This window comes from Siphateles boraxobius, unplaced genomic scaffold, assembly GCF_051911475.1.
Source record: "Siphateles boraxobius isolate OS27281-9 unplaced genomic scaffold, OSU_SipBor_1 25, whole genome shotgun sequence".
Taxonomy (NCBI): Eukaryota; Metazoa; Chordata; class Actinopteri; order Cypriniformes; family Leuciscidae; genus Siphateles; species Siphateles boraxobius.
The window spans coordinates 28,062,594-28,134,682 of NW_027508866.1; the positions used below are offsets into that span (position 1 = coordinate 28,062,594).

At 39.8% G+C, this 72,089-nt stretch overlaps 1 protein-coding gene across 1 annotated transcript; it reads left to right on the forward strand.

The window, feature by feature from the left end:
* The first annotated feature begins 2,382 nt into the window (after positions 1-2,382).
* On the forward strand, positions 2,383-53,204 carry aldh7a1 (aldehyde dehydrogenase 7 family, member A1). The gene is made up of 18 exons (XM_077243441.1): positions 2,383-2,652; positions 7,608-7,661; positions 7,763-7,828; positions 8,363-8,443; positions 8,521-8,644; positions 8,738-8,870; positions 8,965-9,009; positions 14,487-14,564; positions 14,718-14,815; positions 25,189-25,230; positions 28,601-28,695; positions 28,825-28,909; positions 29,537-29,643; positions 31,702-31,818; positions 31,905-32,002; positions 33,327-33,400; positions 52,737-52,812; positions 52,956-53,204. Exons 1-18 carry the CDS (start codon positions 2,452-2,454, stop codon positions 53,008-53,010), a joined length of 1,629 nt encoding a protein of 542 aa, XP_077099556.1. The 5' UTR covers positions 2,383-2,451; the 3' UTR covers positions 53,011-53,204.
* The last annotated feature ends 18,885 nt before the right edge of the window (positions 53,205-72,089 follow it).

Sequence of the window (72,089 nt, forward strand, 5' to 3'; positions counted from 1 at the left end):
TTTTAATTTATAGTGAATAAGTTATGGATCTGTTAATTTAATAAGTTAATGAAGTATGGTTAACATCCCACATACATCTCCGACGAAAGGCAATTTTTTTGTGGTCTCATTGTCACTTTGTTAACGTTGTTTGTGAAAGAGAGTGATTGCATCTATTCACACTGATTTCAATAGCAGATAGCTTATTATAATGGCCATTGGTACTGATCTTATTACTTTCCTGAAAATATGTTTTGAGTTATGATATACCACCCATTGGCATACCGTCGGGCCTGTGGCCCCGAGGGCTTTGGCCCCTGCTGTGGCAGGCGTCCCTTATTTTTTTGTATTGAAGGTGGCAACCCTAGTCGCATTACTCGCATAAGCTGCGCTTTAGACTTGAATCCATATGTTCGTTTGGCCAGATACTAGTTATTTTAAAGATATATTATAAAGTTTTAAATATGGGTATTTTTCTTACACAAACTCCTCGATTTGCTTCAAAAGGCCTTTATTAACCCCCTGGAGTCATATGGATTACTTTTATGATGGATAGATGCACTTTTATGGACTTCAAAATAGAAACAGCCATTTACTGCCATTATAAAGCTTAGAAAAGCCTGGACATTTTTTTATAATATCTCTGATTGAACTAGTCTGGATCATGGGCGAGGCTAGCCCCTTTTTATGGGTGCTTCAGCACTCCTAAAAAGGAGCTGAGCACCCCTAAAACTTGGAGTGAAAAATGTTGTTATTCTAAAAATTTTGTTCGTCTTTGACAAGGTTAAATAATGTCCAAAATATACTTCATAGTTTGTGGTTTAAAATGTATGTGTTAAGGATGAAAATGAAAACATCCCTGACCCCGCTTAGCAAATGGTGTCACCCTCTTCTCTTCTTCTACTTCTCTGTACTTGCACTGCTCAGCACGAGTCTGCTCGCCGTCATCCAGCGCGAAACACACGCAGAGTGAGAACCAGGTATGTAGTGTTGTGAAATGTGAATCAACTAAGTTGCTCCAGAGCTGTGTCTCACACTTCTTTCCTTTTAACGTTACCTATAGTTGTTCCGATTCCGAAATCATATCGGTGAGTAGCCTACTGGAGTCAGTATCCTGAATCACCATAGTACACCTATAATAACCGTTTATTTTCGGACTATTTTAGTCCAGAGGGTCGCCGCCGCTGTGGAGTAGGCTAGCACAGGATCTGGGTGACTCGTCCATAGTCATCGGCCGACCACCCTCCCTTCCTCCCCGCTGAACGCGAGTGATATAAATGCGTGAAATGCACTCACGGTGGTTGAGCGCGGTAAAATTAGTTTAATGTTCGATATTTCGCCGGACATTGTTTTCCCTTGCCACTGTTATAGGGTCGGCAGTCTTACAAAGATATCAATAGCAGGATTAGTTTTAACATTATGTAACCATTATTGACATTAAATATTCGTTCAAAATCACCGTGCATTAATCCTGCATATTTATACCTCAGAATGCTTTGACGCGTTTCCACAGCGCATGCCTGAGGGAACGTCTGACAATCCCACTAACTGTGTTAAACGTAGCCTATAATTTGTATTATTTAAAATTACTTTTCAAATTCCAAAGCTTGTAGAAGGTTCCTATTGGCAATGCTGATCTGGAAGCCTTGATTAAATTAACTTATCTAAGAAAATGATTCATAAAACTCATCAGTTGAGCCTATGTTTATTTTCTTCACTGACACAGACAAAAATGAAAAGACTATCAGTCAAAGTTCAGCTTTAGGAGGGGAAGAAATAAGGATATGGAGACTGACAGAAAAAGAAAGATTAAGATGAGAGAGCAGGTATTGACAAAATAATCTAATGCACACTGACATGGTTTAAAGCTATTTATTATCCATTTTTTTGGCCTTCAAAAGTCTTAAATTGCACATATGTATGTCAGAGAAATCAAAATTTTCCCGGGGGAGCATGCCCCCGAACCCCCGAACTACCTCACATTTAAATGCACATGGCTGTGGGGGGTAATGTGGGCTGATGTGGCTACAATGCTAGGGCTCAATTTTGGGTTGTCTGTGTGAACTCTCACAATTAAGCTGGTGTTCTGAAAAAGGTCTCAAAAAAGAAGAAAAAAATCTGGATTTTGGAGCTAGTTGAACCAATGTTAAAATTATAAAGTAATTTTTCAATAGACATATTTTTTGTTTTTGTGTGAAAAGAGGGTGGGTGTTGGCAGTTGGGCTCATTGGGTCCTTTGCACCCCTAAAGCTCTGACCCTAGAGTCGCCCCTGGTCTGGATGAAGTATGTCATGCACCTAGGATGACTTGAGGGTGAGTAAATCATGGGGTATTTTTCATTTTAAAGTGAACTATCCCTTTAACCAGATGATGGGGGTGAGTCGCGACTGACCAATCAGAAGCGCCGCACACACGTGATCTCAGGCGCGCATGAGCGTTGGTTACGCCACCGCTCGCAGTCAGTAGTTGACGATGCAGAGCGTGCTGATATTGAGACTCGCGCCGCTCCGCGTCCTGAGGAGGAGACCTTTGCTGAGCGTCAGACCCGCGGCCTGCATGTCTAGCATGTCCAGCCTGCTCATCACCCAGCCCCAGTACAGCTGGCTGAAGGAGCTGGGCCTACACGAGGACAACGCCGGCGTGTATAACGGCGCGTGGGGGGGGCAGGGAGAGGTAAGAGGAGCTCGCGAGCGGCACGCGGTCTAAATTGGTAAAGCCGAAGCGGTCTCATTCTTTCATGCTGGAATATACTATAACTTTCACTTGAGTTTACTGTGTGATGTTTGAATGATCTGTTCTGGTCAAGTTTGTGAACCTGGTTCCTCATGAATGAGTTCTGTAAGCCCAATTTATACTTCTGCGTCGAACTACGCCGAAGCCTCTACGCCGTAGACTACGCATTGGTTTTAATTTATACTTCTGCGTCGTTGACCGCGTTGACGCACGAAGAGGGAGCATGTGAAACCCGAGGGAGCGGTTTGAGCAGACCAATCACAGCGCTTGCGTCCGCGTAGAATTGACGCGTTGTTACATTTTTGGAGAGGTGCACGTCAGGGTACGCTGAAGGGTACGCGCGCTACACACAGCCTACGACGTAACTACGATGTGAGTTCGACGCAGAAGTATAAATTGGGCTTTAGGTTCAGAAGTGAAAAGAGTCATCTATTCAAACTGTTATTCGTAACTGAAATTAAACATCAACTCATCTGGCAAAACATTTACAGTCTGTGGGGAATTATCGCTGACGGTTGAATCATGTGTGACATAACTTTAATTGTCACACATCTGCTCACATGTTTAAGTTACTGTAGTTCTTTCTACTGTCCTAAACAATTGACTAATTGTTTAAGAAATGGATAAAAGTGGCAAGTGCATTTTTTTTAATGGCTTTTGCATATCAGTAACGTTAGTCTTCATGGCTCTATGACTTCGGCGGAGAGGTTAACTAAATAACACATATTTGCAAAACAATAAAGTATTGCCAAAAGAAAATAAAGCATTGAACCATATATATATATATATATATATATATATATATATATATATATATATAGTTCAATGCTTTATTTTCTTTATAGATTGTTTTACTGGAATACCCCCCCCCCCCCCCATTTAAAACTATTATTTAAAATAACACTTCTGTAATAATAGCTGGAATGTCATCATATCTTACACTTATTACTAATTGTTATATATATTATTCATGCTTTTACTGTCGCTATTCCAGAATATTAACAATTCATCAAAAGACGACAGCTTTAGGGCACTATTAATTTTACACCTACAATATTCTAAGATTAGAGTAAACTTTATAGTTACCTACACATGTGATGACTAGGCTCAACCCTCTACGCACACCTTGGCAATAGAATCCCCACTGGCCTTTTTAAATAAAAAAGCTTTTTAAATATCTGAACAAACACCTTTCAGTCAATCAAACATTTGTATTATGATAATCAAGAACTGTTTAATGATAGAACTTTAGAAATTAGAACTAAGGGGCTGTTTATACTACACTGTTTTCAACTAAACTTTTAGTTTTTTGATAATAGTAAAAAAAGAAAGAAAAGATAATAGTAATTATTATTGAAGGGCTCCTATTATACAAAATTCACTTTTACATGGTGTTTGAACATAAATGTGTGTTGGCAGTGTGTGTACACTGATAACTGAGCAGTGTCTCAGAAAAAGTTGTTCTCAGAATCAGGGGAATGTTACTACTTTTGCACAAGCCTGTTGACGGACACTGCAGTATCAGCATAGCCCCGCCCTGAGTGAGCTAAACACAGGCCCCGCCCACAACTGTTGACGCACACTGCAGTATTAGCATAGCCCTGCCTGCGACTGTTGACGGACACTGCAGTATTAGCATAGCCCTGGCCTGAGTGAGCTAAACACAGTTTAGATCAGGGGTCTCCAACCTTTTTTCATTTGAGAGCTACTTTTTAAAAAAAGAGAGTGGTCGAGAGCTACTCATGTAATACAATACTTTAATCTCTTAAATAATGTCTCATAACTCTCATATTAACAACTATCTAAACTGTTTTAGACCTAAAAGAGTTTTTGTAGGCCCATATATGTCACCCTTAAATGTCAGAGAAAAGAACAGAATCAGAGATACATTTTTTTTTAAAGAAAATTGTACTTTGCATATTATACTGTAAAAACAAAACAGAATTATAGTTGATTTTATAGTGCATCTTAACTAGAGATGAAATGGCATCTAAAGATTATAGTGACCAAAATGATCACGGTTATCACAGAATCCTACCACCTGGGGTGGCATGAGGTTTCAGGAGGGGGGCCATGGACATTATTCATAATTTAAAATGCTACGGTTTTCATTGAATGTGTTTTGCTCTCTTCACTACATTACTCGGAGTGGGAGTCAAATCAGAGATGTCGCTGGGTTTTTGGATGGTGAGGGTCTAAATTTGTGAATTGTGGACCCTTTCTCTGTGTAATCACTATCAACAGTCTGTGTAGTCTATAATTAAATAGTACTTTGTGAAAAAACAATTCTTGGGGGGTTTGCTCCCCAGGAGATAAAAAAAGACCCCTCAAATGATGTCTTCTAGTGAGTTTTGAGGAAATATGACCAGATTTAGTCATACGACACACACAAACACAGTTCGATCGCGCCCGCGTCTCTCTCTCTCGTCTCACACACACACACACACACACACACAGTTTGATCGCCTCTCTCTCGTCTCTCTCACACACACACACACACACACACAGTTTGATCGCCTCTCTCTCTCTCTCTCTCTCTCTCTCACACACACACAGTTTGATCGCGCCTCTCTCTCACACACACAGTTCGATCGCGCCCACGTCTTTAATACACTAACAATGTTGTTTGTAGATCCGCCCCTGATTTTACCTCACCGCAATGTAAAGCTTGAATAAAATTGAGAATTATCTTGCTACCTAACCTTGGTAACTAAGGTCCACTTAACTAGCCTCAGTGGGTAAGTAGCCGGTAATTCAATGTATGAAGACGTGACATGAGCTATGAAAGAACATAACACGTTAATAAATGAAGGTTGTAAAATCAACAAGCTAGATGCTAGCAACTTACATTTATCCATGCACGTCAGCAGCAAACCGTTCTCTATCTAGCCATGGTGGTTAAAAATGGTACGGTCCACAATAGGGGTGTCTGAAATCGCTTTACATTAAAATGTTCCTACAGTGAAAATAGGAGTTGACTTGTAGCCTATTGTACCTCTAATTATATTGTTTCACAATATTAGAAATTATCTGACCCCCCCAAAACTCATATTTCTGTCCCTTTGGGAGGTAATGGGTCTTCATTGGGGGGTATAGTACCCCCCAGTACCCCCTGTAATTCGAACTATGGTTTTAATCCTTTGGCTGCGCTGTCGCTTTTCAGAGCGCCCTTCACAATGCACGCTTCCTAATTCGTCCCACCAAGAGCAGAGACTACATTACCCATACACCCTTGAGTTTTACAAGTGAAAAGAGCATGCGTCGCTTTTGCCGCTGTCAGTAGCTACGTTTACATGGACACAATCGGAATGAAATCAATAGCTACGATTGATGAATCTGAACAAGGTGTTTACATGAATGATAAATAAAGTAATCGGGTTGATGTGCGCGTTTATATGTCACAAGTTTCAAATCGGATCTGATTTTTTGACATGCACAAACTGCACGAATATACAGAGTTTCCCGCTGTTCGCGGCTAAATATTTTCCTCTATTGGTTCTTTGTTTGTTTTAAACAGCAGACGTAATATTAATTAGTCTCTGGTCATAATTTAGAGCATATTAACCGTTTTGCCGTGCTGATCACGAAGTAAAAATGCCCGTGGCCAAAACCAGGCGTCTGTGGATGAGAATCCACAACAAGGACTAGTGGGACGTTGTCCTACTTCACATACGCGCGAGTAAAATGAGAACCATGATTGACACATGGACACTTATAATAATTGTGAAAAGGGCCTATTATAAGTGTCCATGTGTCAATCATGGTGTCAACTCAACGTTGTCCGGAGAGGGTGTGTGAAACGGGTAAAGAAGTGAATGAACCATAGCAAGACTCATGTTTATGTTCTACTCTTCTATGGTTATTATGTTATTATGTTTTATAATTTATTTTATGTAGCCTACATTTTGTTCAAAATGTTTTCAAAACCCTTTAACACATTTTATTTATGTTCAGTAGCTCTTTCTAGCTCAAGCAAATCCACAATTAAATTATTTTTTATAAGGTCGTCTGTTGACTGTAAATATATATATATATATGCCATGCACTGCGCTCTCTACAATGACAAAGAAGTTTTAGTAGCTAATGCATTTTTTCATCTCACTGCGCCTGGAAAAAATGAGCGCGTCGCTTCAATTATGAGCTTCCTACATTTGAAATAACGAACTTGAGCGCGCAAAAGACGCGATATGTGAACGGCCCCTTGGCGAGCTACCTCCTATCAGGCCACGAGCTACCGGTAGCTCGCGAGGGATGTGTTGGAGACCCCTGGTTTAGATAGTATAAGATAGCCCACGGTCGTTGAAGGAAATTGCAGTATTAACACAGCCCCGCCCACAACTGTTGACGGACATTGCAGTATTAGCATAGCCCCGCCCTGAGTGAGCTAAACACAGGCTGCTAGTGTTTCGACGCCGGAGCAGCTGTAGATACGAATGTCTCCTAAGCCATTGAGGTGTTTTGCTGTTGGATGTAAGAATGAACACAGTCGTCCTTTACTCCGACATCTGATCATGAGCTGCTGGACACGCAGTGGCAGCGCTCCAGACAAAAAATAATAATCGAGCCATTGGCTCCTATAAGGGAATAATTAGGTGGCAAGTTATTTTTTTAAGTGAGAAATCACATGGAATCTAAACACCAGTCGAATGAGGGAAGACGAGCTTTGACTGGTGCACTCACGTCTCGCACAAGAGAGCCACGTGTTTAGAAAGCTATGTAAAGTTAAAAGTTCAACTTTAAAAGAAAAAAGTCTCGACTACTACTGGAGGATAATAAAACTTAAAATTGCTTTTTTATTCATAGTTATCCTTTGTTTGTCATGCATTTTACTGTATGAAACATTATTTTTATGTTCTTTGTACAGGATGCTGTTTAATGAGTTATGTTTTATACAGGTGATCACTTCATACTGTCCAGCCAACAATGAGCCCATTGCCAGAGTGCGTCAGGTAACGTAAACTGCTTTTTTTTTGTGCATTTCAATGCAATACTGAATAAATGCATATTAAGAGGCATGATTTGTCCCTGAATGAATTTTGTCTTTATACAGGCAACCATAGCAGAATATGAGGAAACTGTACAGAAAGCACAAGATGCGTGGAAAGTGTGGGCAGATGTAAGCTTTCGTATTATCAAGTATTGAGTAAGGCTGGGTAATACAAGCTACGTGATGATATGGTAAACATCATAATGCGCACAATTGACGTATGCCAGTAATTTCATTACAGGATTTCCATTTCCAATTTTCCCAAACCAGTATCTATAAACATTTAACGTCTATTGGGGAAATAGAGCAAAGCCTAACCCTCATGCTCCTCATTTAGGGTCACACTCCTTGTGTAAAAACACCTTGTGTAACTTTTTTCCTATTGATTTTCTTCTTCTTTTTTTCTTACTTTACTATACTATATTTCTTTACTGAATAAATCTCCACCGCCTCTAAGACACAAAAGCGACGCCTGATTTGTGAATGAACTGATTCTTTCCAATGAACCGGTTAAATTGGTTCACAAAGCGCAATGGTTTCTACGATCAACTTAGCTCAGTGCTTGGTTTATGTATACATGAGATGTTTAATTCTTGATAAAAGTGGTCCACAGATATATATCTGGTATGAAGCACTGAACCCTTGTCCACACGTTTCATTCAGGTTCCTGCTCCAAAAAGAGGTGAAATCGTTCGACAGATTGGAGACGCTTTAAGAAGGAAGATCAAAGCTCTCGGCAGCTTGGTAATATTGCATTGAAATGACTGTAAAGATCCCCATAGATGAGTGACTGAGCATTGTGACATGAGTTTTGTGTGCAGGTGTCTCTGGAGATGGGCAAGATCTATGTGGAGGGTGTTGGTGAGGTGCAGGAGTATGTGGATGTGTGTGACTATGCCGTAGGACTCTCCCGTATGATCGGCGGACCCATTTTACCCTCTGAAAGTGAGTTCGCTTCACATTATACATGCATATAAACAGGGCTGTGGTTGTAATTGAATAAATTGAGTTTTTTTTTTTTTTCACTTGTGTTTTGAGGGCCGGGCCATGCACTGATCGAGCAGTGGAATCCTGTTGGCTTGGTAGGAATCATCACTGCCTTTAACTTTCCTGTGGCCGTGTATGGCTGGAACAACGCAATCGCTCTCATCTGCGGAAATGTCTGTCTTTGGTTAGACTCGCTTTTCTCCTTGGGTGTCCACTTATGTAGGATATAGAGTAAAAGCATTTAATGTGCAGTTAATGACGTATAATTATTTTCACAGGAAAGGAGCTCCGACGACACCCCTCACAAGTGTTGCCGTTACCAAGTACGTCATTTACATGTATTTGTACCCCCATGCTTATTTCACATTTTTTTCTGAGTTAAACGGCTTATCAAATAAAAAAAGGCAGGACTTGATTTTATGTATTGGTAAGGATTGACTGGATTGTGAGAAGGGTTGCCTTCTGAAATGAAGGCAGATCTGAAAGCCACTGGCTGAACTGCAGCCTTGCATACGTCAGCATATCACATGAAGAGCAAGCCAAGGCATGTTGAATAAAGATTGCAAGTTAAGTGCATTATGACAATAACTAGTAGGGGTGTAACGATACACCAATTTCATCAAACTTCATTTTCATTAAAGGTATTTTAAACATACAATGAATAATCAAGATATCATTAACAGGTTAAGTAAAATATAGCCTAATATATAAGCTAATAAAGTACATTTATTTAGTGCAAGAGCTGTGGACACTGGATGACTTCCTGCTGAGGTAAATATAATGCTATATGTGACAAAGCTGTTTTATTGACGTCTTTTCCGCTGCTGAAACACTAACCGATTACATGAGTTATGATGCCTTTCAGTAAGTATACTGTATCTTTCAACATACCATCAGGTGTCCATTCATGTTTATTCTGTAACTGAGGAAGAGATGACTGCGTTTATTCGCGCTGCCGCTTGAAATGAGGAGCTGGTACAGTGATCTGTCACGCCACATCAAAGAGCGCCAAAACGGCATTTATTGTTTTAATTTCGTGATAAAATAGACAGAATTTGAAAGATTACACCTTGCTTTTTATCGAAAGTAACAAAACACGGAGCTTGCTATTATATGGTGTTAATGGTGGTTAGGCTACAAAACAGAATTCGTTGTGTACACTACTACACATGAGGTCCAATGAGGCAGGGCTGGGCCGGGGCACGCAGCTTGTACGCAGCGGATCAAAAACACGGCATTCCTGTAATTGCGTACCATGGGTAGATATGTTTAAGCATGTTGCTTGTATTTGCACCCTTACACTAAATAACAGCCTTTCAGTTATTGCAAATGACATAATTTTCATCTCGTTTAGTAAAATAAAGCCAAGCTTTAGATCGTCTCTTCCTGTCCATGATTCCCTGCTTTGCTCAAATCGCTTTGACGTCATGACTAGGGCTGGGTATCGTAACAAAATATTTGATACCGATAACTTGACTTCGATACCGGTTCCTGAACAATACTTTTTTTATTACCAGTTTTGACAATATAACATTACCTAAATTTTATTTTTATTTTTTCAGTTTGTTGATTTTTTTTTAAATTCATATTTAGAGTCTGTAAAAAAGCACCAATGCTAAAGTTTTCTGTTTCCTAATCATTTAACAACATGTATTCTTTACTTCAATGAGTTCATTGTTTCTGCCTTAACTTAATGCATTGTTTAACAATAAAACTGAATGAAAATTAATTGAAATGCATTACACACAGTCACCCCTGATAACAGATCACTCTAAATTGTAATTTAGACATGCATTTTCTGTAAAACTACTTTGAAACGATATGTATTGTGAAAAATGCTAAACAAATAAATGTGAATTGGATTAAATATAGGCTAATGGGTGGCGGGATATATGCCTCGAGCTCAGCACACATGGAGCTTGCTGCAAAGCACTGGCAAAAGTAGCCTAATGATAATGGATGTGTCGGGAAACAATAGCAAGGAGATATTTTAATTGTTTTAATTATTGAACAAGTGTTTACGAAGTGTGTTGGCTGCAAAGATGATTATTGCGATGCTGACTCGTCATTCCTGCAGTAGTGAACGCGCTCGCCTAAATGGATTAGGTAATCATTAATTAAACAATTTATTTCTAATTGTTTCGTTTAAAAGTAGACATATTTTGACCGTATATAGGACTATTTCTCGTGTCTGTGAGGCAAGTATCCTTTACGCTGAGTTTCGGTTCATTTGTGATGCGCTCCAGTGCTTGCTGTCGAAGACGGATAAACTTTCTACTCTCGCTGTATTCTGTGCGCTTATAAGTACCTTATCAGATTAACCGTGTTGCCGGTCTTGGCAGCATTTGTCTTGTCAAATATTGCATCTCATGCTTTTGGCATAGGTAGTTACACTTTTGATCATTTCCACATATTTTCTATCTATCTGGGTTGGAATGCTTACACACACACACACACACACTACAGCCTCACGTGCGACGAGCCACATCTCTGGGCAGCCGCGTAAACTAGTGTTTTTCCGCCACAGCCAATCATGCTGCATGCTTATTGTTTCACTGACTTTGATGAGATAAACCACTTAGGTACCGAAACTTGGTACCGAAAAACAAGACATGTTTCAATACTCGGTAGTACCTAAAAAGTACCGAACTTGGTACCCAGCCCTAGTCATGACGCACAGATGCGTAGGACGTGAGTTCAGGGTCTGTATATACTATGGCTGGGACTCGGAGCAGAGCATTGATAAGAGGACTTGTTAACGTCGAGGGCATACAATATCGATGGTTCTTTAAACTTAGAACCGGTTCTCGAGTGGAACCGGTTTTCAATTCCCATCCCTAGTCAGGACCCACCAGTCATGGTAAGGGCTGTTACATCTCCGAAACACGCTCTTAAGTTGTAGACCAATCATAGCAGGCTGATTCCAGCTGCCCAATAAGATAAACTGGGCTTTTCGGAAGGCTGATTTTAAAGAAGCCGAAACTAAAAAAGAGCATTCAGAAAGGGTAAAAAACAGGTGGTGCAACAATCTAAATGATTAATGAAATGATGACTAAATGAAAAATGAGTAGGGATGCACCGATATGAACATTTTGGCCGATACCGATAACCGATAATTCTTTACATTTGAAAGCCGATAACCGATATATTGGCCGATAAATCTAAATAAAAAAATTTATATACTTTGATAGCCTGTATACATAAACAAAAGGCTCACCATTAAAAGCCTTGTCTCAAACACTTTTAACATAAATCAAACATATACAATACAGTACAGTACAGCCTAGTTTGAACCAGTGTAAGATTCCTTAACTTTTAAAATAAATTTTACACTCCTATGGGCAACTTTCTTTATTAAAAAAATGGTAACACTTTATAATACGGTTTAATTTTGTTAGCATTAGTTAGCATGAACCAACAATTTTATAAGACATTTTTAAGAAAGTTGTATCTGTTAACATTAGTCAATGCACTGTGAACTAACATGAACACACATATTTTATTAACTACTATAACAAAGCTATTGCTCTCTGTTAGTTAATGCATTAACAAATGAGACCTTATTGTAAAGTGTTATCAAAAAATCTATTGCCTAACAAAAAATAAAATACCTAAATAATGCAAACAAGTCATTGGATAACATTGGGCTGCATATAAAGAAACAAAATGGATCAATAAAATGGAATCGCCTCTGCACGGACAATAAGGAAATTATTTTTATCAAACCATATCGTTGATGAAAATAATACGAGAACAAAATAATGGTAGTTATTAATTATAACAATATTTTTGAAAAAAATTAAACATTTTTAATATTACAGTGATAGTAAAAATCTTTAATAGCTTAGTTACTGTTTCAAATGACATTGCTGTGTGAGCTGCACGCGCAGCTGAAGAGAACGAACGTTAAACCAAATCGCTTTGCTAGAAGGTTAATCAACTCAACGGTTGCTGAAGAATGCAAACCCAAAGAATTTACAAATTTATTACAATAGTGAATACAATTATAATTATATGACAGTCCCAATCATAGCTTTTAATGTTTTGCATTGTTGTTCAATCTGCGCGTGCTTAAGCTGAAGAGAACGAGCACCGGGAAACTGAAGAACTTTTCTAGCAGGCTGTTTAAATCCACGAAACGCATCATATGTGAGATTAATCAGATATTTATTTTACATCAACTTTATATTACGACTTATCTGCACAAAATGACGTGAATGCACAATCGAACTTGTGCTGGTCACAATGTTGTAGTAATCCCTGTTCTGGACGCGCTATTCCCACAACAACGTGCTGAAACACGGCAACTAAACCCAGAGAATTCACAACGTTTTATTACAATAGTGTTCTCATTATAATGGCATGTATATGACAGTCCCAATTATAGTTAGGAATGTGCATTGCTGTTTGAGCTTCGCGCACGCTAAATAGGCTATATGATCACCGGTACAATGAAGCGCTACTGCATCGTTCATTAACTCAACCAAACGCATCCTATATTAGATTAATAATATAGGATAATATATATAATATATATAATAATACAGATATATATACACAAAATAAACCTATTACAACTTACAATGGCACAGAATGCTGCGAATGCTCAAGAGAACTTGACTATGCTTGTCATGAAGGCTTAACTCCATAGATGCGCTCTTTCCAAAACAACGCGCTCGTCGCGCTGAAACACTGGCGAACAAGAATTCACAACATTCTTTTACAGGCGTTTTTATTATAATGTTATGAAGCCTATGTGACAGATTTGTGCTGCACATGTTGCACTGAACTGTATCTTCCTTTTCGAAGTGAATCCAATCATTCAGAACCATCATGGCGAACACCGCGCATCTCTCAACTGAAGTAAATAATCTATTATCTATCGGCTTTGATATATCGGCCAAATTTTCTTATCGGATCGATAACGATAACATCAAAAAAGACCATTTATCGGCCGATATAGATATATGGTCGATATATCGTGCATCCCTAAAAATGAGTTAAAATTATCTATGTAAACATTAAATTATGTAAAAATATTTTAGTTGACCCCCTTATCAAAATTATGAAACTGTAAGTGAGGATTATAGAGGCACTTTAAAATAGACAGAAACTTTTATAAACTCAATATTGTACGATATATTTAAAAAACACTGATATCAGACAATTAGAGGATGGATACCCGACCCGAGCAGCCGGTCACATCAGCGCGATATGGCATTGAACATTTTAAATTTAAAACAGCTTATTATGTTGGTAGCCAATGTGCCTGATGCTTTCACGTGATGCAAACGTTCGTTTTTGTGATTAAAATATTACCATAACATCTGTCTTCCTGTGTGCGGAAATTTGTTTATGTAGCCGTGACAACGAAACGCATACATGCGCGCCTGCGTTAAGTGCGCTTGTTTCTCCGTGCGCGCTGATGCACTCATCCTGCTGACATTTCCGAATGTCTTCCTACAGTTGCTTAATAAAAGGCTTTCCACACAAACAAATGCACATGTGTCATTAGTATGAGAAAAAAAATGGGATTTTAACTGTCGGTCTCGGGTCGGGCTCGGACATAAATATCTTTATGCCTGTTGGGCTCGGGTCGGGTTCGGTTACTGCTTTGTCGGACGCGGGCCGGGCTCGGACAAAAAAAATCGGCCCGATCCGCACTCTACAGACAATGTATTGTGTATCTCTAATTTTGATAAGTTACGGTTTCGAGTTTCAGCTCTTGAGTTTGTAGAGTGTTCTCCTTATATCTGGACCCTGATTTTGATTTTCTTTTTTTTTTCATGTTCTTGTGTAGGATTGTAGCTGAGGTGTTGGAGCACAATCATCTTCCTGGTGCGATCTGTTCTATGACGTGCGGTGGTCCTGACATCGGGTATCTGACAAATACATGAAATTGAAATAAAGCTCTTATTAGTTTAGCACTTCAGTCACATAAGACCGATACATCATGAACGTTTTGACTGTTATTCTGATACCATACTCTTACTATACAGAGAAAAAGCATTTTTTGTGTGTGTGTACACAGCACGGCCATGGCAAAAGATGAGCGAGTGGGTCTACTGTCCTTCACAGGCAGCACTCATGTGGGCAAACAGGTGGCCATGATGGTACAAGAGAGGTTCGGTGGGTTTTATTCTCTATATTACATATCAAATCATACAACATTATACACTCGCATGGAACAGGACAGGCACAGAACCTCGAGCCGAGGCACATTTTATAAGACAGAAATACTTATAATTTGTGGTTGAAAACAAAGTAAATCACCTTTTGAAAGTTACTTGGTGCTTTAAATAAAGATTGTATCGATCACATTAGGGCTGTAACGATTCCTCGATTAAAGTAGAGTACTCAATTTAAAAAAATCCTCGATTGCAATTTACCCGTGTGGAGTAACTGGCAAAGTACCGGAAGTGGTGCATTCCACAGACAAGAATCCATGAACCGCATTATTACACAGTGTTCTAAGGCTACGCGATCTACTTAACCATTTACAGTCATAATAAAGTATAGTGCTATCATGAAATCACAAAGGCTGCGAATCAGTTAAAAAAATATATGCGCAGTTTTTTTTCCCCACAGAGAAGCACAAACCTTTCATTATTTAGGCTACATGCGTGCAGATTGTTAAAAGTTCCTTAGCTCCGTTCACAGTAAACGCTGCTCCACACACTCAGTATCTGGATGTGCTGGAATGCAAAACCTCTCACGTGTGTTTTATAGTTGCACTGTCATTTATATATTCGTGTCAGCGTTCCGGGTTTCTCAAACTCCATCTCTGGGTGCTGTGAGTTTATTTGCTTATAACGTTCATCTGCACGCAGTGTGCGCCTTTCACAACATTCGTAACTCATTTGTAAATGTATGCCAACACAGAAGAATTTATAAATATCTTTCTGAAATGTATGCGAATTGTGAGTTTGCATGTTTAGACGTTCTTGTCCAAGAAATTACAGCAGCTGTTGCATTTCTATCGTACAGAAGGGACCAAATATTAAAGATTTACATTTGAATTAAATTTTGTTTGGCCAATATTAAACAAGGATTTAATCATGCCTCAGTGTAAACAAGCCATTGGCGCTCTCGGTGGACATTTGTTTTTATGTAATGTACATAAGTTATGTTTATATTAGTTTATATGATTTATTTTACATGGTGTATTTTAACAGTTTTGTTCAATAAAACCCATATGATTACTTCGATACTTTATTTGAACAAATAATTATTGCTTGTTATTATGTATTTAGGTAACACTTTACAATAAGGTTAATGTTAAAGTTAGTGTATTAACCAACATGAACTAACAATGAACAATACATTTGTAGCTGTATTTATTAACCCTCTCGGGTCTAAGGTATTTTTGGGGTCCTTGCTATTGTTTTGACATGCCCTGACATTTGTGCTTTTTTCAGTTGCTTATAAACATATTAATGGCAAAGGTGTAATTACACTCTATTTAGCACAAACGGGGCTACCATAATATGTGAGCAACATGTGTATATATATATATATATATGTTTGTATTTTTGAGAGAATGTTTATGCATGGTTATTGAAAAAACTAAAAATTAAAGTTTCCGAAATAAGGCCACAAAACACATACTAAATATGTGTCCACAAGACTTTTGACTAATGGGTGTTGTGGCCTAGAGTTTTTGCTTCAAAATGATCTGAAAATCATCCTGCCTAATCATTCACATAAAACAATACATTGATTTTAAATCAAACTTAAAAGAAACTTTTTGTTTGGAAAGGCAATATGCGTGTGGGCGGGAAGGGTTATGAATAATGCCCTGATTCACACCTTAGAAGACAATGACCTGCATAATGAGCTGCATAATGAGCCTTTCACCCAGTTGTGTCACTGAGCCACAAGAAAGAATGTAAGGACTAATATATATATATATATATATATATATACATATACACACATACTACAAAATTGGTTCACTGTTGGAAACATCTCAAAACTTTTTTTATTTTTGCTTGCAAATTGTATAATATCCCAGGTAAACACTTCTAGTAATTGTGTAGTTAATTCTCATACTGTATTTGGATATGTATACTCTCCCCAAATTTGTCACTAATAAAGCACAATAAAAATAAGTTGAAGGCTTATATTGACCTTTTAAAATTGTTTACATCTACATTGTAAATATATTCTTTGCTATTTTATTAAAAAGATTACAATTACAACAATAGTTTTTACAAAGAAAGATTGCACTTGAAATAGTTAAAAATGTTAAAGTATACATTTTGTCATACGTATTTCATTTTATCATACGTATTTCAAAGTTAAGGATTCATTAGTTTGAATAAAGCCTACATTGGAACAAACACTATAGCAACATCTTAGTTGATGACTTTATTTTTGACAAAACATAATATATTTAACATATGAGCAGAAATTGGCGAACAAAAGCTTATTTGATGTGGCACTCTATTTTACAGTGAAAACTTTATAATCTATCAAACTAGTCAACGAAATGTTGTCTTTCATATTTCGTCTGAAACATAGGCATATATATATATTTGTTGTTTTTATGATATATTAGGGCTTATAAATGTTAATTTGCAGTTTAATACGTTGCTTACTCAAAGACATTTTATTTCACATTTTTACTCATCTATTCCATGTTGCGATTAGAAAAAAACCCTTAATTATAAAAAACGTTCTATTCACAATCCGTTGAGATGGATCCGTTGCTTCTCAAAATGAATTTAAACCAGCACTTCTGAGGTAAATTCCCCAGGATTATTCCTCACAGCCTCACAAGACGACGTAAAGTACTGTAATCTGAATTAAATTTGGTGTGTTTTACCCGAGTTGATGTGGGCATTGACACGTTTGCATGGATCGCCTCAGACCATTTGCGTTTGAATAGCGCTCACTCTCCATCGGCGTGATCAGATTTAAAGATAATCTGCTATAATGAGCTGAAAAGAGAACGACTGACATCTCTCTCATTTCATATAGATTACATAAACAGAGAATATTTATTTTTGTTATGAATGAGAATTTAAAAGTACACACTTAAATGATTATAAAGATATATTGCTCATGTGAGTAATATTCGCTGAGTTTTGTTTAAGTTATGAGACGTGCTCCAAAAAAAAGTTAATGGAGACGGAGAGGCAGAAAGCACACCCTGTTTATTTTCTTTATTTTACAAAAGCACAATGTTTTATTTCGATTGTAAGTGGACACATAAAAAATACGACATTTAACAGTTTATTTTTTTCATATGTCTTAAGTCTGTATGACCAAAAATGCCGGAGTATTTTAAGTCTATTTTGTTGCTATGTGAAAAAAATTGAGCAAAACACGCCGGTGCATTTGCTGACCCCAGATGGTTAATCTTTGTTAATGTTAGTTTCATGTTAGTTCACAGTACATTAAAGTTAACAAATACAACCTTTGATTTTAATAATGTATTAGTAAATGTTGAAATGAATAGACTACGTGCACAAGCATTGTAACGAACTTCCGCTATTGTCAGAAGTCTGCATATCGGTTTACGACTGTTCATCCGCATCTGCTAATAAACAAACCAGATGAGTGCTGCTGTTGTACGAAAAAAAGTTCTTAAACACATCAAAGTTTCTAAGAACTGTGGGTGGATCTATCATCTAACCCCCGTTTCACAGATACTCTTTTTGCAGAGCGTGTTGCGGTCATAGACTGTAAAAAGGTTGCGGTGCAGGAGCAACGCGTGCTAGTGCTTTCACATATGATGCGTTTGCAGTGAATAACTGATCCGCGACTGTACCACAAACACATACTTACTATTTTTATTTAAAATCCAGAAGTTATGCTGCAACTTTTATTTTCAAAAAAAGTTTTCAGCATTGCGATTCTCTTTGTACACATATAAACTCTTTAATGGACGTATGCACGTAGTACAGGGCTATTCAACTGGCAGCCCGCGGTCCAAATCCGGCCCGCCAATCATCTCCATCCGGGCCGAGGGCAACACCCTCCTCTGTTCCTGGAAGTGTGGCTAGTTTAGTGTGATATGCGGCTCCGACTGACCTGAGAAACATTTTACGTGCGAATATTTCAGCAATTATAATGCGTGTCCCATATATCTGGCGACTGAACCAGAGATACCAATCATTCATGATTTTATCATTCTTTTGGCTCAATTCTTTGTTCTAATCGCGATATTGAATTGTGTCTGACTGTAAACCACAAAAAGACTGTTTAAATATGAATTGCGTGTCTGTGTGTAGGCTAAATGACGAATGAACGGCACAGGCGCACGCTTTGTTTACTACAGTTATACAGCGCGTGTCTGTGCCGTTCATTCACTCTCGCACCTACATTAGTAAACCTAATGTTTACATGAACACATCCAAACTATATTGCTATAGCCTACTAAGATGAGTAAAAATAGACTGAAATATGTTGAAATAAAATGTCTGTCTAAGCAACAAACTGCAAATTCACATGTATATGCTAATATATCATACACAATGTTACAGACTAAATATCAATGTTTAGAAAAGATTTTGTGATTAGTTTTGGATGGATTATAAAGTTTTGACTGTAAAAAAAGACTACTGTCACATTAAATAGTTACGCTTTTGTTCACCAATTTCTGCTCATAGTTAAATATACTATAGTATGATGTTTTGTCAAAAATAAAGTAGGTATATTGAATTATCAACTAAGATGTTATTATAGTGTTTGTTCCAATATTCAAACTAATGAATCCTTACCTTTTTTAATACTTATGATAAAATGTATACTTTTTACAAAGAAATACACTTGAACTATTGTTAAAATTGTAATTGTTGTTGTAATTGTAACCTATTTGTAATTTGTTACAATTTCTAATTGTAAAATGTATATATAGATAATTTCTTTTGTTCTTGCATTCTTTGGGATCCTGTGACAAGCCTGTGTGAAAGGCTACTTAATATGCAGCTCATTATGCGGCACATTATCCGGCCTTTGTCTTCTCAGGTGTGAACACGCCTCTACGTATATTGCCTTTCCAAACAAAAGGTGTCTTATAAAATTTAAATCAATGTATTGTTTTGTGTAAATGATTAGGCAGGATGATTTTCAGATCATTTTGAAGCAAAAATTCTAGGCAACAACACTCATTAGTCAAAAGTCTTGACACATATTTAGTATGTGTTTTGTGGCCTTATTTCAGACACTTTAAGTTTTAGTTTTTTCAATAACCACACATAAACATTATTCTCTAAAAAATACAAACATGTACATGTTGCTCAAATATTACGGTAGCCCCGTTTGTGCTATATAGAGTGAATTTACACCTTTGCCATTAGCATGTTTATAAATAACTGAAAAAAGCACAAATGTCAGAGCATGTCAGAACACCTCAAGGACCCCAAAAATCCCTTAGACCTCAGAAGGTTAAGGCCTTTAAGCACAAAAGCATCAAAAGACATTAAGTTGTATGTAGCAAGCATTTAACCACTTCCATCATAGATGGAATAGACCATGTTTTAGGATGATTCACCATGATTTGCCCTGTTATAGCATGGTTTACCACAATTGAACACATTCCAGTATGATTTACCATGAATCTAGCATGATTTACCATAGTTTACCATGATATACCAAGTTCTAGTAAGATTGACCATGATTTACCCTGTTCTACCATGCTTTACCACAATTGAACACATTCTAGTATGATTTAACATGATTCTAGTATGATTCGCCATAGTTTACCATGATTTATATTAGTTTACCTTGATTTACCATGTTATAGGATGATTTACCATGATATACCACATTCTAGAATGATTTACCAGGATTCTAGCATGATTTATGTTATTTACTATGATTTACCATGTTTCTAGCGCTATTTACCATGATTTACAAGTGATTTTGTTGATTTTAAGAAGATCTGACCATTCATTGAAGAGATATAGGCTTTCAGGGACACTTGGTCAAGGCTACATTTTGAAGTGACCCTATTAAAGCCATCCAAATGCAGAAGTTCAACTTTTTCTGACAATTATTGATCTAGAGAGAATTGTACTGCACTGGTTTTGAACATTATGATATGAACATTACATGATCATAGATGGAAAACACCATTTACAGGCAATTTACCACAGGAAATACATGGTTTTCAAAGCTTTTTAACAGTTATTTCGCCACCTATAGTCCGATCTCCATAAAATGTTGCATGCTTTTTAAGGATTTTATGTCACATATGCACATTTTTGTGAAGTTCTGAGTTTTCCTATAGGATTTATAGGCTTTTGACTATTTTGCCACGCCCGTTTTACAAATGACCCTGTTATAGCCAACCAAATGCCAAATTTCTATTTTTTTATGTTAATTATTGATCTAGAGAGTCCAGAGAATTGTCCTAGACTGGTTTGGTTCCAATCGGGCGAAAAACCTCGGACTAGTTCGCAAAAGTAGGTTTTGGACCAAATTTGACACAGCAGAAAAAATTTCCTGCCTAAATCGATATTGGAGAAATTGGAGATATACATCTTGTCTGTCTTGAGCCAAGGATCACAGTGGTGTAAGGACCTTGATTCTAAGTCAAACGGTCTAGGAGTTGCGCAATTTAGTACTTTTGGTTGCTGTAGCGCCAGCTATTGGCCAATCTGGGTCATACTCTGATAGGTTCTCCCCAAATAGGCCTATCTCACAAAAATGGCCGCCAAGACCGGAAGTAGGGTAAACTCTTTTCCGGTGAAAGCGCTAGCAGTTGCAGTCGGAGGACAAATGCGGAGACTAAAAGCGGTCTGTCCTGTTGTGTACCTTTTTATGTTTCAACCCAAAGAAGAAACAACCCTATTTATCACTTCACAGCTTTCTGTGTTTTCATGGAACAACTGGGGAGAAGTTAAATCACGCCAGACACGTGTAAAGGAGGAAGCAGATGTTGAAATTGAGTGTTGATGCCCGGGTTCGGGAGTGATGCCCGGGTTTGGGAGTGATGCCCTGACAAAACGTGTTTATATTGCTCTTGATTGTTATCCGATTTGCACATCATGCACTTTTATTTATTATTATTAACTGTTGGCAATTTAAAATTGTTTGTAGAATTTGTTTTCTGTAACTTTCTTTCCTTTTTTTTTCTGGGTGCGCTTTGCCAGGCCTGCTGTTTACTTGTGCAAGCAATGGCAGCTGGAACATTTATTAAACGTGTGGAATACTTTCCAAACCGTTACATATAGTATTATAAATTCAGACGTTTGTGATATACAAAAATAAACATATTAGAATAACTTTTAAAGTTGTGTAAACACGGAGCTGTCCCGTGAGTGGGACTGGAAAACCCGGAGTGGATCACGAGCGGAGTGATGACAGCACGCTTAGAGTGCAGGGAGGAATGGGCTTTTGCTCCACTCCAGGCTTTATCACATCCCCCTCAGCAGAGTGAACACCTCGTCCTTCCCATTCAAACTAAAATTAAGACATTTATTACACTATTTGAGATGTAAGCATATTTACGGCCTTAAAATTATGAAAAGTGAATTTAAGACCCAAGGACAGGGGGAACCCTGATATTGACGGAAATCCGTCGTAGACTCTCGTAGCGACGGATAACTTTAATCCCTGTATGATGAAGTGTATTACTGAATATAAAATTTACATACATTATGATGAAGTGTATTACTGAATATAAAATTTACATACATTATATATTTTTTACTATATGATTTCCATTACACGAGAGTAGATGTTAAAACTTCATGCTGATTTGTACTCGGCTTTCGCCAAGATAAGCACCAACTAAGACATAGCTTTACAGTAACCTATGCTTCTCCATCCATTTACGCTTCTTTTCATATGGTGATGTAAATCTCCTTCTGTCTAGTGTTAACACGCGTCAGCACACACAACGGCTGCAACCACAGTGCGGTCCCCCCATGACAACCGCCTGGATTGAGCTGAGTAGGGGACATCTCTAGGGTCTTCAAGTGGGCACCTTCCGTCCTCAGTGTTTCGTCGACTAGCCCATGACACCTCAAGAGGGCTCGACAGTGACTCTGGCGTCCCAGAGTCACCCCCCTCCGTTCCCCACTCAACTCAGCCCAGCTCAGCTTACTGACCTCTACATCCCTCCTGCTGCTGAGACCTAACCACAATCTCACAATCTTTCCGCAACCCACCATACGCGCCAACCCGTTTGACTAAGGCTGTCGAGCCCCACTGGTGCGTTAATATGCCGTTTCAGTTGCAACGGTTCCGTATGGCATACCACCTACCGCAAAACACAATATCTGCCCAACCACCAATTCACGCAATATACACAGGAACGTAATGACTGTAAATACTATACAACCTATACAAATAAACCAACAGACTCCAAGTTTTCAAGAATTCTACGAAACCATAGCATGGCGGCCTGTACACAGCCAGCTAGAATCTTTCCGTCTCAACCACAGCCAGTTGCTGCTCCTTTCTGCTGCTTCAGATAAGTTCTTTACTGTGCGATCCAACTCTTGGCCACTGAATCCGACGTCTCTGAGGAACCGGGTTGTAGAGTGTGCCACAAAACCTCGACAACCCACTTCCACTGGATAAACCTGGACTCTCCATCCTCGCTGTTCTGCTTCAGTGGCCAGATGAGCATACCGCAGTTTCTTCCTCTCATATGCCTCATTTACCCCATGGCACTGTTAACTCTCATTTGAACAATGCGTTCTGATCCAGACCACAAAACAATATCTGGTCGGAGGTTAGTGGTGGCAATCTCAAGTGGAAAAATGAGCCGTTGATCAAGATCAGCCAGCATCTTCCAGTCCCTAGCAAAATTCCTTATGTATTATTCAATGTATTGTAATATATTAACACCATATATTATTCTGTATATTTTAAACCATTTATGCCTTTGAGCTTAAACCATTTCATATATTAATCATTCATATATATGGAAATATATTTTCTTTTCATAAGGGGACCTCTAATATCACTCACTTCATTCATGTTTTTAGTCTAACCATTTTTTAATTATAGCAACGTTAGGTCAAATTCACTGTAAAGACGTACAATTCATAGTTTCATTCATGGTGGTAACCTGAAAAATGAGCCATAATCTAGTGGAAGATTGCTGCAATCTCCTGGGCAAACTAACACTTCATAACATGAATTTGTAAAAAAGGCCACTAGATTTCACTCATAGCAATCAGACATTTCAACTTATTTATTTATTGTGTTTAGATATAGGAACGTTAAATGTGAGCTTAGTCATCAAGTGTCATGCCATTTAAATTAATGGAACTTTTTTTTTTAATGTAAGCAAACGTCAAGAATTTGTAACCTTTGTCCAATTTCAGCAATCTTTTCACAGCTCCCTGAAAACTATCAACAAAACGGACAACATCTCCTATTCTTACTTTTGTCAGATATATGAATGACTGAGAGAGAAAACAAGCTGTTCACATTCCATTTTGAGAATGAATGGCGATCGTAGCAGGCGGCGGCGCGACCAGAAGTCTTTTTGTCGCCTGTGTCACTCTGGCGTGATTTAACTTCTCCCCAGTTGTTCCATGGAAACCAGCAAAACACGGAAAGCTGTGAAGTGATAAATAGGGTTGTTTCTTCTTTGGGTTGAAACATAAAAAGGTACGCAACAGGACTGACCGCTTTTAGTCTCCGCATTTGTTCTCCGACTGCAACTGCTAGCGCTTTCACCGGAAAAGAGTTTACCCTACTTCGTTCTCGGTCGCCATTTTGTGAAATAGGCCTATTGTGGCCTACCATCTGGCCGAGTTTCAAGTCTCTAGGCCTTACGGTTTGGGCTGCACGATGAGTTTTAGGCCAATTTTTCATTTTTTTTTTTTCTTAAATCCTAACAATTACAATAGGTTTTCAGCACTTTGTGCTTGAACACCTAATAAGAATGAGACCTTTTTGGCAGTTATAGTGCCACCTATGGTCCGATCTCCATGAAACTTTGCATGCTGCTTCATCATGTTATGACACATATGCTCATCAATTTTTGTGAAGTTCTGACTGTTCGTTTAGGATTTATAGGCTTTTGACCGTATTTTGCAACGGGCCATTTTCTAAATGAATCTGTTACAGCCAACCAAATGCAAAATTTCAACTTTTTTTCGATGATTATTTATCTAGAGAGTCCAGAGAATAGGCCTAGACTGGTTTGGTTCCGATTGGGCGAAAAACCAGGGACTAGTTTGCAAAAGTAGGTTTTGGACAAAATTTGAAACACAAGAAAATGTTCCTGCCTAAATAAAAATTGGACTATGCGTTGTTTTTTTAAATTTTTTTTAAATCCTAACAATTACAATAGGTTTTCAGCACTTTGTGCTTGAACACCTAAAAATCAGTACAATTACAATAGGTTTTCAGCACTTCGTGCTTGAACACCTAATTATTCTTATTTATGAAGTTTTTATTTATTATGGTCTTGTATATCTGCATACTGTTGGGAACCATGTTTCCAAGTAAATACAATACTTTTTAGGTTTACTTTAGATTTACCTGATTTGACTCATGATTTTAAAAGTGAATTTTTTTTTTTACAGGTCGTCAACTATTGGAGTTGGGAGGAAATAACGCGATCATAGGTTTGTTGCATTTAATTAATTGAAAAGGGTCTTTTTGTTGGAATAAGTTGTATAAAGACCAAGGACGATAACTGTAACGATAATGGTATAGTTGTAAAAAAAATGTTTAAATATAAGGAAATAGCAGAGTTCACACCAAAGCTATAAGGATATCATTTGAATCACTTTCAGAAAGAGGTTTTCCAACTGATGAACAATAAAAAATATCGACAGCCAATCAAAATCTGTTCTGCTTTAAAGAGCTTGAGCATTTAAAACAACAGATGACAAAACACACTTATAATAAACAGTGTTGTGGTGTGGACACTAAAGGCCCGTACACACCGGGACGCATATCGGCGTGTGTTATTCGCCCGCGTTTTTCAACGCGTTTTTTGTCTTCACACTCAAGCGATTTTCGCTGACGATGAGCCGAGTGAACATGCAAATTCATTCCCTGACATTATATGGCGCTTAATGTAAAACAGAAATACCCCAGAAATACCCCAGAAATAACAGAAAATGTTGGAAAAAGTTACAAGCCTATGTACATGAAAGACAATTAAACTCACCATCAAGGCCCATTTTCTCTGTAATACCACTCCATAACAGTTCTCTTTTATTAATATAAAATTTTATTTTATCTATAGCGTAAACGCTGTATTTTATCTATAGCGTTTGTCATACAGTTCCTTATGTTCCGACACCAACGAGACCAGCAGATCTACATTTATCTTGGCTTGCATCTTCCTCGTCTTCCTGGCAGTGTGTAGACGCTACTTGGCGTATATCTTCTTCGCAGTTATGTATGTGTGCTCGGAAAGACGGTTTTGTGTTTGAGCGCCCCCAAGTTGTTTTACTGTAACTTCAGAAGCTCCAGACACGTGAGCAAAAGTGGCAATCTCATTGGTCGGATAGTTTTTGACGTGGCGCGTCAAACCAAAAAAACGAACCTGAGGCGTTTTTTAAAAAATGAAGCTTTTACGCGTGGTGTTTTTCGCAGCGGTGTGCACACTCACATTGGCGCCCTTTGTTTAATCAGGAGCCGTAAACGTCTGCGAATATCATGCGCGAAATTCGTCCCGGTGTGAACAGGGAACAGATTATCTTTATAGTTATTGTTCTTGGTGTGAATGGGACTTTTAGTCTTTGGAGTAATTATAATTGAATAAACTAGGGCTGCAACACGAGTTGATATAATCGATAATGAAAATAATTGACGACAAATTTTATTAGTCAATCACAGAGGAACTCTCTCAGTGATGTGACTTTACAGTAATGAACAACGCATTTCTATTAAAAGAACATGCTTGGAAAAACTCTGAAGGTCACAGAGTGAACTACTGTAGCTGCTGCAAAGGTGCATGACCTACGTCCAAAGCAGGAAAAAATACATTATTAAACTCTTTAACCTGTTAACCGTTGCCAGAGCGCCGGCACACTGAAGCGTTTTTGTTTAAATAGTTCAAAGTTACTATCAGATTTAAAGTTATTACCTTGACAAACTATACATCATTAAAAAGATATAAGACTCAGGTTTCAGTATTTGACCACTATTGTATTCTGAGAAACTTTATAGTGACAGTTATGTTTTAATTTGTGTCAGGAGTTATGTAATCAAAAAATGTGTCGATACCTTTAATATGAATTATGCGCGTCAGCCGCTCTCATTCAGAAAAAAACTCCTGTGAGGTCGTCATGACAGCGCTTCACAAAACAACGTCCCTCAGGGCTTTTAGCTCAAAAATGTGCAGATTTGGAGAAATATTGATAGATTCTCATAGGTTTACATCAGATTTATATAGCCAGGAATAATATTTATTGAATGTATAACCAAATGGGTCGATGTAATCATTACGAGCGCTTAATACTCTGATGTACTGTGTTTTCAATCCATACTGGCAGCCTGAGGGCACCGTGTGCACATACAGTCCATATACGGAACACACGAAGAAGAGCCATAATCATGTGACATCCCAGGACGTCCCTGACCATACAAAGCTTCCAGAGATCGCTGTAACATGCAGATAAAGACGTTTTGAAGACAATAAACATAATTGCAATGATATTTGATTTACCCGTGTTCTTCGAGCCATGTCAGATATTTTAATAATAATAGATTATATTTACAATGTAATGCTAATCGAAATAGACTTTATCATTGTGCAGAATACTATAAAATAATATATTTTCTGTCTGATTTTTTTATCTGAAGCCAAATCAGATCACAGAAGGTTATTTAAAACACTCGACTTGCGCTATAAAGTAAGTTTGCAGCACAAACATGGTTTTAATCTCATAAATTGTCGTGTATTGAGGTTGTGCTAAGCTAACATGCTAGCTAGGCCTAGGTGCACCTGCCACCTAGCTGTTATTTTTATGATTTTTTCTAAATAGGAATGCTTACTGAAATGTTTCTTTTTTCAAGAAGGTCATTTGATACAGTTTCAAATGTGAACTGAGAACTTTGAAAAAAGAAATTAGGGATTAAAACATCGTGAATAGCCAGTCGTTAGTAATTATAATGAAGACAAAAGAAAAACGTATTTAGAGCCATAACCAGGCCGGAGAGGTGTGAATGTGTGCAGGGCAGACTGAGACTGAATGGGGCTCGTTTGCACCACAAAACAATAGAGACACTATACTGAATAGATGCTTAGAAGATGACAAACATCACATTGCATTTTAGAGTCTAATCAAAATATAGTCATATGACATAATCTTGAAAAACATTTAACTAAATACAGAGTTTTAGACTTGTCATCTTCAGATTTTAAATATAACATGGTCAGACATGTGGCTTTAGCTGCAGTGCATTCATAGATTGATACAATGCCAACTTCAATATTATTTTTATGAAGATATTTCATAAATAAATTTCTAATAACTTTACAAAACTTTGAAGCTACTTATAACTATTTTTTCATTATGATAATAATTCTACATTTACAATAAACTGCCAGGTCTCAGCTTTCAAATGAGATCCTACTTGTGCTTTTAGTACAAAGGGTTCATGAACTGTATGTGTTTTAGTTTTGGTATGCCATATCTGGGGATTTTTCAAAAGTGGGCTTGCAGGCTAACGCAGGCTAAAAAGGCTTGCGCCGTTTTAGTTCTTATTGTTGGATATTAAATTTAGCTTGTTAAACTGACAATAATTACTTGACATATTACTGATATAGCAAGTAATGATATTTACATGAGAACAGTAACTGTAATGGGATAGAAGTGTAAAAGGTTTTACTGTATAAAAAAACATTTATAATATTTAAATGACAATAATATGTACTATATTACTATGTCTATAAGGAATCACATCACTTATTCATTCAAGGAAGTCTTTCCATGTTTATGTTGTCCATGGAGTCATTGCATAGTGTTTTTGTCGCAGTGTTTGAGGACGCTGATCTTAATCTGGTTGTGCCGTCTGCTGTCTTTGCCTCTGTGGGAACGGCTGGCCAGCGATGCACTACTACCAGAAGATTGGTTAGTATAGTGTACTAAAGTGAAGCACTAGTTTAACCATGTTTTTTTTTTTTTTTTCTAATTACTAGTTTCTAATTTTTTCCATCCCTTCATCTGATTGTTTTTCAATCTGCTGTCCTGCTGAATTAGATGCTGCATGAAAGTGTACATGATGAGATAGTGGAGAGAATCGCTAAAGCTTACAAGCAGATCCGCATCGGTGACCCCTGGGACCGTAAGTTCAGTAGAGAATAATGGGTCTCATTCACTAATAATTGTGTGAAGTATACATAGTTCACAGGGGAACTTTTCACCCAAAACTTCCACCTAATTTACATGTGCGTACATGCATGAAATTGTTCTTAACCTTGTTCTGATTTTAATAAATCTATAAAAAATAATTTGGAGTATTCTAAATGAGTGACTCCATGCTCTGGGTTAGTTATTTGCACTATCTTCTCAACATAAGGCCCTTCTGCACAACCTTTCCTTTACATTTATGCATTTAGCAGACGCTTTTATCCAAAGCGACTTACATTGCATTTATAGGTACACATTTACATTCTTGCTTTCCCTAGGAATCGAACCCATGACCTTGGCGTTGCAAACGGCAACGCTCTACTGTTTGAGCTACTGGAAAGCTTTACTGCCTTTCACATTTCCTAAAGATGCACTCTTACCTGAGTGCATGTGCAGCAAGATCTTCCAACAACGACAAATGTGCAATCCTCATTTTCAGTATTCAAATAGTTTTATTGAAAAATGCCCCTACCTAGTGTGCACGTGTAGTGCATGAGACCCAATGTGTTATGTGTCTGTTTGAAATACAAACATGCATTAATTCTTCTGCATTTGGTAACAGCAAAGACTCTTTACGGACCTCTGCACACCAAACAGGCTGTTCATCAGTATGTGGCGGCCATAGAGCAAGCAAAGCAGCAGGGTGGCACTCTGGTGTGCGGGGGAAAGGTAACATTTCGTTAATGTTAGTGTGAATATGATCTTTCTCTCTAGGTCAGTGCTTCTCAATCAGGATGCCTTTTTTAGCCCTTTAAAGATATTCAGTTTACATTTAGGCCTTTAGCCAATGCTCTTATCCTGGATGATGTTTTTTTAGCATCACATAGGAGGCAAATTCTTACTGCATTCTTGCGCTTCACTGCAGGAAGCCAATATCACGTATCAGCAAGAACCAATGACAGTGTGTCCTGAACAATCCTAAAAAGACTATTCTGTATTCCAAAGTCTATTCTTCCTCCTTTTGTGGATTTTAAAATTTTGGGTACGATCAACAGAACAGAAATTGTGCGACTATAGTGACAATAATGGATTAGAGCACAGATTATAGCATGATAAAATACTGCATAAGTGCCAGAGTACAGAATTTTCTGTTTCTAGCAAGCAGTCTAGTATGGAATTCTAAAGCTTACATAATAAATAAACAAATACATACATAAATATACAAGGAAATATAATATAAAATAAAACATAAATAAATATACAAAGAAATGTAAAAAAATGTTTTACAATAAATGAGTATTATACTTTAATTTCCTAATTTATTTATAATTGTATTTTTTCCCCACATTTATTTTTCACATTTATGTATATTTGTATTTGTCTACATTTATGAATGACTTGGAGATGGGCACTGGCCAAAATCTTTTATCACGTTTTAAGTAATTTAATATCACCCTAACTATGTATATATTGTGTGACCATACATACTCTTTATCCTGGGCATGACCGTGAAACATCGTCTGGTCGGATTTCTAAAATGTCTTGGCACACATGACCAGAAACCACATTTTCAACAGATCTAATAACAGACACTTTGACACGGAAACACGTGAAATTATCCATATATAAATCACATTTAATGTAAATGCGCTGGATGGCGCTTGCGTTTATTGTCGATGAGACTTGATCATCAGATCAGAACGCGGAGAGAAACCAGTGCACATTTCACTGAAGTCTACGCAAGCATATTGATCTATACGTTTGAAACGCGACTGCAAATACAGTTTACATTCGCATTTCCTAATTTTGCATGTACAACATGTGACAATTTAAATGCTTAAAATATTATTCATTTTAAAGATGCGGCTCTTCCATACTGATTAATCACAATTCAAGTCATCAATTGGAATTATTCAGGATTAAATCAAACAAAATATGCTCATGTAAACGCAGTTAGTGAAACGCACATCTCACACCATACATTGTAGATGCATTCACAGAAGCTTCATGCCCATTCAAACAGCACCTGTTGAGCCCCCTCAGATTTTTGAGCCAACTGCATTTTTAAAGTAATTTCCAAAAACAACATTGACAGCGACAGAAACAAACTTTTGAAATTAGTTCACTTGAGAATAAAATTTTCCTGATAATTTACTCCCCCCCCCCCCCCCCCACACCATCCAAGATGTTCATATCTTTCTTCATTTGAAAAGAAATTAAGGTTTTTAAAGGAAAACATTCCAGGATTTTTCCCCATATAGTGACTTCAGTGGGGTCCAACGGGTTGAAGATCCAAATGTGAGCTTCAGTGCAGCTTCTAAGTCTCGACACGATCCCAGCCGAGGAATAAGAGTCTCATCTAGACAAACCATCGGACATTTTCTGAACAAAATAAACATTTATATACCTGGCTGCCTACTTTTAGAACAGCAGGACATTCCCCCAGTAGCACAATACTAAATACTGGAGGTAATGAACATATTAATTACTTTTTAAGCATCAGAAACAGGCAGCATGTGTTTGCAGTGTTTTTAAGGTGAAATAGCAAACGCAGTTAATGTGACAATCAAAAGAGGTTGCTATCAAACCTACAGTAACATCTATAAGCACTGTCCTAGCATGATCTACTGCTCACCAACGGGATACTCATGTTTCATGTTGCTGCTTTGAAAATTTTAAATTCGATCTCTTGTTATTTAAGCATGTTTGTGAAGTTAAACCTTTGCAACTTTTAATTTCATGACCTGGATGATGCATTGAACTTGAGCACTGACATCTGATTGGCAGATTATGGATCGCCCAGGTAACTATGTGGAACCCACTATTATCACCGGACTGCGACACGACTCTCCCATAGTTCACACAGAGACCTTTGTGCCTATCCTTTACGTGCTTAAATTCAAGGTGTGATATTTTATTTTATTCTATTTTGCATACTTTATAATATATGATTAATATTTTTCATGTAACATATTTTACTCTGGTTTTAGACAGAGGATGAGGCATTTGCCTGGAATAATGAAGTGAAACAAGGGCTCTCCAGCAGTATCTTCACTAAAGATATGGGCAGAGTGTTCCGCTGGTTAGGGTATGTGTGCAATATAGCTTTTTGTTTCCAATTTCCTTGACAATAGCTGCTTTTCCACAGTCGGGACAGTGCGAGCCAGGGGTAACAAACTTGCCGAGCCACAAGGCCAAAATCAAGCTGCGCCCTTAACACTCCTCCATAGAACAACGTCACACGAGGGAATGAATGGCGCAGACGTGCGGTTTCATTTAACACACACACACACACACACACACACACGGCATTTCACCGGCTTACTGAAAGCTAGCTAGATAGCAAAATGAGCATGACAGAAGCAGACGTTTGTATTTAGTTAAGACTCCAGCATAGTAGGGCCCTATGGAATCCGTTAAATTTTTTCCCAAAAATAGTTTTATTTTCTTAACTTTTTTTATCGATTCAGTTTTTAAATTTTTTATTATACTGTTTACATTTTTTGGGGACTTTTAGGGATGTTTTATGAATTTATTTATTTTTGTTGTCAAATTCCATTTATACCAAATACTGTGTTTTCCATTTTAAGTTTTGTGGATTCCATTTTAATGGTTTAATTAAATTTTTATAATCAAAAAGCATGTATAATTACAGTTTTTCTCAAATGCTAAAACACATTTCACAAACGTTTCCTCCATGTTCCCTAATGTCTAAACACAACACCCTTTTCTAAAGCTACATAAACACAACCACACCTTCTCACTTCAAAACTCAAACTTTCACACCAAAAGAGTAGCTCGAAGCTTTCAAAAATGTGAACACTATACACATCATTACACACTACAGCAAAACAATTGAAAATTGTTTCATAACTGCCAATGAATATTTTTAGAAACTTTACAGTAATGGATCTTCTTAGATCTCTGCAGAGGATTAGGCATTTAAGTTTGTGAGTTTCATATGAAGAGTATAAATCTATAGTAAATTCTGCATGTACAGTACTGTAACACAGCTCAATGCAAAAACAGAATCTATTGCACACAACAGTACTCTTGAAAACATGATCAGGGTGTGAAGTTTTTTATTTACTTTATTCATAATTCATACTTAACATGCAGGATTCTTATTGAAATAGTCTTTTTGTGGTTTTAATATTAACACACACTAGTCTATATCGCGATTTGATTGAAGTGTACTGACCTGCTTTTATTTATTCATAAATTTTTTTACAAATTCTGTGTTATACAGTAAATTCCGTTTTATGACTGGATTCTGTGATTCCGTCCACTTTTTCTGCATTGCGTAAATTATATGGCCCTAGCATAGATAAATAAATCGAATGTTATGGAAGTGTCTTCATATAAAACTTGCTGAGTTCATGAATGTGTAAGAGTTGTTTGTCTAACTACAGGCCCAAAGGCTCTGACTGCGGCATTGTGAACGTCAACATTCCAACCAGCGGCGCTGAGATCGGAGGAGCGTTTGGTGCGTATCAATACATCAGTACCACACCATTCTGTGCACCGCAGGAACATGAACATTGACCATGGGATCGGGATGCAATAAGGGATCAGCCTTATTGCAGTCGGGCATGCTGAAAGTACCGTAGACGTTCCACCACCAATTGAAGAAATGCAAAATGTCAAGTCACCTTCATTTATAAAGCGCTTTTAACAGCATAGATTGTTTCAAAGCATCTTTACAGTTATAGTAGTAATAACGTAACAGATTGTTTAGGCTGAACAACAGCATTAGGATGAATTTATTGTTCATCTAAAGTTAGTTTTGATTGATTCCCTTCAGTTGTGAAGACCATTAGTTATTAACTTAGCGGCCGCTAACACGACACCGTTCTAACAGAAAACCTTTTAACATGCTTCGGCCGCCCATCCGCACAAACAGAGCCTGGGGTCTCGAGAACGCACTCCCTCAAATAGGCTCAAAGGTTCAAATGATTATCCATTATCTCTGCGCAAACCTCAAAAATGCAAACCTGCGAGAACGCAAACAGCGCACACATGCGCATCACGTGTTCAGTTTGAATATATATTTATTGAGGCGTGTAGTCTTTAACAAATCAACGCTCAACAAACTAGTTGTCTGGCCTTAAATGTATAATACATAAATTTGTCGCGTCTGCGTAGCCACGCGAACCGGTATTATCCGGACAACGTTTTATCTGTACAGAGGTAAAGGGAAGGAGGCCTTCACAGTGGAGAGACTAGTTGACACTTCAGGGCTGCGTTGTCGTCGTGTCCAGGCGCAGGTCCTTCATCAAACCTGGATACGGCGGACTGCGGTAAACCTCGGGATAAACAGACTAATATTAGCGTAGACGCCATCCTTCTTATGATGTACCAAGTACATCAGGATTTATGGGAAGTGTTCCTGGTTCCTGCTGATCTAAACTATGCAGCCTCACATTGAATTATAGAAGTCTGTTATGTGTATGCTAGGCCAAAGAGATGTGTTTTTAGTCTAGATTTGAACTGACAGACTGTGTCTGCTTCCCGGACAATGTTAGGAAGATTGTTCCAAAGTTTTGTGCTAAATAGAAAAAGGATCTACCGCCAGCAGTTGATTTTGATATTCTAGGTATTATCAACTGGCCAGAATTTTGAGATCGCAATAGACGTGAAGGACTATAATGCGTTAAGAGCTCGCTCAAGTACGGGGGAGCTAAACCATTTAGTGCTTTGTAAGTAATCAGCAATATTTTAAAATTGATACGATGTTTAATAGGGAGCCAATGCAGTGTTGACAGAACCGGGCTAATATGGTCGTACTTCCTGGTTCTGTTAAGAACTCTAGCGGCTGCGTTTTGAACTAGCTGTAGTTTAAGCGTGCAGGGCAACCACCCAGTAGAGAATTACAATAATCTAGCCTTGATGTCATGAACGCATGAACTAGTTGTTCCGCATTTGTCGGTGAGAGCATATGACATAATTTAGATATATTTTTAAGATGGAAAAATGCAGTTTTATAGACACTAGACACGTGACTTTCAAATGAAAGATTGGTATCAAAGAGCACACCCAGGTTCCTAACTGACGACGAAGACTTAACAGAGCAGCCATCAAGTGTTTTTTGTCCAGTAATTAGAATCTCTGTTTTTTCAGAATTTAGTAGTAGGAAATTACTAGTCATCCAATTTTTGATATCAACTATGCATTCCGATAATTTTGTGAATTGGTGAGTTTCGTTAGGTTTGGAAGAAATACAGAGCTGAGTATCATCAGCATAACAGTGAAAGCTAATTTCATGTTTCCTAATGATATATCCTAAAGGTAGCATGTACAGAGTGAACAGCAGCGGTCCTAGTACTGAGCCTTGTGGTACGCCATACTGAACTTGTGATTGATAAGACATCTCTTCATTTACTGCTACAAACTGATAGCGGTCAGATAATTATGATTTAAACCTTGCTAATGCAATTCCACTAATGCCAACATAGTTTTCTAGTCTATAAGAGAATGTTGTCAAGTCAAGTCAAAATTTATTTATATAGCACCATTTATACAGACAGGCTGTCCAATGTGCTTTACAAGGCAGTATAATATAACACAACAGACAGAGAAAAGGAAATTTAAAAACAAATTACAGGTTATTGAAAGCAATTGAGTAAAAATGTGTTTTCAAGCGTGACTTGAAAACTGACAAGTCAGGTGCAGAACGAACGTGAATAGGCAAGCTATTCCATAATGTCGGGCCTGCAATGGCAAAGGCACGTTGACCTCTGTGTTTTAACCTGTACCGTGGTATAGATAAAAGTTTCTGTGTGCCTGACCTAAGAACTCTGGAAGGATTGTAATGCTCTAAGAGCTCAGACAGATAGAGAGGAGCAAGGTTATTTAGGCACTTATAGACAAATAAAAGAATTTTAAAATCAACCCTAAAGCGAACCGGCAACCAGTGGAGGGATGCTAAAATCGGGGTAATATGTTCCCGTTTGCGAATGCCTTTTAAAAGTCTCGCTGCTGCATTTTGGACTATTTGAAGACGTGTTAGAGTAGTTGAATTTATTCCATAATATAAAGAATTGCAATAGTCCAGTCGAGATGACAGAAAAGCATGTATCACCCTTTCAAAAGCTTGGGGACATAGAAAAGGCTTAACTTTAGTCAACATACGTAACTGGAAAAAACACGGTCTGACAACTGAGTTTACTTGCTTATCCAGTTTCAAGGAGCCATCTATTGAAACACCAAGATTTTTCACACAGGTATTTACTGGCAAAGAAAGTGTATATGCTTCTGGGAGGTGATTAAAACTACTTTTTGAAGGACCAAAGAGTATGAGTTCCGTTTTATTTTCATTTAATTTTAGGAAGTTTGCAGACATCCACTTCTTTATGTCGTCTAGACACGCCATAAGGTGCTCGAGTGAATTTTTTCCTGCCCGTTTAATAGGGACATAAATCTGAATGTCGTCTGCATAGCAGTGAAACGACACACCATATTTTTTAAATATGGATCCCAAAGGGAGCAGATAGAGGGAAAAGAGCGTAGGGGCCAGAATTGAACCCTGAGGGACCCCCCATCGAAGGTGAGCAACAGAGGACATAGAGGAGCCAAAACGAACAGAGAAACTTCGATCTGTCAAATATGATCTGAACCAATTTAATACTGTTCCTTTCAGCCCCACATCGTATTCGAGTCTAGACAGAAGAATATCATGGTCCACCATATCAAAAGCTGAGCTAAGATCTAGGAGCATTAAAATTATAGAGTCTCCAGCATCAGTTGTCAGATAGATGTCATTAAAAACCTTCAGTAGTGCTGATTCAGTACTGTGCAGTGCTCGAAAACCGGATTGAAACTTCAATTGTGGTCAATGGTGTCAAATGCAGCACTAAGATCAAGTAACACTAATAGAGAGATACAACCACGATCGGATAATAAGAGCAAATCATTTGTGACTGTAATGAGAGCTGTCTCAGTGCTATGGTGCGGTCTAAATCCTGACTGGAAATCCTCGCAGATACCATTTCTTTCAAGAAAGGAACATAGTTGTGAGGATAGTGCCTTTTCTAGTATCTTTGACAGAAAAGGTAGATTTGAGATCGGCCTGTAATTGACTAATTCTGTAGGATCAAGTTGCGTTTTTTTTAACAAGCGGTTTAATCATAGCCAGCTTAAAGGTTTTTGGTATGATCCTAGAGACAAAGACGAATTAAGGATGTTAAGAAGAGGATCTATGACTTCTGGAAGCATCTCTTTCAGTAGTTTAGTCGGTATAGGGTCTAACATACATGTTGTCGATTTAGATGAATTAACGAGTTTGCAAAATTCTTCCTCTCCTATGGCAACAAATGAATCAAATTTTACCTCAGAGAGACTACAATGCACTCCCTGATGTGATGCTGTAGTAGACGGTTGCATAGTTATAATTTTGTCCCTAATATTATCAATCTTATAAGTGAAGAAGTTCATAAAGTCATTACTGCGGTGTTTCTTGGAAACTTCTGGGCTTGAAGCTTTCTTTTTCGTTAGTGTTCAAATGTAGCCGCGTTGCGCTCATAATCCGCCGGAGCCACCACAACATTGCCCAACATCAAATGGCAAACATAATGCAAGTGGAACGAAACTGCTCGTTATTATGTGGTTGACGGACCGTTTATCAGTTTGGACCAAACCAGCGCGAGCCGATCTTGATCAAGCGACACTGTTACTACACAGCGCTAATAAGAGATCAAGTAAAGGAAGAATTTGAATTTGCCACAGAAGTAATAACATTGCTGCGAGATCTAGTGAGAAACATTCACATTTCTCCGTTATTAACGGAACAAACAGGACTGACGTGGAAACCGGGAAGAAACATTGTGCCATGAATTAACTATCCAGTTTCCACAGATCAGCAACATTCACCATGGATTTACTGTAGTAACACTAACTGCAACCATGGAAGTTTGGCAGGAATAGTAGGCTATAATGCCTTCAAGTAATATTATGTTGGTTTTATTTTGACATTATGAATACAATTGCTGCCCTCAAACTAATCTGAACTAAAATAAACCTTTATTTATAAATACTACAATATTGCATTTAATTTTTTCCAAGGAGCTGTTTTGTTTTATATGCTCCTAAGAAGAGTCAATTATAGCTCCAGAATTGCTCAAAGAAAAACAAATATCAATCATACTTTATGATGTTAGTTTTCATTTAAAAAAAGAATAAAAAAATTTAAATCAAGGAAATTACCAAAAACCTAAAACCTGGTAAACAGTAAATTCTAACAACATAGGGCTATTTAGATAAACAATCTGGCGAGCATGTTTTAGGCTAACACACCAACAGCAAATTTCTGTTTAATAAAGCGCTCAGATTTCGCTTTTCTTTTGCGCTTCAGTGTCCCCCCTCCCCCCTCCCCCCCCCCCCCCCCCCCCCCCCGACACTGTCACCTTTTTTACTCTGAGGAGTTTGCAGGTCTGAAGTCTTAAAGTCTTAAATGAGAATTTTTAAATTTAAGGCCATAAAAAGTCTTAAAGTCTTATTTTCACTAATGAAAGGTCTTAAATTTTCGATGACAATTTGACTTAGACATATCTAAATGTTTTCCAAATTAAAACTATCTAAATAGCGTACTTTTTTTATTTATTATTCGTTCTTTGTGCATTTCGCGTCACATTCGCGCCAGCATTACGTCTGTCTCCTGCACGTGAAACGGCAGGAGAGAATGAGAAGTTGGTCAATATCAGTTCAATTGTAAGTTCATTCTTTATGTGCGTATAGTGGTGTGCGATGTGTATTGTCTATTATGATATTGAAATCATTGGCACTGCGAGCTGACATCGAATTTGTCTCTCATGCTTGCTTTCACTGCGTGATGTGTCAGTGCAGTTCCCTAAATGAGTTTTTGTATTATATTTATATCATATTATTTTTTTATCATACAATATCACATCAGCAAGAGGGCTGTTTTCCCCGTGCACAATAGCAAATGTGATATTTATTTTATATAAAAGTTAAATGAACAATAAATGAACATTGTGTTACATAAACAATATTGTCAATATTGTTTGTCTTCCCTTTATTTCGCCGAGGAGAATTTCAAAATGAAACCGTAGCAGAGTCTCAATGCAACAGACTGCGATTTTTTTTATTTTTTTATTTTATTTTATTATTTTTTTTATTTTTTTTTTTTTAACTGAAATCTGCGTTTTGAACAAATCATTTTAATGATTCAATGAACAATTTTTCCTGAATGAATCAACCGTTTGAACAAATCGGTTGAATTAATGACTCCCTAAGACTTGACACGGCCTACTGGCGGTTTTAATTTCACATTTAAAGTACCAAAATGTTACAATTAGAAATCAGTTCATATTTAAATATTGAAATTGAATTAAAAAAAACTATCTCATAGCTTTATTTATGCAATTTTAAATATATTAATGCCAGTTCTGATGCTGCTTCTGTGTCTCATCACTGCAAAGATGGATTTTGATTTAAAGATTTAATTTAACTGGTAACAGTGATACTGTGTTATTATTCTAATATAATTTATTTTGAATGTTAGAATTTGACATATAAGGTGATGCATACCTCTCAGTTTAAAAAAAAAAGAGTTCATATATAGGTGAAAATGCCCCTTGGAATCAATTGAAGGTTGCAAATATTGCCGTTAATAAAAACATTAAATTTCTGTTACTGCTGTGAACTGACCACTGCATAGAATATGAAAAATATGAATATCTTCGTGAGTCAGCGGTCAACAACAGGCCTAAACCAGCCATGGTACCAGTACACAAACACAATCAGTAAAATATCATGTACAAATGATATATTATCAACAAAACTTTGAAAATAGAGACATTTTTGTCAATATTGCGCACCGCTAATGTAAGGTATAAATTTTGATTTCTTCGGGTCTTAAAAAGGTCTTAAAAAGCCTTAAATTTGACTTTAAAAATTGTGCAGATACCCTGTAAAAGTTTCTGTTGCAATATCAAATTCTTCTAAGCTATCTGGGATGCTGAGACGATGAAACTGATTAGGAAGATTATTGATAAAGCAATCTTTAGTGACAGTGTTACAAATATGTTAGACCTATCACTTCTGAGTCGGCTTTGCAGCCTTGGCTAAATTAAGTTTACACGAGACTAGATAATGATCTGAGATGTCATTACTCTGCTGCAGAATTTCAACGCCATCAACATTGATTCCATGTGATAATATTAGATCTAGAGTATGATTACGTCAATGAGTAGGTCCTGACACGTGTTGTCTGACTCCAATAGAGTTAAGAATGTCTTTAAATGCCAATCCCAATGCTGCTTTTTCGTTATCTACATGTATATTAAAATCACCAACAATTAGGACTTTATCTGCAGCCAGTACTAACTCTGATAGAAAGTCAGCAAATTCTTTGATAAAGTCTGTATGGTGCCCTGGTGGCCTGTATACAGTAGCCAGCACAAATCTCAAATCTGATTTATCATTTACACTATATATAGTTACATTAACCTGTTAATAACCAACGCCCCCGGTACCGGGGGCAACGGGGCGCCCCCCCCCCCCCCCCCCCCCGCGAAAAAAAATTCATATTCAAATTTCTAAGCAACCACTGAAATGGAATAACACAAAATAGGTATCATTTTAAAGCTTAGAATCTCAGCTTTTTAATGCATCTAATCACTTTGATCAACTCTTAACGAGTGCTGAGTAATCCCTCTAAAACGGAGTGTACGGCCAGCTGGCGCCACCTAGCTTCGATAAAAAATAATAATAATATTTTTCAAAAATATTACCTTGATCAACTTAAAATAGGTGTCATTTGAAAGCTTAGAGTCTGAAATTTACAATGAATGTAGCCAATTTTATAACTTCCTAAGTAGTGATGAGTTCTCTTACGAGAGGTTCTCTCGTATTGCGTAAGTTTAGCTTACGCTACGGGAAAGATTCATCTTCTCGAGATACTGAAGCCAAAAAATTATCCTTAATTTTGTATTCCTTGTCAACGCAGTGCAGCAGCTAGCAGACCTAGAGCAGGCCATCTCGCGTGCTCATTGGCTGCCCTGCGGGCAACTGCTGCAGCCTACCAGTGAGCCCGGCGTGACGTCACACCCAATGAAGGGCGCTCGCGCCTTCATAGCGTCACAGCCCGCCAGAATGGGCGTGGCTTAGCGTATAACACTAGGGGCTGTAGGCTGACTTCCCTGATTTTCGTCTCTTCAGCGAGCTCTTCGCATCGCTGGATCTGAGAGAAGCCACCGCCGCCGTCGAACAGCGGACAGCCAGCTTAGGAGAGCGCTGAGGAAGCCGGCCGTCTTCGCCACTTTCAGCCATCCGTGCGAGCTACGCTATCCGGCGACGTATCCTTTACCTTGCTAAAACCTATTCTAAAACCTATTCTAAAAGAACAGCGAGTGTCTTTTTTAAGACGCCTCGCACTTCCGGCTGTGAAGCGCTTCCGCTGTCGACCCTGCGGGCTCGACTCGAAGCCTTCAACACCCCCCGCCTCTCCTCACCGACGCGCAGCTGCCGCTCACGAGCCTCACTGCCGTCGCATCTGAGAATGAGGCCGAGGGACACGTACGAGCACTCGGCTAGCTCTCTTTACGTTACAAGAGAGCTACCCCGCCCTCGTGTCCCCGTTCGCGCGTCATGCAGAGCCCTCTCGAGCTCTCTGCATGACCCAGACGGGCATCATCTGTGTTACATGTAGGTCCCGTGCCCACTACTCGTGCGCGCGCCCTCGTACAAACACTGTTCCAGTTCTGCTTGACCACCGAGCACGCGGCTAGCTCTCTTTACGTTACAAGAGAGCTACCCCGCCCTCGCGTCCCCGTTCGCGCGTCATGCAGAGCCCTCTCGAGCTCTCTGCACGACCCGGACGGGCTTGCGCGCCGCCGTTGAAATGTCTCGCCATGTCAGTCCCCTTAGATAAGTCTACTGCAGTGGTGTATTTGGCAGCCAACGAGCCGGTAATGCAACCCGCTCGCCTGCACACATCCGCCGTCCTCGCGGCGACCCAGAGAAATCTCAAGTGAGTATAATGTCAGATTAAGAATGTAAGTTACGTGCCCGCTCACGAGCGCTCACGCTTAACTTACTAACAGACACATCGCCTCCGAAAAGACGTGCGTGTTTAAGTTTATTCCCTGTCAGTCCCCTTCAAACAGGCTACTGCAGTGGTTCAATTAGCAGCCAACGAGCCGGTTTGTTGACCCTCTCGCCTGCACACAAACGCCGTTTTCACGGCGACCCAGAAAAATCTCAAAAAGAGTATTTAATGTCTGGTCCGGCTCATGCCGTCGGTGTTGTAAGTGTAATGAAAGTGCCCACGCCCCAGTGTTCACCACTACACATAAGCACTCCGAACCTCGCAGAGCACACTCTCATGAAGCGCAGAAAAGCCGCTCGAGTGTTGAATGTAAGAAATGTGTCCACAAGTCTGTGCCCACTATCTGCCCGCTCTGTTACACGATAAAGAAAGCAGGTTATGAATGTAAGTCTCGTGCCCGCCAGAGTGTGTTCACGCTTGCTAACACAAACCTCCCCCCGGGCTCCGCCCGCGTGTATAAGTGTTATCACAAAACGCAAGGCATTAATAAAACGCTCCCCATCCATTATGATCGGGGCGTCAAATACACTTGTAAGTCTAGTGCCCGCGCTCACGCTTACAGGAAGCTTTCCCGCCCGGAGCGCTGCTCGCGCGTCAAAGAGTGAAAAAAGAATGTTCCCCATCCCTTATGATTGGGACATCTCACATAAATCAGCCGGTCTCGGCTTTCAGCGAGCAGCCATTGCCCAGAACCGAGAGCGCGCGCGCCGCGCTTTCGGCTCCGGGTCAGTTTCACAAAAGAAAGCAGGTTATGGATGTAAGTCTCGTGCCCGCCAGAGTGCGTTCACGCTTGCTAACACAAACCTCCCCCCGGGCTCCGCCCGCGCGTTTTAAGTGTTATCACAAAACGCAGGGCATTAATAAAACGCTCCCCATCCATTTTGATCGGGGCGTCAAATACACTTGTAAGTCTCGTGCTCGCGCTCACGCTTACAGGAAGCTTTTCAGCCCGGAGCGCTGCTCGCGCGTAAAAAAAAAAAAAAAAAAAAAAAAAGAATGTTCCCCATCCCTTATGATTGGGACATCTCATATAAATCAGCCGGTCTCGGTTTTCAGCGAGCAGCCATTGCCCAGAACCGAGAGCGCGCGCGCCGCGCTTTCGGCTCCGGGTCAGTTTCACAAAAGAAAGCAGGTTATGAATGTAAGTCTCGTGCCCGCCTGAGTGCGTTCACGCTTGCTAAACACTAACCTCCCCCCGGGCTCCGCCCGCGCGTTTAAGTGTTCTCACAAAACGCAGGGCATTAATAAAACGCTCCCCATCCATTATGATCGGGGCATCAAATACACTTGTAAGTCTCGTGCCCGCGCTCACGCTTACAGGAAGCTTTCCCGCCCGGAGCGCTGCTCGCGCGTCAAAAAAATGACAAAAGACTGTTCCCCATCCCTTATGATTGGGACATCTCACATAAATCAGCCGGTTTCGGCTTTTCAGCGAGCAGCCAATGCCTAGAACCGAGAGCGCGCGCACCGCGCTTTCGGCTCCGGTTCAGTTTCACAAGCCCGCAAACGGCGGCGGTCTGAACCCGGAGGCCATTCGCCCCCTAGCGGCTCACATAGCTGCGTGGGAAACTATCCCAGGGATTTCAGAATGGGTGTTGAGCACAATAAAGCAGGGCTATACACTTCAATTCATTCGCCGTCCCCCGCGCTTTCAAGCCCGGACCGCGACGATAGTGAATGCGGAAGTAGCACAACTACTTCACGCAGAAATAGCAAAGCTGCTGTGCAAAGGGGCTATAGAAAAGGTACCGCCCTCTCTGAGCGAGTCAGGCTTTTACAGCCGATATTTTCTCGTACCCAAGAAGGACGGAGCCTTCAGACCTATCCTAGATCTGAGACATTTGAACTAAGTGCTTGCGAAAAGACCGTTCGACCAGGAAAATCCTCGCGCACGTTCGCCCGAGGGACTGGTTTATTTCTCTAGATCTGAAGGATGCCTATTTTCAGATTCAGATAGTGCCCCGTCACAGGCAATTTTTGAGATTCGCCTTCGATGGTCAGGTATATCATTACACCGTCCTGCCGTTCGGCCTGTCCCTGGCACCCTGTACATTTACAAAGTGCATGGACGCGGCGCTCGCCCCCCTGAGAAGTCAGGGGCTGAGAATAATGAACTATCTGGACGATTGGCTGATATTGGCACAGTCAGAGACAGAACTGCTATCTCACAGAACAGTGCTTCTCAGTCATCTGGAAAGCTTGGGTCTCACGGTCAACTGGACCAAGAGCTCATTACTGCCCAGCCAGTCAATTTCCTTTTTAGGAATAGCACTGGACTCGGTGACCATGATGGCTCGTTTATCCACACAGCGCGCGCGCCGTGTTCACCACCTAGCCGCATCTTTCCAGAAGGGCAGCTTTCTCCCTTTGAAAACATTTCAAAGGATGTTGGGCTGTATGGCATCAGCTGCAGCGGTGCTCCAGCTGGGCCTACTGCGCATGCGCCCGCTCCAACGCTGGTTGAATGCTCGCGTGTCCCGCCGGGTGTCTGGCGGCCAGAAAATCAGAGTGACTCAGGCCTGCATAGCAGCTCTGCAGCCCTGGTTAGTGGCCGACTGGTACCAGCAGGGAGGAATGATGGGAACCATCTCTTATCGTAAAGTCATCTCGACAGACGCGTCCAACTCGGGTTGGGGCGCACTGTTCGAGGGCAGACCGGCCTTTGGCCAGTGGTCAGACCAGGAGAAGGGTTTTCACATAAACTGTCTGGAAATGATAGCGGTCGAGAACTCGCTGAAGTGCTTCCTCCCGTCATTACAGGACCAGCATGTTCTTGTCCGCTCGGACAACATGTCTGTGGTATCCTATGTAAACCGTCAGGGCGGTGTCAGATCCAGAAATCTCCGCAATCTGACGGAACGCCTCCTTATTTGGTCTAAGATGCACCTGCGCTCGCTGAGGGCGGCGCATGTGCCTGGCCATTTGAACGACGGCCCAGACAAACTGTCCAGGGACAATGTTCCCCCAGGGGAATGGTCCCTGCACCCCAAACGGTCCAGAAACTGTGGCGCCTATTCGGCAGAGCGGAAGTCGACCTATTTGTGTCAAAAGACAACGCTCAATGCCCGACGGTCTGTTCGAAGGACGAGGACGCGCTGGCCCAGGTTTGGCCCAGCCTCCCGCTATATCCTTTCCCTCCGGTCTCTCTGTTGCCACAGGTGATCAAGAGAATCAGGGAAACGCGCCACTCGGTGCTCCTCATAGCCCCGCGTTGGGAGAATCAGATTTGGTTCCCGGAACTAGCAGGGCTGTCACATACAGCTCCGTGGCCGAATCCGGTGAGGGCAGATCTCCTCTCTCAGGCTCGCGGCACGATCTGGCATCCCAATCCAGAGCGCTGGTCTCTGCATGCATGGTTGATCAACGGGTACTCGTTGCCCTGCCGGAAGGAGTGATGAACACGATCACGCAGTCTAGAGCCCCTTCCACGAGAAGGCTCTACGCGTCTAAATGGTCGGTTTTCTCTGGATGGTGCACCGACAGAGGTCTGGACCCGCGGACATGCGGGGTGGCGCATCTGCTCACCTTCCTACAAGAGCTGTTGGATAAGGGAAGGTCCCCATCCACGCTCAATGTATACGTGGCGGCCGTGGCAGCGTTCGCAGAATCGACCAACGGCCAGTCATTGGGAAGACACGAGTTGGCCATCCGCTTCCTTAGAGGAGCTAGAAGGATGAATCCGCCGCGCCCCCCGTCGGTTCCCATGTGGGATCTTTCATTGGTCCTCGAGGCCCTGAAAGCTTTTCCATTTGAACCGTGGGGTTGAAATATCTATCACTGAAAACCGTCTTTCTGATTGCACTGTCGTCAGTAAAACGTGTAGGGGACCTGCATGTGCTGTCTGTCAGCGCGTCGTGTCTTGAGTTCGGACCGAATGACTCTAAAGTCATCCTCAGACCTAGACATGGCTATGTCCCTAAAGTGATGGGCACTCCATTCAGAGCACAAGTTATTTCGTTGTCAGCTCTCCCAGCATCTGACAGCGAAGGTGATGTGAATCTCCTCTGCCCTGTCAGAGCGCTGAGGTTTTACATTACGCGCTCCGCCTCCTTCAGGCGTTCGGAACAGCTTTTTTGTTTCGTTTGGTGGGCGCACCAAGGGTCTCGCCTCCTCAAAACAGAGCCTGTCCAGATGGATAGTAGACGCTATAGCGGCCGCTTACGCGTCAAAAGGTCTGCAATGCCCTCTGGGCATCAGGGCTCATTCCACGAGAGGCGTGGCCTCTTCGTGGGCATGGTCCAGTGGAATTTCTATCCATGACATATGTGTAGCGGCGGGCTGGAGCTCCCCGTCTACCTTTGTCAGGTTTTATAACCTAGAAGTTCCTGCCTTGCAGGCTAAACTGTTGTCAGTCTGAAGGAGAGGTGTATTCTGCCCAGATCTCCTGCTCAGATCACTGTCACATGACTCAGCTCTCCTGGTTGAGCTGCACTAAGTAGGGTATGTGCCATGTGCCTATACAGACCGGCGCGCTGCTCTGTATTCCCTATGTGTGCTTATGTACAAGTGATGGCCCGCGTGGCTGGCCACCTTATTTTTTCCACTTATGGGGTTCCCCTGAAAGCTCGGGGTCTCATGTGGATGCTTGGCGCGCACGGCGTTGACAGTGTTCCCGTAGTGTAAGCTAAACTTACGCAATACGAGAGAACCTCTCGTAAGAGAACGATACTCGGTTACTAACGTAACCTCGGTTCTCTCTAGAGAGGGAACGAGTATTGCGTAACCGGCCGTGCTCGCGCCACAAGCGACTTCGCTTCAGTCGACGAAAACCAGGGAAGTCAGCCTACAGCCCCTAGTGTTATACGCTAAGCCACGCCCATTCTGGCGGGCTGTGACGCTATGAAGGCGCCAGCGCCCTTCATTGGGCGTGACGTCACGCCGGGCTCACTGGTAGGCTGCAGCAGTTGCCCGCAGGGCAGCCAATGAGCACGCGAGATGGCCTGCTCTAGGTCTGCTAGCTGCTGCACTGCGTTGACAAGGAATACAAAATTAAGGATAATTTTTTGGCTTCAGTATCTCGAGAAGATGAATCTTTCCCGTAGCGTAAGCTAAACTTACGCAATACTCGTTCCCTCTCTAGAGAGAACCGAGGTTACGTTAGTAACCGAGTATCGTTATTTGCTGATAAATAGAAAAAAAATGTTTTCATAATTTATGAAGTAGTACATACTACAATATGTCAAATACATCATACAGCTCAGATAGTCATGTGCCATATGTCATTTGAAAGGTCTCAATGAGTAGAATAGAACAAGCATAATTGTTTCGGGCTTTTTACTAAACTTGAGTGAGATTTTGTACAAGAAGCCCCTCAAGAGACCATATGTAAATCATTTAAGGATGCATAATTTAAGGCACATTTCCCTTCGTAACTTCATTAAACATACTCCGATTGTGGGAAATGACACATCATTATTTACAGCAGATTCTTACGATTAAAATGAGTCCAAACTTAACATAATCCATCACTCAGAACTAAAGATATTCCTCATGGATTTCTACCACAAAGAAAATCCACAGACGCACGTAGCCAAGCAAGGTAGCTTAGACTTGGCCTTTTCACTCGTATCTTCATGAAAGATACATCGATCATGAAAAATGACATATCGTTATTTACAGCAGGGGTTCACGATTAAAAAGAGCCCAAACTCAATATATTCCATAAATCAGATCTAAAGATATTCCTCATGGCGTTCCAACACAAAAAATACCACAGACGTACCTTGCCAAGTATATACTGGTGAAGCACTCGCGTTGGTTTTTCGCTTATAACTTCATGAAACATGCACAGATCGTAGGATATTGCACAACATTATTTTCAGCAGACTCTCACGATCAAAAAGAGCCCAAACACAGCATAATCCATCACTCAGATCTTAAGATATTCCTAATGGAGTTGTAACACACGCACCCCCACAGGCGCACATAGAGTCTTGTATATAGATGAAGCACGAATGCCGTGATTTCACTCATAACTCAATGAAGCATGCATAAATCGTGTAAAATGGCACATCATTATTTACAGCAGATTGTTAAAATTAAAAAGAGCCCAAACTCACCATAATCCATCACTCAGATCTAAAGATATTCCTTATGGACTTCTAACACATGACGTTGCACTATGTGCACCAATGAAGTAGCAGTAGCAGTGATGCTATGTTGTTTTGATGTGACGTTTCAGCTCATAACTCCATGAAACATGCATGGATTGTGAAAAATCGAACATCTTTATTGACAGCAGATTCTCACGATTACAAAGAGCTCAAACACAACATGATCCATTTCGTTGATCACGAGATATACCTCACGAAGTGATGCATGCTTGGCTAAAAAAATATGTCTCATCTTTCCGGGATGCAATGTGTTTTCCAATGTTTCCGGAGCCATCCGTGCTTTTTTCAAACGTGGGATAACACAAAATATGTATCATCTTAAAGCTTAGAATCTCATCTTTTTAAAGCATCTAACAACTTCGATCAACTCTGAACGAGTGCTGAGAAGTCCCTCTAAATCTGAGGGCACCGCCCGCGGAGGCCACTTGGCTGCGAAAATATTAATTATCATATTTTTCAAAAATATTGCCTTGATTAACACAAAATAGGTGTCATTTGAAAGTCTGAACTTAATAGTGAATGTAGCCAATTTGAACATCTCCTAAGTATTGCTTAGTAAAAAAAAGTATTTTATAGATTATGAAAAAAATAAATTCTATTTATTAGCAAATAACTATGTACTGCAATGTGCCAAAAACACAATACAGCTCATGAAAGATTCACAGATCGTTGAAAATGGTACATCATTTTTTACAGCATACTATTACAATTAAAATGAGCCCAAAATGAACATAATCTATTGCGTTTATGACAAGATATTCTCCATGGAGGAACAATTTTAAAAATGCCCATTAGGGGGCGTCAATGACTGAACAAAAAGCCTGTCTTGGTTCCAAATGCTGTAACTTTTAATTCCTTTATCCAATCACCACACAATTTTATCCAGATGCAGCTCACATGTAGAGGGAATTCACCAAAAAAGAATTTTCCACCTACCTTATTTCCTTCCTGAGTTATTATATGTCAAATAAGAAAGATATGCAAAATCATAATAAAAATTATATTTATTTTTTGTCTTTTATCAGCAGTTTCTCGGCAGGAAAATGTCCAAATGTAATGTAATTTATATTTTCAAAAAATTTGAAAAGTGTTCTATCAAACGATACCTACCTTTTGACTCTCCTTGCTATAGTTTTGGAGTTATGAGTCTTTAGTTTTGTGTGTCACTCAGAAAACAACAATTTTTTATTGCCTTTCAAATGTGTGAGGACTAAACAAAAAGGCTACCTTTGTTCAGAATGCTGTAACTTTTGAGTACTTTATGCAATCACCACAAAATTTTATCCAGATGCAGGTCACCTGTAGAGGGACTTCACCAAAAAAGAATTTTTGAGCTACCATATTTCCTTCCAGAGTTATTCCATGTCAAACAAGAAATATGCAAAATCATAATAAAAATTATATATATTTTTTTGTCTTTTATCAGCAGTTTCTCAGCAGGAGAATGTCCAAATGTAATGTAATTTATATTTTCAAAAAATTTGAAAAGTGTTCTATCAAACAATACCTCCCTTTTGACTCTCCTTGTTACAGTTTTGGAGTTATGAGTCTGTACTTTTTTGCGTGTCTCTCAGACAAAACAACTCAAAAATGGCTTCAGTGCTTAACAGGTTAAAGGACAAGTTTGGTATTTTACACTTAAAGCCCTGTTTTAAGATCGTTTCTGATGAAATAGAACGGTTAAGATTGAAATTTGGACAAATGCTGCTGTCCCGAGAATTTTCGGTTTCTGTATTAGCACCCCCCACCTCCACAATGGTTTCACAGGGGCACTGATAGAATCATTCATAAAACGCCTTACACTTTAGATTTCAAAGACGTGACACTCACCGAGTGGTCTGGGGTGTTCACTGATATGCTCACACAAAAATCGCTGCAAAAGATCCTTTCCAACAGGTTTTATCGTAGTTTTTGTCCAACCCCATTGACTTAAGGATGTTCTGTGAGGTAACAGTATTTCTCCGCAGCTGAAGACTGAAATGGGGTTGTTTGTATTCTTTCTGTAATTATACAGTCGCGGTATCGTAGGCTACGCTATACAAACATTTGCAAAGGTGCATTATCGCCACCAACTGGGCTGGAGTGTCTATTATTCAAGCTCTCAACGGAAGAATGTCCACGGTTGTGAAGCGTTTGGAAAAATAGGTCCACAGTTTTACAACGAATGGTAAAACACCTGTTGGAAAGCATCTTTTGCAGCAATTTTTTTGTGTGAGCATATCAGTGAACAACCCAGACCACTCGGTGAGTTTCACGTCTTTGTAAACTAAAGTTTAATGCGTTTTATGAATGATTCTATCAGTGCCTCTATTAAACCACTGTGGAGGTGGGGGGGGGGGTGCTAATACAGAAACCGAAAATTCTCGGGACAGCAGCATTTGTCCAAATTTCAATCTTATCTGTTCTATTTCATCAGAAACTATCTTAAAACAGGGCTTTAAGTGTAAAATACTGAACTTGTCCTTTAAGCACCAACACTTCAAAAGAATTATATTTGAAACTAGATGTCTTAGTAATTGAAAATATTACTATAAATTACAGCAACACCTCCCCCTTAGCCTTTCAGACAAGGCTCATGTTTATAACCGTAATCTTGGGGGGTGCACTCATTTAAAGTAATGGTAATTGTTTGGTTTTAGCCAGTTTGGTTTTAGCCAGGTTTCTGTCAAAAAAAGCACATCTAGGTTATAGTCTGTAATCGTATCATTAACAACAGTGTTTCCCCTAGAAATCTTTCAAGCTGCGGTGCTTGTTACGTGCCGGAGGTTGTTACCAAGCAGCGCATGGTGGGGTCCTGGGGCATGCACCCTGGAAGATTTTTTTTTTTAAATAACCCCTCAAACCATGACTCCTGGCAAGTTTTGTGGATAGAAATGGACATTGAGAAAAACAAATATGACATACAATCAACTGATTCAAGGCATGATTATTGCAGCACGTACCTTGAACTGCAGTCACAAACAGAAACCTTAATTTTATAATTTTAGACAGGATTATTCATGTTTTTCTTTTGTTCATTTTCAGCTTGGTAGAAATTGTTTAGGGGAAAAATGAAACGGCACAACCCAGAAAAAGATTATTTACAATTTATTGAAAATTTTATCTTAATGGGAAAGGCCACACCCAATCTGTGAGCACTTAATTTTTCTGGGCTTTTCATATAAGATCTCTAAGGCTCTTTGGTAATTGAATGATATTGTGGGGGTATTTTTTGTTTAGTAGAGTCATCTGAAAATTAAATATGATTTAACGTTAACTATCAGGACTATGAGCAGTAGGTGATACTTCCTCGTCTTCATGGAGAGCGCAGTTCGTACCGCTTTCTCCTTTCCACAAGCACTTGCTCTCCCGTGGCGTTTGTCGTTACTATGCAACCATGAACAGAGGCGCGCTTGGAAAAACGAGCGCACCGGCCGCATTTGAAATAATGAATTTGCACACGTAAAAAACACGCTATGTGAACGGCCCCTTATGGCAACGTTATATTAGCCTAATCGAAAATATTTCCTTATGTGGCTCTTTCCTCCTTGTTAACAAGTGGATTCAGACCGCATGCAGTGCCGCGGGTCGCCATGTCTCAATGTTTTTAGGTGTGTAAGTGAATGTTGTGATATTACTGATCATGTAAAGATTTTGCAGCAGCACTGAAAATACATTGTTGGGGAAACACTGAACCACAACATGCTTTTGAAGTAAAGGATTGAATATGCAGCAACCCAAGCTTTATCTTGTTCATTTGTATTATATATGTTTTTTATTTGTTGAACATCAATTACATTTTTACCATTAGAATGGTTTGGAAGTTTTTTGTATTTCCTAATTCGGGGAACAGACAGACTATATGATATTATCTAGGTGATAGGGTCCTCTATGTGATGGGATTAATCTGACCGCAGTGACGTGAGACAGCTAGCAGACGGTCGGTTTAGCCAGTTTTTTTTGCTTCCTGACCTGAGCCCCAGATTGTCATGTTTGAGCTCTAAGACTATGTGCCATATTACTAGAGAGAAGAGCAGCACCATCTCAGGAGGGATGAATATCTCTTTTCAACAGGTCAGGTCTGCCCCGAAAACTTTTCCAATTGTCTATGAATTCTATATTATTTTGTGGACACCACTTAGACAGCCAGCCATTGAGTGAGGACAGTCTACTATCTCATCACTCCTTTGATGTGATAAATATTTTTATCAATAGTTTGCGTGAAAATAACATTAAGCTCAAGTCATTACTTTTTCTTTTCTTATTCCTTCCCCAACGATTGGTCAGAGTATGGCGACAGTGGCTCAGTGGTTCATGTAGGTTGTCTACAAACCGAAAGGTTGGTGGTTCTATCCCCGGTTCCACCTGACCAAGTGTCGAGGTGTCCATGAGCAAGACACCTAACCCCAGCTGCTCCCGACGAGCTGAGTGGCGCCTTGCATGGCTGATACCGCCGTCGGTGTATGAATGACTGAGTGAATGGGTGAATGAGAGGCAAATATGTAAAGCGCTTTGGTGGCCATTGGGTCTGTGAAAGCGCTATATAAATGCAGTCCATTTACTTCCCGTTGGTCAGAGTCAGGCAAATCCTACAAATTTGACACTTGACAGAACCAGGTATGACTCAGCGTGTGTGATCTTATTTTGATGTTGTTTGTGTGCAGGAGGTGAGAAACACACGGGAGGTGGGCGCGAGTCAGGCAGTGATTCCTGGAAGCAGTACATGAGAAGATCCACATGGTGAGTTTCAGTCTTCAACACAATCTCAGGAAGTTTGCCAGCATGCTTGAAATGAAATATAGCGTTTATCATGTAAATTGGATACAATGACTTTTACTGTTGACATTTCAAATTGGTCAATGAGACTCATCCTCCTCTTGCAGCACTATCAACTACAGCAAGGACCTGCCACTGGCCCAGGGGATCAAGTTTGAATGAATCGTGATGTTGCCTAGTTAGCAGTGGGAAGTAGCATTTATGACAGTTTTATGTATATCTGTTTGTACTGCCACATAAAATAATCCAAAACAGATCATCAGTCATTGCAGTGCATTTTGTAGCGCTTATCCATGCTGCCCTTAAAGACTCAACACTGTTTATTACCAATAAACCATGAGTCTATAAAACCAAAACTCTCCTATAGTGCTTTTGGGAAACGCTGCCCTGGACATGTTGAAAACTTTTAAGAAGCGGAATTGAGAAGCACTGGAAAGGATGATTATTTGCAAAATAACAAAACTCACGATGCTAAGACTGTAAAAAAAAATAATGTTTTTTATGCAAAGCACCATCGAGGAAATGGTGAGATTTCATCTGTGTGCATGACAAAGAAAACTAATGCCATGCTTCCCAATAATATCAAAGAAAGCAAATACAATCTAGTTTGAAAGTTTTAGTGATGATAGTCATTCCACGCGTTTTTGTCGTCATATGTGCTTCATTTGTCCTGTCTCTCACCAACTTTTAGCTTTAACTAAGAGCAATTTGTGTTGGACGGAAACAATCTGACAAGCTTGTGGAGCCCAGAGGACATCTTTCACCCATGACCAAGAATAGAGGATCCTGGACATTTAGAAAAAAGGAAAGACTCTCACACTTTGCAAACTATACGATAGTGTTTCATCGGTGCCTGGAACCTGTTGTCATCATCATTTTCTATGTACCTTTTTCTTAAAGAAAAAAACTTCAACAGTAATTGAGCCTGAGTGGTTCTGAACTGCCATGAACTGAAGGAGTAAAACCACTTTTATGGGGGGAAAGCTCGCGCTCGGTCGGCCTTAAGTCCGGCATCCGACCAGCACGGAAGGCCTCTGCGTGTTACTGTCTTTTCTTCGCGGCAAAGTATTTTTGATTAAATACAATACATTTTCTTATGTTTTAAAGGGTTCCGTGCATCATTAAATGTGAGGGAATGTGATCTATTCCTTTTAAAATAATATCAAAGTCGGTTAGAATAATCAAATGTAACAATTTATGTCAGGTAAATGTATCATCACAATTTCATAATCCGTTCAAAGATAATCAATACAAAACATCAAATGCTCTGGAATAAAGAGGAGAAATGTTAACCCGACATTTAAGAAATACATGAGGCTGAGAGTTCTCTGCGACTCTCAGCCTCACGGGCTGATCTGGGGTACAGAAAGGCACTGATCTTTTTGCTGCATTCCATTATATAGCCAGAACCTCTTTCACATGGTAACATTTGCTGACAATTGTAATTTGCATTCAGAGGTCACACCTTTTGTGTGCAGAGGGCCATTTGCCTGAAAGTCACCCCCTTCTGTGTGCAATATATTTCTAAACTCTTAAGAACTTTATTACCTTTTGGTTTATTACTTTGGGAATGAGACACCTGTACCAGTCGCCCTGAGACATTTGAAATGATACCAAACATGTATAAAACTGTATGATAATTGTTCACATTAAAACCATATATATTTTGGATGAGTTTTAGGTGACCTCAACCACGAGAGAGAGAGAGTGGAGGTAGAGGGAAAGAGATGTAGATTAGAATGATTCTGAGGTGAGACTTGCATGCACGAGAGTGAGTTAAAATGTTAATTTACTTTTCTCAGAGGGTAGCCCTCTCTTACAGTTCTTAGTTTTTCTTCCAGCAAGCTCACATGCACATCCAAACATCACAATCAGCATTTACTCCCACGTTATATTGCCATATTTAGGGATAGATTTAAGTGACAGGATGAGTTTTTGTGATTATTTCTCGACCTAGACCACTGCACAACAAGGCAAACTAGAGGGTGACAAACAACTCAGATCTATTTCACTCTAACCAGTTGTATATATCCATCCAAAAGATCTTTTGAACTACAATCAAGTCAAGTCATCCTCATTTATATAGCGCTTTTAACAATGTAGATTGTTTCAAAGCAGCTTTACAGAGATAAACATATAATTTAAGGTAACAGGGATTGGTTTGGTTTTATAGTGGCTCTTGAAAAATGTTTTTTCCAGCTAAAGTTAGTTTTGATTGATTCACTTCCGTCTAAATGATCATTTGTTATTAAATTAGGGGCCGCTAAGACGAATGAAAAAACAATGAAAAAAATTATGTTCCAGTGTTTTTATGTCAATTAAGATGTCCATTAGAAGCTTCTGGTCAATGTGAAAAAAGTCAGTTACACATTTTTAAATTATTGGATACTGGCCAAATACGTAGGCTAATATGTGGCTTATTTACAGAAAAAACTTTATAAAACTTTTTGTTTTTTAAATATATTCCATACACATGTTTACTGCTATAGCTTATAATAATTAGGGTCCAAGCCTTTCAAAGGCGAAGGCCCTATTGTTTTCCTAAGGATTATTATTAGGGCCCAAGCCTTGAAAAGGCGAAGGCCCTATTGTTTTCCTAAGGATTATTAGGGCCCAAGCCTTGAAAAGGCGAAGGCCCTATTGTTTTCCTAAGGATTATTATTAGGGCCCAAGCCTTGAAAAGGCGAAGGCCCTATTGTTTTCCTAAGGATTATTATCTTATTATTATTTAGGGCCCAAGCCCTGAAAGGGCGCAGAGCCCTATTGTTTTCCTAAGGATTATTATTAGGGCCCAAGCCTTGAAAAGGCGAAGGCCCTATTGTTTTCCTAAGGATTTTTTTTTCTATTATTAGGGCCCAAGCCTTGAAAAGGCGAAGGCCCTATTGTTTTCCTAAGGGTTATTATCCTCTTATTTAGGGCCCTAGCCCTGAAAGGGTGCAGAGCCCTATTGTTTTCCTAAGGATTATTATTAGGGCCCAAGCCTTGAAAAGGCGAAGGCCCTATTGTTTTCCTAAGGATTTTTTTTTTCTATAATTAGGGCCCAAGCCTTGAAAAGGCGAAGGCCCTATTGTTTTCATAAGGGTTATTATTATTATTATTATTAGGGCCCAAGCCTTGAAAAGGCGAAGGCCCTATTGTTTTCCTAAGGATTATTATTATTAGGGCCCAAGCCTTGAAAAGGCGAAGGCCTTATTGTTTTCCTTAGGAAAATTATTATTTTACTACCTTTTTGGCACTTTTGGGGCACTTAACGTGCTCAAACTCTTGAAACTTTCCACACAGGTCAGAACCCGCGGCCATCAGAGCGGGGCTGAAGCTAGTACCCGGGCGTGGCAGGGGGGCTCGACAGCGCCCCCTGGAATGGGGTCCGAAAACTTGGTCCATGAATCAAACACGCTTGCATATAATAATATGAAAGTCGGTACACTTATAGATCTCATCGGGGCGAACAACTTTCGTGCTCTAAGTTTTACGCCAGCCCAACAGGAAGTCGGCTATTTAGGGTTGTTTGGAAAACGCATGTAATGGAATTTAAAGTACTCCTCCTAGAGAATTGATCGAGATGCCACGAAACTCGGTCAGCGTGAAGTCAAGACATTGAGGATGAGAAATTGCCTGAGGATGAGAAATTGCCTGGGGATTTTTGATATCTCGAACAGTTTGGCTGTGGCGACGAAACGAAATTATGGCGAGAAACGTGAAACAGAAAGTGTATTATAACTTCAGCATACATTAACTGATCTTGATGAAACTTCAGCAGTGTTTTCATTGTTAGAGGCCGATCACATGAATGTGACTATTGTAAGTCAAAGTTATAGCGCCACCAACTGGCAGCAGGAAGTGTCACTTTCAAAATGCTTTGAAATCACCCTCTAATTTTTACCCGATTTGCTTCAAACTTTGTTTATAATGTAAACACACGCCAGATGTAGGCCTGTGAAAGGATTATTGATGTCTTAGATACTGTTGCTGTGGCAACAAATCAAACTTTAAAATTCTTGTTTGATGCTTTTGAGACTCTTAGCAGGCTTGAAATTGCATGAAACTCGACAGACACATCACATTTATTAGCCAGTAGACCTGCAAAGTTTCAGAAACTGGCGTGGTGAGGGCTCAGTAGCGCCAACTTTAGTCAAAAATGGGGGGGTTAGTTTTATCTACAGTAACGAAACTCAGTACGTATATTGTACTCATTAAGCTGGATAACTTTCTAATTTACAGTCATTAGCTCGGACCAACAGAAAGTCAGATATTTTGGTTTGAATGTGGTCATTCTCTCTCTGAGCCTACGTCTCTGTGTCTGTGCCTGTGTGTGTCTGTGAGTGTGGGGAGGGGGAGGGGGGCTAGATTAACTATTTCAATGCTGTGTGGTTTGGCCTGCATTAAAAAAGAAAATAAATGTCTTAAGCCTTGTATTTTTTAAATAAGTTTTTTTTTTATAAAGTAAATGCATATAACCAGTTTAGTTGTAGTGCATTGGCAATAGTTTTATATCATTACTTTATTAATTAAATTAATTTGGTCCATAAACTCGGTCTGAAAATTTGGTCCATAAATCAAACACACTTGCATGTAATAATTTGAAACTCGGTACACATATACAGGTCCTTCTCAAAAAATTAGCATATTGTGATAGTTCATTATTTTCCATAATGTAATGATAAAAATTAAACTTTCATATATTTTAGATTAATTGCACCCCAACTGAAATATTTCAGGTCTCAAACAATTAGCATATCATGAAAAGGGTCTCTAAACGAGCTATTAACCTAATCATCTGAATCAACTAATTAACTCTAAACACCTGCAAAAGATTCCTGAGGCTTTTAAAAACTCCCAGCCTGTTTCATTACTCAAAACCGCAATCATGGGTAAGACTGCCGACCTGACTGCTGTCCAGAAGGCCATCGTTGACACCCTCAAGCAAGAGGGTAAGATACAGAAAGAAATTTCTGAACAAATAGGCTGTTCCCAGAGTGCTGTATCAAGGCACCTCTGTGGGAAGTCTGTGGGAAGGAAAAAGTGTGGCAAAAAAAGCTGCACAACAAGAAGAGGTGACCGGACCTTGAGGAAGATTGTGGAGAAGGACCGATTCCAGACCTTGGGGGACCTGCGGAAGCAGTGGACTGACTCTGGAGTAGAAACATCCAGAGCCGGCGTGTGCAGGAAATGGGCTACAGGTGCCGCATTCCCCAGGTCAAGCCACTTTTGAACCAGAAACAGCGGCAGAAGTGCTGACCTGGGCTACAGGGAAGCAGCACTGGACTGTTGCTCAGTGGTCCAAAGTACTTTTTTCGGATGAAAGCAAATTTTTCATGTCTTTCGGAAATCAAGGAGCCAGAGTCTGGAGGAAGACTGGGGAGAAGGAAATGCCAAAATGCCTGAAGTCCAGTGTCAAGTACCCACAGTCAGTGATTCCTGACCAAGTATTGAGTGCATCACTGAACAATTATTTGAAGGTTGACTTTTTATTTTATTAAAAACACTTCTTTTATTGGTCGGATGAAATATGCAAATTTTTTGGGATAGGAATTTTGGGTTTCCATGAGCTGTATGCCAAAATCATCAGTACTAAAACAATAAAAGACCTGAAATATTTCAGTTGGTGTGCAATGAATCTAAAATATATGAAAGTTTAATTTTTATCATTACATTATGGAAAATAATTAACTTTATCACAATATGCTAATTTTTTTAGAAGGACCTGTAGATCTCATCGGGCCAAACTACTTTAAGCCAGCCCAACAGGAAGTCTGCTATTTTGGTCTGAATTTGGATGTTGCAAAACCAGCCTCCACATTTTTACTCGCTCATCTTAAGTGGTTTATTTTATTCCCACCAAACTTTTTCAACATAATGAAAATACATTAGATGCTAAATTGTTAACAGATATTGAATATCTCAAACGGTTTTGCTATGGCGAGGGATTATGTAAAAAAAAAAGATTCAGGAAGCGTCTCATATCTTCTAAAAATGTAATTATACACCATATATTTTTATATAAAATATAAATATATTACGTATGTGACTGAGGATGTTGTGTTTTATTGCGAGTGTACACAAACATAAGTAAACAGTTTGCAATCTGAATGATGTCCTGTATGAAAAAAATGACGGAGTATGTTTCCACTGTGCACACACACACACAGTTCGATCGCGCCCGCAACTCTCTCTCTCACACACGCACACACACACACACACAGTTCGATCGCGCGCGCCTCTCTCTCAAGCTGGAGTGTGTTTGTGTGTGTGTGCACGCGAGAGAGGCGCGCTGGCGCGATCGAACTGTGTGTGTCGTGTGTGTGATCGCGCTGGCGCGATCGAACTGTGTGTGTGTGTGTGTGTGTGAGAGAGAGAGAGAGAGAGAGAGAGAAGCGCGGGTGCGATCGAACTGTGTGTGTGTGTGTGTGTGAGAGAGAGAGAGGCGCAGAAATAATTTTATCCGGAAATCAATTATTTATAATTCAGATGAGAATAAAGTTAGTGTTAAATAAAATTAAGGAACATTTAGTTTTTCTGTTCTGAATATCATTAAAACAGAAAAGGCAGAGACAACATAATGATGAATAATCTTAAGATAGTATGTCGTATGCTATGTGTTGTGAATACACCCATGTTAAACATTAAAATTTACTTCCATTGCATATCATAGAACACATAAGCGTAAAATAAAATTACATTAATAAACCTGTTCAAAGACCTCCAGATAAATACTGGGCTTCTATATTTACACATTTAAGTGCTGCAAAACATATTGAGCAATGACATCCTATGACATTAAAAATGATTCTATATTTAAGTTATCTGATATATGTTGCTATTGTGGTTCATGATCATAGGCCTAGTCCTAAATAGCACACTTCATATGAATTTTTGGTCTTGTGTACTTATTTCATGTGTCCTTTAAATCCATGAGGCCGTAGGGTGTCTCATTTTTCATTTTAGGTTTCAGAAGGTTGCTCACGCATACTTTGTGGTTGATATGTGCACTTTTGCAGAGCCCACACTGATGCAAGCTCTACAGCACACTTCTTTTCGACAGTCAAAGCAGGGTTACGTTTTTGCACGTCGTGCACAATAACCCTAAAGGCACCAGGGCGGGGTTGCCACCGGCTTGTGTGTGTATATATATATATATATATATATATATATATATATAGCTACGAGCAGCGATGAAGGGCCAAAGCCGGTGGCAGGCACCGGGGTTGTGGTGTCACCGGCTTGGGCCCGCAATCGCTGCTCGCAGCTATATTTGAAGAGTTTCGTGGCAAAAGGAGATGTATCCATTTTGAGAAATTTTGGTTATTTGACATTATTATTTAAGACATCAACAGTCAAGTTCATTCACAATTTTTTTGTACATTAAACTATTACTTGAGCTCAGTGAAGGCCAGGGACACAATATTCTTCAAATCCAGGATATTTAGGTGTTCAAGCACGAAGTGCTGAAAACCTATTGTATTCGTACTGATTTTTATTATTAGGTGTTCAAGCACGAAGTGCTGAAAACCTATTGTAATTGTAAGGATTTTTATTATTATTTTTCTGCCGTAAAACGCATGGTGCAGCCCAAATCGTAAGTGCTGGAGCCTTGAAACTTTGCCAGATGGTAGTACAAAAATCGAGGAGAGGTTATCAAAGTATGAGCCCGATTGGCCCATAGGTGACGCTACAGCAAGCAAAAGTAGAAAATCGTGCATAACTCCTGGACCATTTATCCTAGAATCAAGTTCTAATCAAGATCTTATATCCCTGTAATCCTTGGCTCAAGCCGGACAAAACGTATATCTCCGATTTTATTTGCGCCTGGAAAAAATTTCCGCGATCTTGGATTTTGTCCAAAACCTACTTTTGCGAACTAGTCCCTGGTTTTTCACCCGACTGGAACCAAACCAGTGCAGAAATGTTCTCTGGAGTCTGAATATAAGTAATTATCGGAAAAAAAGTTGAAGTTTCGATTTTCGGTCGCTAGGATATCATTTGATAGAACTCCTCATGCTGAACAAATTTGCCTCTGGAACCATTGCTGTCAATCAAACCGTTCATTAAATATTCACGAATATGTTAAAAACCTACTTTTGCGAACTAGTCCCTGGTTTTTCGCCCGATCGGAAACAGACCAGTCTAGGACAATTCTCTAGACTCTCTAGATCAATAATTATCGAAAAAAAGTTGAACTTTGCCCTTTGGTTTGCTATAACAGGATCATTTATAAAAAGGGGCGTGTCAAAACACTCAAAAGCCTATAAATCATAAATAAAAACTGTTGAAACAAAAATTGTTGAGCATATGCATAACATGGTGATGAAGCATGCAAAGTTTCATGGAGATCGGACCATAGGTGGCGCTATAACTGTTAAAAAGCTTCAAAACCATCTATTTCCTATGGTAAATTGCCTGTATTGGCTGTAAATGTTTTTTTCCATCTATGATCATATAATGTTCAAAATCAGTGCAGTACAATACTCTGAACTCTCTAGATCAATAATTATCAGGAAAAAGTTGAACTTCTGCATTTGGATGACTTTAATAGGGTCACTTCAAAATGTGGCCTTGACCAAGTGTCCATGAAAGCCTATATCTCTTCAATGAATGCTCACATCTTCTTAAAAACAAGTCAGAACATGTAACTCTAAATAAGCATGACAATTTTCAGACAAATTGGAGCAAATATGCCTTTTAAACAGTTAAAAAGGTGAAAATGATATGAACAATGTTATATTAAGCCAATAAGTGGTATTCTACTGCCCCCTGCTGTTTAAAATAGTCATTTTGTCATGCTACTAACTAATATAATTCTATAATTCTTATTTAGACTTTATAAATCACTATTTTAACATTTACACTCACATTTAGTCAAAATTCATCTATTGAAGTATTGCTACTGATTATTGTAGCACATTGAGAAATGTGAATCCTGAAGGAGACTTGCAGTAAACATTTTGTTTTTCCATCACATAGTTCAAATGTCTGTATCTACAACAGAATGTGTGTGTGTGTGTGTGTGTGTGTGTGTGTGTGTGTGTGTGTGTGTGTGTGTGTGTGTGTGTGTGTGTGTGTGTGTGTGTGTGTGTGTGTGTGTGTGTGTGTGAGAGTCCTATATTTCTGAATAAATGCTGAATAATCGGATTAATAGTTTACAAAGACATTATGTGAAATGCTTATAGACCATTAAAGTATATTTTCATGATGACACATCCCAATAGCATTGAAAAAAAACAACAACATTTGTCTTTGTGTGTGTTTGTGTGTGTGTGTGTGTGTGTGTAAGCATTTGTCTAAATAAGAGTGCAAAAACACCTGTGAAAACCCTTTATTAATAAGTATAATGGCCAGCAGAGGGCAGTAAAAGACCACTTATTGGCTCAGTTTCATTTTGACAGACTTGATTTTCACCACTATTCTGCACTAAAGCAAACCTGTTTTTTCATATTAACTATTATAAGACAATCATTTTTTTGTCAGTTTATCACTTCATTGCTACTGACACTTCACATTAATGCTAACAATGTGGTAAATCATGGTAAATCACGATAGAAACATGGTAAATCATAGTAAATAATACTATTACATGGTGTATCATGGCAAATCATGCTAGCAATCTGATGAATCATGGTAAATCATGCTACAGTCCTGATAAATCATTGTAGAATGCGGTATATCATGGTAAATCATCTTATAACATGGTAAATCATGGTAAATTGGTAAATCATGCTAGAATCATATTAAATCATACTACAATGTGTTCAATTGTGGTAAACCATGCTAGAAGAGGGTAAATCATAGTGAATCATACTAGAACTTGGTATAGCATGGTAAACTATGGTAAATCAAGCAAGATTCATGGTAAATCATACTGGAACATGGTAAATCATGAAAAAAAACACTAAAATTTGCTAAAACATGGTCTATTACATCTATGATGTCAGTGGTAAAATGCTTGCTACATAAAACTTAATGTCTTTTGATGCTTTTGAGCTTAACTGCTTGAACACCGATAAATGCTGCTTGCAGCTTTAATTAGGGACCAAGCACCGAAGGTGCGGAGGCACCTATTGTATCTGTTCCGGTTCTTATTAGGGGCCAAGCACCGAAGGTGCGGAGGCACCTATTGTATCTGTTCCGGTTCTTATTATTATAATTAGGGGCCAAGCACCGAAGGTGCGGAGGCACCTATTGTATCTGTTCCGGTTCTTATTAGGGGCCAAGCACCGAAGGTGCGGAGGCACCTATTGTATCTGTTCCGGTTCTTATTAGGGGCCAAGCACCGAAGGTGCGGAGGCACCTATTGTATCTGTTCCGGTTCTTATTAGGGGCCAAGCACCGAAGGTGCGGAGGCACCTATTGTATCTGTTCCGGTTCTTATTATTATTATTAGGGGCCAAGCACCGAAGGTGCGGAGGCACCTATTGTATCTGTTCTGGTTCTTATTATTAGGGGCCAAGCACCGAAGGTGCGGAGGCACCTATTGTATCTGTTCCGGTTCTTATAATTATTATTAGGGGCCAAGCACCGAAGGTGCGGAGGCACCTATTGCATCTGTTCCGGTTCTTCTTCTTCTTATTATTATTAGGGGCCAAGCACCGAAGGTGCGGAGGCACCTATTGTATCTGTTCCGGTTCTTATTATTAGGGGCCAAGCACCGAAGGTGCGGAGGCACCTATTGTATCTGTTCCGGTTCTTATTATTAGGGGCCAAGCACCGAAGGTGCGGAGGCACCTATTGTATCTGTTCCGGTTCTTATTAGGGGCCAAGCACCGAAGGTGCGGAGGCACCTATTGTATCTGTTCCGGTTCTTATTATTAGGGGCCAAGCACCGAAGGTGCGGAGGCACCTATTGTATCTGTTCCGGTTCTTATTATTAGGGGCCAAGCACCGAAGGTGCGGAGGCACCTATTGTATCTGTTCCGGTTCTTATTATTATTAGGGGCCAAGCACCGAAGGTGCGGAGGCACCTATTGTATCTGTTCTGGTTCTTATTATTAGGGGCCAAGCACCGAAGGTGCGGAGGCACCTATTGTATCTGTTCCGGTTCTTATTATTATTAGGGGCCAAGCACCGAAGGTGCGGAGGCACCTATTGTATCTGTTCCGGTTCTTATTATTATTATTAGGGGCCAAGCACCGAAGGTGCGGAGGCACCTATTGTATCTGTTCCGGTTCTTATTATTATTATTATTATTAGGGGCCAAGCACCGAAGGTGCGGAGGCACCTATTGTATCTGTTCCGGTTCTTATTATTATTATTAGGGGCCAAGCACCGAAGGTGCGGAGGCACCTATTGTATCTGTTCCGGTTCTTATTATTAGGGGCCAAGCACCGAAGGTGCGGAGGCACCTATTGTATCTGTTCCGGTTCTTATTAGGGGCCAAGCACCGAAGGTGCGGAGGCACCTATTGTATCTGTTCCGGTTCTTATTATTATTAGGGGCCAAGCACCGAAGGTGCGGAGGCACCTATTGTATCTGTTCCGGTTCTTATTATTAGGGGCCAAGCACCGAAGGTGCGGAGGCACCTATTGTATCTGTTCCGGTTCTTATTATTATTATTATTCTTCTTCTTCTTCTTCCGACTGGGCGTCTATGGCAGCCCCTAGAACCGTGTCCGGGAAAGTTGTTCCGGTTTGACATTCTGATAGAGGACAGTCCCAACAGTAATTGCACCAATTTTGGTGTCTCTAACTCATTGCCTCTAGCGCCACCACCTGTCCAAAGTTTCACTTTTATTATGCTAATAACTTTTGAACCGTTAGGCCTATCAACAAAATTCTTTTTTCCTCTGATTCCTGAGCTCATGACGATTCGATCGCACCCTATTACGTCATTTTCCGTCATAAAAATATGGCCGCCATTTTGAATTGTCCAAAAAACCTACTTTTGCGAACTCGTCCTAGACGGTTTGTCCGATTCTCACCAAAATTGCACCAGATCATCTCCAGGCAGTGCCGACAAAAAGTTATGGAATTCAAGTCGATTCGTCAAACCACTTTCGATAAACACGCAAACAAATTTTACGTAGCGCTTGCGAAAACAGACGTAAGGCTGTATCTCCGCAACGCTTAATCGTATTCAGACCAAACTTGGTACATGTCATCACAAGCATGACCTGAGGCTACATGCTGCGTTTCGGCGCAGCGCCACCTACTGGTCCGGAGATATGAAAAACGGCTATTTTCGCTCATAACTTCTGAACGGTTTGTCCAAAAATCATAAAAGTGGTCTCTGTAGATTCAGGGCGTCATGCCGAGTCGACTGATATCAAATTTTCCCAGATCGGCCATTTTGGCTGTCGGCCATTTTGAATTATGTGCTAAAATGCTGTATTTTTTGAACGCATGAACGAATTGTTACGAAACTCGGTATGGGTCATCGGTACGATGCCCTGAAGGAGCCTGAGAAGTTTCGAAACAGCGCCACCTAGTGGTAAAATTTATTTTTCAAATGCTTATAACTCTGGCTGTGGTTGACTTATTTTCACGGGAGTCATCTCGTTGAGGTCCTGAATCCTTGCCGAGTCCACAGATACCAAACATGCTAGGTTTCAACTTACGGTTTGTGTAGCGTTGTGATTTAGCGCTTAAAAAACATTTGCCGATATCTTCGAAACCGCTAGTCCGATCGAGACGAAACCACCGTCAGAAGTTTGGAACCATAGCTTGTTAACTATATGTGAGAGCCCAAATGCCAAAATATTGATGGTAAGGGGTAGTAAAATCAAATCAAAGTCACGTGTCAGTCATTTTTGATGCTTTTTTTCATATAAATGTCTAAAACTCCGAAGCGAATTGAGATATTTTCACCAAATTTGGCACACACATGTATGGGCTCATTCCAAGGACACATGAAAAAAAATTGTGAGATTTTGCCTCTTGGTGGCGCTATAATAGAACAAAACATGAAAATCCCATTGATTTCAATGCAGTTTTGTGATGTGAAATGCTATACTTAATGAACACATTGCTGTAACATTATGAAACTCAGAATTTGTTACCAGCACCTTGCCTTGAAGGTACTCAAAAGATTTCAAGACAGCGCCACCTGTTGGTCAAAAGTTAAAATTACATTTCCAAAAATGCTAATAACTTTTTTTTAAATGTGCTTATTGTAATGACACTGGTCTTAATAGATTCCTTGGGTCATGCCGAGAACATAGATACCAAGTTTGACGTATTTGGACGAACTTCCTGTCCGCCATCTTTATTTACTTTCAAAACCTTCTTTTTCAAACTTCTCCTAGACCATTCGTCCGATTTTCACCAAAATCGAATCGTGTCATCTCCATACCGTGCCGACTAAAAGTTATGGATTTCGTGACGATAGACGAAACCGTTTTCCTATACCGCAGCAGCAAAGTTGAGACATGCTGCCAAAATGACTATTAAGTCTTTATCTCTGCAATGCCTTGATATTTTGACACCAAACTTTGTATGTGTCATTGTCACCTCACTCTGACCACATCACATCGATTTCGTAACTGCGCCACCTATTGGTCGAAAGTGATAATCCATTAAATCATCTTAAAAGTTACTGTATATATGATTTTTTAGCCATTTGCCTAAATTCATCTTTAAATGTCTTTAATTGCTCCTTGCTGCTGTCGGTCTGAAACTTCCAGCCATGTTGGCATGTCTTGTCGTCTGCGTTTGCGCTTGGCCCCGGAATGGCTGCTTGCAGCTATATTTAGGGGCCAAGCACCGAAGGTGCGGAGGCACCTATTGTATCTGTTCCGGTTCTTATTATTATTAGGGGCCAAGCACCGAAGGTGCGGAGGCACCTATTGTATCTGTTCCGGTTCTTATTATTATTATTATTCTTCTTCTTCTTCTTCTTCTTCCGACTGGGCGTCTATGGCAGCCCCTAGAACCGTGTCCGGGAAAGTTGTTCCGGTTTGACATTCTGATAGAGGACAGTCCCAACAGTAATTGCACCAATTTTGGTGTCTCTAACTCATTGCCTCTAGCGCCACCACCTGTCCAAAGTTTCACTTTTATTATGCTAGTAACTTTTGAACCGTTAGGCCTATCAACAAAATTCTTTTTTCCTCTGATTCCTGAGCTCATGACGATTCGATCGCACCCTATGACGTCATTTTCCGTCATAAAAATATGGCCGCCATTTTGAATTGTCCAAAAAACCTACTTTTGCGAACTCGTCCTAGACGGTTTGTCCGATTCTCACCAAAATTGCACCAGATCATCTCCAGGCAGTGCCGACAAAAAGTTATGGAATTCAAGTTGATTCGTCAAACCACTTTCGATAAACGCGCAAACAAATTTTACGTAGCGCTTGCGAAAACAGACGTAAGGCTGTATCTCCGCAACGCTTAATCGTATTCAGACCAAACTTGGTACATGTCATCACAAGCATGACCTGAGGCTACATGCTGCGTTTCGGCGCAGCGCCACCTACTGGTCCGGAGATATGAAAAACGGCTATTTTCGCTCATAACTTCTGAACGGTTTGTCCAAAAATCATAAAAGTGGTCTCTGTAGATTCAGGGCGTCATGCCGAGTCGACTGATATCGAATTTTCCCAGATCGGCCATTTTGGCTGTCGGCCATTTTGAATTATGTGCTAAAATGCTGTATTTTTTGAACGCATGAACGAATTGTTACGAAACTCGGTATGGGTCATTGGTACGATGCCCTGAAGGAGCCTGAGAAGTTTCGAAACAGCGCCACCTAGTGGTAAAATTTATTTTTCAAATGCTTATAACTCTGGCTGTGGTTGACTTATTTTCACGGGAGTCATCTCGTTGAGGTCCTGAATCCTTGCCGAGTCCACAGATACCAAACATGCTAGGTTTCAACTTACGGTTTGTGTAGCGTTGTGATTTAGCGCTTAAAAAACATTTGCCGATATCTTCGAAACCGCTAGTCCGATCGAGACGAAACCACCGTCAGAAGTTTGGAACCATAGCTTGTTAACTATATGTGAGAGCCCAAATGCCAAAATATTGATGGTAAGGGGTAGTAAAATCAAATCAAAGTCACGTGTCAGTCATTTTTGATGCTTTTTTTCATATAAATGTCTAAAACTCCGAAGCGAATTGAGATATTTTCACCAAATTTGGCACACACATGTATGGGCTCATTCCAAGGACACATGAAAAAAAATTGTGAGATTTTGCCTCTTGGTGGCGCTATAATAGAACAAAACATGAAAATCCCATTGATTTCAATGCAGTTTTGTGATGTGAAATGCTATACTTAATGAACACATTGCTGTAACATTATGAAACTCAGAATTTGTTACCAGCACCTTGCCTTGAAGGTACTCAAAAGATTTCAAGACAGCGCCACCTGTTGGTCAAAAGTTAAAATTACATTTCCAAAAATGCTAATAACTTTTTTTTAAATGTGCTTATTGTAATGACCCTGGTCTTAATAGATTCCTTGGGTCATGCTGAGAACATAGATACCAAGTTTGACGTATTTGGACGAACTTCCTGTCCGCCATCTTTATTTACTTTCAAAACCTTCTTTTTCGAACTTCTCCTAGACCATTCGTCCGATTTTCACCAAAATCTAATCGTGTCATCTCCATACCGTGCCGACTAAAAGTTATGGATTTCGTGACGATAGACGAAACCGTTTTCGTATACCGCAGCAGCAAAGTTGAGACATGCTGCCAAAATGACTATTAAGTCTTTATCTCTGCAATGCCTTGATATTTTGACACCAAACTTTGTATGTGTCATTGTCACCTCACTCTGACCACATCACATCGATTTTGTAACTGCGCCACCTATTGGTCGAAAGTGATTATCCATTAAATCATCTTAAAAGTTACTGTATATATGATTTTTTAGCCATTTGCCCAACATTCTCTTAAAATGTCTTTAATTGCTCCTTGCTGCAATTGGTCTGCCACTCCCACCCATGAGGGCATCTGTTGCTGCTTCTTGCGCTTGGCCCCGGTAATGGCTGCTTGTTATTAGGGGCCAAGCACCGAAGGTGCGGAGGCACCTATTGTATCTGTTCCGGTTCTTATTATTATTCTTCTTCTTCTTCTTCTTCTTCTTCTTCTTCTTCTTCTTCTTCTTCCGACTGGGCGTCTATGGCAGCCCATAGAACCGTGTCCGGGAAAGTTGTTTTGGTTTGACATTCTGATAGAGGACAGTCCCAACATCAATTGCACCAATTTTGGTGTCTCTAACTCATTGCCTCTAGCGCCACCACCTGTCCAAAGTTTCACTTTTATTATGCTAATAACTTTTGAACCGTTTGGCCTATCAACAAAATTCTTTTTTCCTCTGATTCCTGAGCTCATGACGATTCGATCGCACCCTATGACGTCATTTTCCGTCATAAAAATATGGCCGCCATTTTGAATTGTCCAAAAAACCTACTTTTGCGAACTCGTCCTAGACGGTTTGTCCGATTCTCACCAAAATCGCACCACATCATCTCCAGGCATTGGCGACAAAAAGTTATGGAATTCAAGTCGATTCGTCAAACCGCTTTCGATAAACGCGCAAACAAATTTTACGTAGCGCTTGCGAAAACAGACGTAAGGCTGTATCTCCGCAACGCTTAATCGTATTCAGACCAAACTTGGTACATGTCATCACAAGCATGACCTGAGGCTACATGCTGCGTTTCGGCGCAGCGCCACCTACTGGTCCGGAGATATGAAAAACGGCTATTTTCGCTCATAACTTCTGAACGGTTTGTCCAAAAATCATAAAAGTGGTCTCTGTAGATTCAGGGCGTCATGCCGAGTCGACTGATATCGAATTTTCCCAGATCGGCCATTTTGGCTGTCGGCCATTTTGAATTATGTGCTAAAATGCTGTATTTTTTGAACGCATGAACGAATTGTTACGAAACTCGGTATGGGTCATCGGTACGATGCCCTGAAGGAGCCTGAGAAGTTTCGAAACAGCGCCACCTAGTGGTAAAATTTATTTTTCAAATGCTTATAACTCTGGCTGTGGTTGACTTATTTTCACGGGAGTCATCTCGTTGAGGTCCTGAATCCTTGCCGAGTCCACAGATACCAAACATGCTAGGTTTCAACTTACGGTTTGTGTAGCGTTGTGATTTAGCGCTTAAAAAACATTTGCCGATATCTTCGAAACCGCTAGTCCGATCGAGACGAAACCACCGTCAGAAGTTTGGAACCATAGCTTGTTAACTATATGTGAGAGCCCAAATGCCAAAATATTGATGGTAAGGGGTAGTAAAATCAAATCAAAGTCACGTGTCAGTCATTTTTGATGCTTTTTTTCATATAAATGTCTAAAACTCCGAAGCGAATTGAGATATTTTCACCAAATTTGGCACACACATGTATGGGCTCATTCCAAGGACACATGAAAATTTTTTTTGAGATTTTGCCTCTTGGTGGCGCTATAATAGAACAAAACATGAAAATCCCATTGATTTCAATGCAGTTTTGTGATGTGAAATGCTATACTTAATGAACACATTGCTGTAACATTATGAAACTCAGAATTTGTTACCAGCACCTTGCCTTGAAGGTACTCAAAAGATTTCAAGACAGCGCCACCTGTTGGTCAAAAGTTAAAATTACATTTCCAAAAATGCTAATAACTTTTTTTAAAATGTGCTTATTGTAATGACACTGGTCTTAATAGATTCCTTGGGTCATGCCGAGAACATAGATACCAAGTTTGACGTATTTGGACGAACTTCCTGTCCGCCATCTTTATTTACTTTCAAAACCTTCTTTTTCGAACTTCTCCTAGACCATTCGTCCGATTTTCACCAAAATCGAATCGTGTCATCTCCATACCGTGCCGATTAAAAGTTATGGATTTCGTGTTGATAGACGAACCCTTTTTTTCGTATACCACAGCATCAAAGTTGAGGCATGCTGCCAAAATGACTATTCAGGCTTTATCTCTGCAATGCCTTGACATTTTGACACCAAACTTTGTATGTGTCATTGTCACCTCACTCTGACCACATCAAATCGATTTCGTAACTGCGCCACCTATTTGTTGAAAGTGATAAACCATTAAATCATCTTATAAGTTACTTTATATATGATTTTTCAGCCATTTTGCAAAAATTCTCTTAAAATGTCTTTAATTGCTCCTTGCTGCAGTTGGTCTGCCAATCCCACCCATGATGGCATCTGTTTCCGCTTCTTGCGCTTGGCCCCGGTAATGGCTGCTTGCAGCTATATTTATTATTATTATTCTTCTTCTTCTTCCGACTGGGCGTCTATGGCAGCCCCTAGAACCGTGTCCGGGAAAGTTGTTTTGGTTTGACATTCTGATAGAGGACAGTCCCAACATCAATTGCACCAATTTTGGTGTCTCTAACTCATTGCCTCTAGCGCCACCACCTGTCCAAAGTTTCACTTTTATTATGCTAATAACTTTTGAACCGTTTGGCCTATCAACAAAATTCTTTTTTCCTCTGATTCCTGAGCTCATGACGATTCGATCGCACCATATGACGTCATTTTCCGTCATAAAAATATGGCCGCCATTTTGAATTGTCCAAAAAACCTACTTTTGCGAACTCGTCCTAGACGGTTTGTCCGATTCTCACCAAAATCGCACCAGATCATCTCCAGGCATTGGCGACAAAAAGTTATGGAATTCAAGTCGATTCGTCAAACCGCTTTTGATAAACGCGCAAACAAATTTTACGTAGCGCTTGCGAAAACAGACGTAAGGCTGTATCTCCGCAACGCTTAATCGTATTCAGACCAAACTTGGTACATGTCATCACAAGCATGACCTGAGGCTACATGCTGCGTTTCGGCGCAGCGCCACCTACTGGTCTGGAGATATGAAAAACGGCTATTTTCACTCATAACTTCTGAACGGTTTGTCCAAAAATCATAAAAGTGGTCTCTGTAGATTCAGGGCGTCATGCCGAGTCGACTGATATCGAATTTTCCCAGATCGGCCATTTTGGCTGTCGGCCATTTTGAATTATGTGCTAAAATGCTGTATTTTTTTAACGCATGAACGAATTGTTACGAAACTCGGTATGGGTCATCGGTACGATGCCCTGAAGGAGCCTGAGAAGTTTCGAAACAGCGCCACCTAGTGGTAAAATTTATTTTTCAAATGCTTATAACTCTGGCTGTGGTTGACTTATTTTCACGGGAGTCATCTCGTTGAGGTCCTGAATCATTGCCGAGTCCACAGATACCAAACATGCTAGGTTTCAACTTACGGTTTGTCTAGCGTTGTGATTTAGCGTTTAAAAAACATTTGCCGATATCTTCGAAACCGCTAGTCCGATCGAGACGAAACC

Coding starts and splice junctions, on each gene's coding strand:
- aldh7a1 (XM_077243441.1), top strand. CDS start 2,452: ATGCAGAGCGTGCTGATATTGAGACTCGCGCCGCTCCGCGTCCTGAGG. Junction 7,662..7,762: donor CCATTGCCAGAGTGCGTCAG/GTAACGTAAACT, acceptor GTCTTTATACAG/GCAACCATAGCAGAATATGA. Junction 9,010..14,486: donor ACAAGTGTTGCCGTTACCAA/GTACGTCATTTA, acceptor GTTCTTGTGTAG/GATTGTAGCTGAGGTGTTGG.